This window comes from Eurytemora carolleeae, unplaced genomic scaffold (genome assembly GCF_000591075.1).
Source record: "Eurytemora carolleeae unplaced genomic scaffold, Eaff_2.0 scaffold316, whole genome shotgun sequence".
NCBI classification, from domain to species: domain Eukaryota; kingdom Metazoa; phylum Arthropoda; class Copepoda; order Calanoida; family Temoridae; genus Eurytemora; species Eurytemora carolleeae.
Window position 1 is genome coordinate 1 of NW_019396350.1, and position 56,566 is coordinate 56,566.

Here is a 56,566-nt window from a genome sequence, read left to right on the forward strand (position 1 = left end):
ATCCCTCCAGTGGAATTATAACCCCCCAGGAAGGACATCTGAATCCCTCCAGTGGAATGTAAATCACCGTGCGTAAAGTTTTAAATTGTAAAAAGCATTTTTTGAAACCCCTCCAGTGAAAATAAAATCCCTCCGGTGGTCTCCAGTAGAATCGAAATCTTACTACGAACTTCTTTGAGTCCTTTTGAAATTAAGTATTACAATGCTAATTCATAACAATTAAAGACGATATCCAATTCGTCACTGGATTTCCATGTTTTTTGGGACACCCTGTACTTCCATTTTTTTTGGTATGACATAGTGTACGGTTTGAATGATAAATAATAAGTTTCCTATGAACTATTTTAGGTTTTTAATGTTGCTTTCAAGCCGGCATTTTAAAAATTGATCAAATAAATGTTTTTTTCTCGGCAAAATTTTTCAATTTTTTCCCATTCATGTGAGATACCATACAAAATTTTGACTTGATCGGTTTATCCGTTTTGAAGTTTATTTGATACAATAAAAAGGTAAAAATTGCGAAATATATACGTATAGATATCTGTACACACATCTTGAACAAAGAGGAATATTTTTACAACTTTAAAATGAATTACTGTCTCCTGTAGATTTCCTACAATTTTATTGCACAGACGACATTTCAGTTTAAGTAGCCGTCTGAGCCAGTCACCCCTTTAAGGACAGACTTTCTTTTTACCTGGCAAGCAATCTTCAAAATTTTGAAACACACAAAATTGGACAAACAGAGACTTGTAAAACTAGAAAAAATAAGATTCTCATGTATAAATTTATAAGTTGTTTGGAAAAATCTGAACAATAAAGTTTTAATAAGAATTGATTACTTTTCTAAAATAGAAAAAATGATAAATATGTTCATTCTGAGAAAAAGAAATCAATAACCGCTGATTGATAAGAATACAGAACAATATATACTGTCTAAATCAATCAGACAGTTTTTTTCTTTAATTAATCTTTAATTTCAAGTAAACTATAGACGTAGTAGTAACCCTGCCACTAAATAGGGCGAGATGTGTTCGGTTTCTTCAATTTAAAATAATTCATATTTTGGTCTATCATTCAACAATCCAATCTATCCCCGTATTACTACGGGGATTTGAATTCGAACAGGACCTGCCCAGTTTGTACAGGCCTGCCAGACAAAAGCATGTACTGNGTCAATTTTCTTGGCATAGTCCCGTGAGAGGGCTAACTATGACAACTCCCATGGCGCGTTCAGACTTTTTACAGTACCCGGCCTAATCCTAGGCCAATTTGACCGACCACACTGGCTTAGTCCACCGTGAATCATTAAACTTAAATCTTAGAGTTTTTCATTTAAACGTATCTGCACCATACAAGAAAGTGCAAAAGAAAAAAAGAAACAAGTATATGTTTTATATGTAAATTTGTGATCTACTAAGTCCCAGTTTGCTGAGATGTTAAATCTGCAGCTTTATCTATAGAGAGGCATATTAAAACCATCAATGATTCTTAAAATGATTTATCGTGCAAGTTTGATACACCCTAACAAAAATCTTTTAAACTTTATTTAACATTTTGTTGTGGTGTTCAAATTTTCTTCGGTATGCGTTAATCATTTTCAGCAGAGTATTTTTTTTTGAAAGCCTCAAAGAATTGAGACTATAATTTTTCCCAATTGCCGCTTTATTTATGTACAACATTTTTCCCGTAGCTTTAACTTATTACTAACTATTATCTTGAAATTTATAATGATATTAATAACAGTTATTATGAATATCTTTAATTGCATCCACAATACATAGAATTTCTTTAACAGCGTATTTTTTCTATGTGACATTAATTTTAAGATCTGAAGGTAAAGGAATTTAGTTGTTGTTACTTTCATGTTCTAATCCATAAATCCTTTTGCAACCCAATGTGATAGATCTTAAATATTATTAAACTATGAATTTTGTCCAGTCAAATAATCTAATTTTGAAAAAATGAAAGGTGTTTACATTAAGAAATTCAGGGATTCTAAAATTTGAGTGGTGAAAACTGATTTTAGGTGGACACTGCATCGAACCGTGAATGTAAGAAATATTAAATATATTATTAACAGTATAGTCGGATAACATTATGTGTTGATTTCTATATTGTTCGTTCTTTTATTTATTTCAAATGTATAAACTTGGAAACTGAGAAAACATTATTTGTGACGTAAAATTAAAATAAAGAAAAAAATAGTTTAAATAAACTCTGATTTTATAATCTTTGCAACCCGACGTCATAGACCATTGATATTTCAAACTATGAATAATGTTTGATTAATAGCTTGAAAAATCAAAGGTTTGCACCATCAGGTTGCAAAGATAATGGGATTATAAATTTTGAGTTCCTTCCAATCACAACTCATCATATGGAAGTGCTGTTGAGAATAACACATAAATATTTTGAATCTTAAATACGTAGAAAGAAAATTCGAAGCATAACTTGCTGTTTTCCATCCGTCTAGCCAAGTGTGTCAATTAATTCAATTGAAATTTTGTTTTCTCATTATTATTATCTTTAAATATATATTATATATATATATATATATTATAATATATATATATTTTAAGCAGTAATCTCTGTTTGTTTGTCTGTTTGGATGCACGATTATAACCATGAGGTCTAACCCCTGGCTTCAAAATTTGATTGGAGACCTCAGCATGGTTTAAAATTCTAAATTTAGTGCGTTGACTTTTTTATAGAAAGTTTGTTTTAATTTGATTGATTTTGGGCTCCCAAGCTGGTTGAAATATGTAAAGTGCTATGCGTAAGGAACTGATTAATAGATACAAACTTCTTATCCCGTTTTGTTTTTAAATCACTCCTGTATGCCGAGTCCATTGCGCACCTATATGATGGAAACATCTGATTTTATCTAACGTACAATCTACTTTAGTTTGACGTGAAAATGAAATAATGTGAAATTGGAGAATAAATTACTTTTACACAAAACAATTCATTTTAGATTTCTATTTTTGTATAATACTTCATTTTCATTTATTTTCATTAATTTTCATTATTTTTTATTTATTTTCATTCATTTTCATTCATTTACATTCATTTTCATTCATTTTCATTCATTTTCATTCATTTTCATCCTTTTTCATTCATTTTCATTCATTTTCATTCATTTTCATTCGTTTTCATTCATGTTCTTTCATTTTCATTCATTTTCATTATATTTTCATTATATTTCATTATTTTTCATTCATTTTCATTCATTTTCATTCATGTTCATTTATTTTCATTCATATTTAATTGCAAATTTTCATTCATATTTAATTGCAAAATTTTCAGGTTGTTAATTGTTAGTGCTTCTCTTTGAAATTAATTTAGCTAAAATGTGAAAATTTAAAAAATAATCAGTCCAACGTCTACTTTTTTATTTTACAGAGACTTCTCACTTATTTCAAAATGACTATAATTAGGAACCCAACTAAAAACAGTTTTTGGGTTCATGTCTTGAAAGTTTAAGTTTTAATTTGAGGTTTTCCCTGAAAAGGAATTGAGTTTTTGCTACAACCTCAAAATTTCTAGTTTCTCTCTGCAGTGGGTATAAACCTTTGATATTTCAAATTTAGATTATTAGATCTAACAGAATTAATAGTTTGAAATATCTAAGGTCTACGACATTGGGTTGCCAAGATATAGGGATTGGAATATTTGAGTTTGTGGCAAAAACTTAGTTCCTTTGAGAACGATTAAAAATGTCGACTTTCAGAGCAACAGTTAAAAGCTGAAACTGTTGATAGGAAAGGTTGGGCGAAGCGTCCTAACAGCCTAGTTTGGTAAAGCTTGGTAAAGATTAGGAATGAAAAAAATTGTATTTAAACGTATGAAAGTCAGTATTTTGTTGTTTTTTCTGTTTTATATTCTTGAATAAATTCTCCAATAGAGTTGACTCTTGAATATAGAAAAGGCCCCGAGAGCAGTATTTGTTTAATCTAATTCTTTCCAACATTCAGGGAAAACTTTTTATTTTCCTTTTGAACAAAGTACAAGCAAATTTGGTTCATACTATCGAAAACTGTATTTCAATAAAGAAAGATTTTTTCTAACAGTGTGTAGATTTAAATATTTTTTTTTAATCCCGGTCTGTTAAACCCTCTCAAATAAAGTTTGTTTTCTTCTTCCAAAACTCAGCTCGTAAACCTAACGTAAACTCATAATGTTTTCTATAATAATTCCTCTTATTGAAGAGCTCTATAAGAGAAGAACAAACTTGTTTTTATGTTTTAATATGTAACAAGATACGCTTACTGTTGACACGATTGTGCGTAAAATCAAAACTAGAGGAGCTACGAGATCACAAAATCACACCAGTAATGTCGCATAAAAATGACCTTCTATAACTAACACTGTTCGTAGTAAAAATTTCAAACAAACTCCTTGTTTTTAATCATTTAAATAAAACTTTCTCGGATATCCGTTATCGAAATTTTATAAAAAAAATCCGTTCAAATCAGGTTTATTTCAAAAATCCGTTAAAGAAATTTCATAAAATTTCCATGTTTTCAAGTTTTCTTTTAAATTACCTTATAAGAAGTTTTATACAATATTCCAGTCTTCTAAATCCACTCAAATCAAGTTTTCTCCAAAACTCCGATGAAGAAATTTCATTAAAATCCAAGTTTTCAAAACACACTCGTATTAATTTTTCTCTAAAACTCCGTTATTGGTGCGTGCATTACGTGAAACCATAAATCTCAGTCTTTGATTGAAACGAAATTTTTTTTTTTTTTAACTTTTAAAAGTGAAAACCACTGACCGTGTAACGATAAGTTAGAGGCCCTCAGTGAGATCAGTGAGCCTCAACTTTTCAGGAAGCAAAGACAAAGTTTATTTCACATTTTATTGTTCTCACTTTGTGCTATACTTTTCTCTAGCGGACTTATTAAGTTTATTCCGAAACAAAAAGGTGAAATTAAGTCTAATTACAGTAAAGGAATTGACTCTTTGCCATAAACTCAAACTTTCAAATCGTTATATCTTTGAAACCCTAAGGTGTAAATTTTTGAAATGAAAACATAGTTTATTTAATCTAACAGATGCAAAGATAAAGAGATTAGAAAATTTGTTGTGGCAAAGTCTAAATTCAATCATCGTTAGATTGTGAAATCTTTACATGTTTTCAACCATTACGTCTCTTTTGACGAACTATTGAGACGATTTTTTGAATTTTAACCTTACATATTTGCTTTTTTTCCCCCTGATTTATAACGTTAAACATTTACAGATGGACATCACTGATACATAACGTTAAACATTTACAGATGGACATCACTGATACATAACGTTAAACATTTACAGAGATGGACATCCCTGATTCATAACGTTAAACATTTAACTGGTTATTAAGAAGAAAGAACTGTGTAAATAAATCCAGTAAATATATCCTTGATCCGTCCAAGGTTTGATTGGTACCGTTGTGAATGGGAATTCCTCTCTTTAAACGGAAGGATTTCTTGATGATCGTAAAATTGTGAAAAAAAACTTTTGAAATAAAAAATTCAGGTTTATAACACCAAAAATGATTAACCTAGAATGTTTGTTTTCAACAGTAACTAAAAAACAAACAAATAAAGAACTTTACAAATATTTTTTTGCGATTTGAACGTAAAATTTTGGTTTTTAAAAAATCAATTTTAAAACTTTATCGTTATATATATTTGTTTATAAAAATCAACTCTTTTCAGAAAATAAATTATGTACATATATGAATATTCTATTTCATTTAGAACTGCGCACAATTCACATAGATCAAGGCTGCTATGAAAAGTTACATCACGACTAGGGCGACTTTAAAGTGTCGTAAAGCCTGGGCCTTAGATTTTAACTCACTCATAATTTCCAAAGCATTTTTCCAGTTTTTGGAAGTATTTGGCCAATTCTCAACGATTTTTAAGTGGGAGCTTGCAGCCGTTGGATTATTGTGATCTGCAGAGACAAAGTTTGAAACGTTTTTCTGGGCTTCCAACTTTTCAATCCACGGATTTCAAATCCATTCACGTACTTACAAGTTTTTGTATAGAGACGTATAAATACAGACAAACGGAAATTAATAAATCTTTCTTTATCATATAAAAATGCAGTTTGTTTGTTTGTGTGTTTAATCATAACTCAGGAACCACTTATCTGATTTGCTTTAAACTTTGATTGGTGAGCTCGGTAGTGACATTGTAAAATGTCCACAATAAGTGCTCAGAATTCGATTATAACTGAGCTTGCATTGGAAAGGGTCGGACCAGTACTTGCCGTGCGTCACTAAGGCCGGTACAATGGGTCGGTCCGGTTCGAATTCAAATAGACCATAGTACACCGTGGAGAACAATGGGTCGGTCTGGTTCGAATTCAAATTGACCCTAGTACACCGTGGAGAAAAATGGGTCGGTCTGGTTCGAATTCTAATTAACCCTAGTACACAGTGGAGAACAATGGGTCGGTCTGGTTCGAATTCAAATAGACCCTAGTACACCGTGGAGAACAATAGGTCTGTCCGGTTCGAATTCAAATAGACCCTAGTACACCGTGGAGAACAATAGGTCGGTCTGGTTCGAATTCTAATTGACCCTAGTACACCGTGGAGAACAATGGGTCGGTCTGGTTCGAATTCTAATTAACCCTAGTACACCGTGGAGAACAATGGGTCGGTCTGGTTCGAATTCTAATAGACCCTAGTACACCGTGGAGAACAATGTGTTTACCAAACAAATGTTATGAACAAATCAATGTATTTTCTAATAATTCTCATAATTAAACACTTTGTACCTAGAAAAACGTCATTATCTTATACAATACTGATCAGATAAAAGTGTTAAGGGTACCATTGTAAATCTGGCATAGTCATCTTTGCATGGACGGTCACTTTAAATTATTTTAATGTGAGAAAAAATACTGAGTAAATTCCATACGTCGTCTTTGTTGATAACCCTGTATACATTCACAAATATATCATATTTTTACAACAAAAACTTTAAAATGATCTTTATGCAGTAAAAATGTTAAAATATTCGCGGAATAGTGGGCGGTCGTTGTAAGTTCAAAGTGGGGAATGTCCGATTTACAACGGTACCCTTCAAACCTTAAAGGAAGTGTCGCAAAATGAAAGGGGGTATAGCCTATAGGCTTACGGCGATAAATAATCGCTTTTGATCGCTACTAATCTTTCCTCTATCTGTTGCGTCTAAAATGAGAAAATTGTTTCAAACGTCTCATACCGAAGAACGTAGATTCCTTACAAATTCAGAAAGATGCAACATTCAACTCGGATCGTATCAAAATCAATTTAATTCCAAACAAATCATTCAGATATTACAACTTACAGTCATCGATTATTTTTAGACACATTCTTATAAAGTTAATATTTCATAATATTTTTTACTTTCTATGATCCTCGAGAGTGACTTTTGAAAACATTCGTTCCTGATTCGAGGATTTTGATAATGAAGAGGACATTTTCCATATTTTCCGGGAATGCGCCAGTCGCAAAAACTAGTTATAAGTGAAATATTATAACTATTAATTACTACTTAACCGGGAGATTAAGGGAGGATAATTAAATTACGCATCGTGAGGTTTAGAACCCCAAAAAGGTCTTGGATTATCCTCATGAAAACTCCCGGTTAAGTAGTTATTTATCGTTTAATCTCCTGTTCAACGAAATAACCAACCGTGGGGGATAAAATAATAATGAAATCAATAAAACTATCAATTATGATTTTAATTCTATTTCTTAATCAGCATCAAATGAAGAAAAGGAAAAAGTTTGTTTAATTGTGTGTTTGGATCATGAACCCTTGGACCAAAATTTGACTGGGAAACTTTTATGTTTTAAGCTTAATTTAAAAGTTCGATATTCAGTAAATTGAATTTTACAGAGAGTAAATTTTCCCGGCAAGATCGGGTTCCCAAAATAGTAAACTATAAAGTACGTTAAGGCCACCATATTTTTCTTTACATTAAAACTTCCGACGCGGCCCGCCCTACCAGTTGATTGTACATGCTTTGCTATTTTGATTAGCAGTCAAAACAAACTTTAATAAATATAAATAATTGAATATTAACATACCAATCTTTTTTAAAAGTTTTTTTAAAGGCATCTTGTCAATAGCTATCTATAAATATTTTGATATATTTGTCCCAAATAATTTACATAAAACACCCGCTGGGTTTTCTCATTTATAACCCGGCATTGTTAAATTATGGGTGTGTTACAGTATGATGGCTAGGGAGGGGCAAATAGAGAGCCTTTTAATAAAAATCTACCAAAATACCTAAGATCAATAAGACACAAAATAAACAAACTGCCAAAAGATCACAAAAGAAAATAGCTTAAACTTCATAAAACAAAATCAAATCAACAAAAAACAATATTTCTCTCCAAAAACTAATTTGCTGAAAATCTTTTTTTTATTTTTGAATAAAAAAATGTCTGGACACTCTGTATAAAGAATACGCTCTGTATAAGGAGAAGGAGGGGTTTAAACATAATTAAACTCGTCATTTATTTCAATTCTATGCATCTATAAACATGAAATATTAAAGGGACTGTAACAGCATTTATTTCAATTCTATGCATCTATAAACATGATATATTAAAGGGACTGTAACAGCATTTATTTCAATTCTATGCATCTATAAACATGATATATTAAAGGGACTGTAACAGCATGTTCAAAGGACCCTCCAATCTTCATGCAAAGAATGGAATCCCCGATTTACATAGGTACCTGTTTAAACCTTTTACTCAATATAGAGTGCAGAGAACTCCGTGCGTGTATCTCTAAAATGGTGTTCAAATTGCCTATTTTCTTGAGTGTGCGCTACCATTTAACCGAACTGACTTTTTACATATATTTCTTATTTTTTAAATCCAGAAATTTCCATGTCAATAATAATATGTGTTTTCTGTGACAACTTGAAATCAAATATTAATATTTATTTACATTTCTTAAATAAAAAACCATCTGACAAATAAAGTGACGAACAATTACAAGCGTCATCCTTTAAGTCAACTAGGTTTAAAGGATACTGTTGTGAATCGGACATGCCACTCTATAGCTGGAATGTCACTTGAAATTACGTCTACAGTCCCTTTAAGACGGTGCAATATACTTTGATTTATTAATCCTTTAGGATATTAATTTTCTAAAATGAATTTGATTAAAATATTCTGAAGACGATTTTAAGCTCTAAATCTAGTCTATTAATTCTAGCATCTACATTCTACATTGCACATACAATATTTAAATCTATATAATAAAACAAGATATTCGTATATAGATAAGTTGTGTATAGCCAGCCAAACGGCTGGACAGATTGGGCTGAAAGTATAGGCTAAAATAAAATTAAAAATTTTTTTTACTCAAAAATTTTTCTTCTTTTTTTAATAAAAAATTCAATTTTTTTCCCATGGACAACGCAAGACCCATCAGCTAGTATGTTATAAGACATTAATAGGAATCATGTCAATTGACTGCAGAATTGCTAGAATTAATGGCAATCCCCTAATTATTTAAATTTTTAGATATCACCCTCAAGGTAGGAGAGCAAAAAAATATTGATTTTTTTCACAAACTCTAATTTTCTTATCCCTATATCTTTGTAACCTGGTAATATTTAAAACTTTAAATATTTGATTTCCTAAAATCCTTAATTTGAATTATCAGGTTCAAAGCTGTAAGGAGAATTAGAGTTTGTTGCAAGTAACCAGTTCCTTTGTTTGATTAAAAATTATATATTTAAAATCTATTTTATTTTCAGAAGCTCTTCAGAAAATGTTTCCATTTCTGATTCCTTCCCAATGGCTTGAAATTTTGATCTAAAGTTTGCAGGCTTTCATGCAAACATTTATTTTGCCAATTCTTGTTAAAAACTGCAAATCAAAATAAGTGCTTTATATGTTCTAAAATGTAACATGTCTTGCGCTATATTAATCACTAACTCACTGTTACCTTTTTGTAGCCCTAGATATGTGCATTTAAAAACAATAAAGCACTTGTTTTTAGCTGAAGTTTCTATGAAGTAATTGTCAAAATTCTTTTTAATTTGTGTAAGAGCTTGCAACTTGGATCAGGGTGTCTATATGGATTAGAACCATAGATAAATAAATAAACATAGATAGCTCATTTACGCAAAATCACTAAGAATTGTACAGTCCGCGAACTCATACTTCTAGGGGTCAAAGTGTACTTCAATGATAAGCGGGGTGGTTTGGTGTTTTAATGGATGTCATAATTGTTAAACCACTCATGAGTGAATTTTATTTTGAGAATATCAAATTATGGGGTAGAACATTTAAGAGTCATAGCTCAATTATTTCTCTCTGCAGAACTCATGTACACCACAAGTACTCAATGACATAAGAACAGCCAATGTTCACAACCGACCTAGTTAATCTATATATTAGGAATATCTTTAAAACATTTATATCTTTCAAGATGAAAAATGTCGTCTTATGCGCAATCTATCTTTATCTATGATTATACATGCCTGCCACATTCTGCATACTGCTGCAAACTATGCATAATGCAAGCATAATTGGTCATGCATACATATACTTTATAAGGACTAGACACGTGTCAAAAAGATTTATTATCTTGACATTTTATTTAAAGGTAGGGTGGGGGAGGGATGTCTTACATAAATTTAATATAAGGAACTTTTAATGGTATAACCATATATAAAAACTTGATAATTTTGGACTAAAAATCTTTTATAATTTCTGTTCAAATTATATGTTTAACTTTAACATTAACTTTATTTTGACCTCTCTATTTGTTACATTTCTTCTTAATATTGCTTTGATTTGTATTCAACAATTTGTCATATTGTAAGGGGAAAAGATTAAAACTTAAAAGTATTGTTTTTTTCAAAAATTGGTAAGATTTACAACATAATGTTTCATTTGTAATTCACGATGTTGATAAAAACAAATACTACTGGATTACTTGAGATGAGCGTGCACATCTTGGTTTGCGGTGCTTTATCGCATAGTACGATGAAAAATGGTGAATTTAAAAGCATATATGTTAAGACTTGAAATTGTGTCTAGAAAAGGCCTGAAATCCTAGTTCATTATAAATAAGTATCTATTATTATAAAGAAAATAATTGTTCTACTTGTGTTATCAATGTTGTTCAGAAACTCATAACTTGCCCTCTGATTTCTTACAGCATGCGTAATTACACAGAGATCTAGACTGCTATAAAAAGTTGCATCCATTTAATAGACTGCTGTGTAGAGTAGCTCTAGACCATCTTAGTTCCGAGAAGGTCCAGAGCTACTCTCCCTATAAGAACTGGTGAGAATGTGACGTTTTCATCTGAAAAAATAGAAAAATAATATTTAAGATTTTTTCGATTTTTAAACCCTCCACCTCTCTTGTCCTTTCCATTATGTTCCCTTTCTATCTCTTTAATACTAAATTAAACCAGTTTGTTTTTGCAAACAGTTCCAGAGAGCTGAAGTTGGTTCAAGAAAAATCTTCACAAAGCTAAATACTGCAATTTTCAATAAAGAAATTTCAAGAATTGCTTCTTTCAAACTTTGTTTTTAATTAGTTTTTAATCTTCGTACAGACATGAGAACTGTACTAGTACAACATTCTTTAGTCAGTCAAAACTAAATATTTTTTTATTATTATTTTTTTTATTTTTAAATTTCCAAGTTAGTGCCTTAATCTTTTAACTGTACAGTCGCCACAAATTCTAATTTCTATTCCCTATATTTTTGCAATCTTAAGTCTGAGAAATTTGATATTTCAAACAAAAGTTTTAAAGATTATCACACCATCAGATTGCAAAGATGAAGCGGTTAAAAATTAGAGATAATGCGCGTTCCCCACTAGCTATGTTTAGACAGGATTGAATCCTAAACTGTCTGAGTAGGGGGGGCTTTCATATCTCCAGTTCAATATTTCAATGCTTAGTGATAGGCCAGGAGTAAACCTTCTCCCATCCCTCCTACTAGTGGTGGGCGTACTGGGCTGGGGGGCGTGGCATGAGATTAGGATACAGGAGCAGGGGAGGAGGATTCAGGAGTTGGAAAACAGGAACCAAATTTAATGAAAAGCAAGAATTACTTTAACTACTTTGTCTAAGTTGAACCACCTTTTTTGAGCTTGAATCGGTGCCCATGAGATGTGGCTTAATCTATACTACGAAGTTCAACTACTTCTATCTATTTATTAAATCTGGTTCCAGGATAATTAATCTGGAAAACCTGGATGAGATAAACCTAGCAGAGGAGGAGTATATAAAGGTAATCAGGTTCAACTACTTTACAAGACTGTTTATTTAACGCGACCTTCCATTTCAAGTGTTTTACGTTTTGTCTGATCCCGTAGGAATAAGATTTCAAAGTTTTTTTTTCTCTAAAAAAATTATTATTCTAAATCGTGGTTACTCTAAAAAAGTTACTTGCGATTTTTTTCCAGCAGATACCGCTGAGGAAATTGTCAGACTTAGACACGCTTCAAGCTAGAAAAGCGAAAATATCTTTTTTGATCAAACAACGCTTTCAAGTGTAAGGTTTTTAATGGATGTCATAATTGTTAAACCACTCATATTTCATAATTTGGTTTTCTTTTAATATTAATTTTAGATTTTCTATAAAATGATATTCCAGGGCCCAAAAGGTTATATAGCATAAATATGTGAAGTACACCTGAGTATGGAAATAGTACAACAAAATGGCCGTTTTACACTTTTTTTTTTAGTAAATTCTCCTCTAATATATATTCTATTCTCTTTGATAATAGATGATATAGGTATTTTGTATGTGTATAAATGTACACTTGCCTTAAACTCTTATGATAACCTATATACATGTTAAATCTTGATGTTAAAATAATTCATTCATTCGTTCATAATCGGACGCTATAATAGTGCATATACAATTGAAATTTCATAAATTTTAACAAATAATTAAAGATAAGAATGTCAAATTTATGCAACAATTTTCATTATATCCGAACAAAACCTAGCAGAGATTTGTCATTTAAAGTAAAACTTTTTCGCGCAATTTTCGTGTATATTTCGCATTAAATTTCGCAAAATTTGTTTTTGCGCAAAACTACGGAATTCCATGCAAAAGCGTTCGATATGCGTAAGTAGATCTGGGCGAAATTGTGTAAATTTGCTTCCGCGGAAACCCTACGAAGTACGCATGGCATAAATACATAAATACCGTATGAAAAAGAAGTAATAAAATATATGATTTGATTTGATTTTCGGAGTGTTTAAAGTCTATTTTAGTTTATTTTAACTACTTGTGTTATTAAAACAATAAAATATGATTCAGTACAAAATCTGAGTTATGTGGTACATAATAATGTTATTGTATAGACCTCTTTATTTCATAACTTCGATGTTCTCGTTTTTAGCTTTAGTTTTAAAAATCCTGTTAAATTTTTAGTTTAAAAATCCTGTTAAATTTTTGTGTGAGAGCCATTTCCTATGATGGTATACAATGATATGTCACTGCATCTTCCAAGGCTGCATTTGTTGCATAAAACGTGCCGGGTCGAATCTGCAAAATTGAAAGTGTAAGTCGTCTTCATTGTATTGATATAATCACAACTATATATATATATTTATATTTTGTTCAGTTAATTTTTTGAAAATGAATAAAAATAACCTTTGAACTTGTGATCGTGTACACAGTTCACTACAAATATTACTTTAAAATATTAAATAGGTTAATTTCTTTTAAAAATTCTTTTGAATTGTCACTGTGATTTAAAGGTTGCGAACTCTCACGCAAAAATCAGAGAGATTTTTGCCAAGTACTTCTTAAAAACCACTTCAAAGTCGACCATGTCTCAAAAATTGATGATGAGACTTTTTCTAAGAAAACTAGTGCTTCTATGATCATGAGAATAATCCACTTTTGGTCCTCTTTCTTTTTAATTTTCAGTTCTTAAAAGTTATTAAAATGAATGTCATTATTCTAAAAGAGCTGTAATGAAAGCGCAAATTCTTACACAACCGTTTAGAGATAATTAATTTATTACTAAGCACGCCAATTCAATCAATTCTTGGTTCTAATTACATTATTATTTAAGAATAATGAATTTAGTTATTTCACGTTTTAATTTTTTTAAGACATTATTTTTATTCCGTTTTTGTAAACAACAATTTTCTTTTCCACGGAATTTTGGTGTACCTAAATCCCATTTTTTGAAACTAAGGCTTTTATATAAAATCCATTCTGTTCGTAAAATAAAAAAACAATAACAAAAAAGTTTGCTGAATCAATAATATTTTTCATAGAAATCCAAAAATTGGGGAGACACTTTTTGTAATTTTTAGCTTCCATAAACCTTCCTTGGGGTCACGTGAGCCCCCCCCCCCCAATTTGGGCTCGATCGGTTCAGCTGTTTTGACGTTTATTGGATACAAAAAAAATGTGGCCGACATAGGAGAAAGGGAAGGATATAAACTTTTTTTCAAAGACGATTCTCTTTTCAGATTTAAAATCACCACAATAAAAAGTGCAAGATTGGTCCGTAAGGTAAAATCAATCCACGTGAAACTAACTAAAACCAATCCACGTAAAACTATTATTCTTTCTTATTCAAAATCTGCCGAAAAAAGCGTAAGAGTCTATAAATTTTAAAATTTAAAATACATCCCAACAAAATAGTATAAAATAAAATATATAAAATATATCTTTAATGAGTAAAAATGGGTTCTACAGTTGAGAAAAATAAAAATAAACATCAAATATATACAATTTTAAAGGGACTGTAAGCATAAGTTCAAATGACCCTCTACACGCGTAAAGAGAACAATGCCTGATTGAACACCGTTCCCTTTAACCTTTCACTGTTCGTTGAGTAGAGAGAACTCTATGTGTGAATCTCTTAAATAGCTGTTGAATCGTTCTAAAACCCGGTGTACGCTGCGTACAGTGTGAACTTTGCACAGCTGATGTGTCACTAAAGCGTCCCTTTGAAAATATCGTATTTTTTTAAATAAAAGCTGGTTTCAAACAAATTTTTATTTTCTGCCACTTCTAGTATGCAATTGTTTATGTTTTACGAACAAAATGTTTAACAATTAAAATCGTTGCATTAGATTAACAAGGATATGTCCATGACATCCTTGATCAGTCAAAGGTTTAAAGGGTATACTGTTGTAAATCGGGGATACTCCTCCTTAAATTGAAAATACGTCTAAAGTCCCTTTAAAGGTGCGAGCTCTAAAAAATCCAACTAGCAAAGAGCAGGTGTGGGAATATATCTAACTATCTATCTAATTATAAAAGAGGTTATGCATACTATCTATCTATCTATCTGTATAATAAACGATATTTGAAACAATGCAGCCGGGAGGAGCAATCTATTTATTCTTAAAGATAATAAGATTAAGTTTTCAGGATTTTGCAAACATTTTTCCATTTGTTAACAATGCCACATATTTTCAACATTTTATACATGTTGTGTATAATAAGTTTATGCCGTTACAAAGTTTGCTAAAATACACTTTTTCAAGCAGTTTAAATATAGATGAATTTCAAGAATCAAGAATCATAAATCAAATCAATGCTGTTCAATTGTGGTCTCTCTTTATAAGTAACTTGCGGATATATTGATATAATAAAACACTTTTCGAGCTTCAGAAAAATAGCGATATCTTCTTCATTTCTTTGTTTTTAATATCACTTAAGAATATATTTTCTATATATATTTATAGAAGTTAAGAAGAAATAGAACTAAGGAAAGAGAAAAAAGTTTTTTTACATTTTACTGTGGTAAATTAGATAAGAACAGCTCAGATACAAGTTTGATAATAAGAAAGTATAGTCTCTACTTTGTTCTTATCCTAAACTAAAGAAAATAACTTTTTTTGCGTAAAATTGTACATTTCTAGGGCTAAAAAAAGTATTGCCCCGTTTATAAATTTTATGCAATGAGCTAAAAGGATTGTCATTTTAGTTTTAAGGGCAGGCCCTATTAATAAACCCTTATCTTATCAAAAATGTAGAATATATCGTCGTTTTTTTAGCTTTAAAATTAATCAAATAAAAAATTACATAAAGGAATAAATCTTTGCCACAAACTAACATTTGTCTAATCCCTATATATATGCAACCTGACGGTGTAATCCTTTGATATTTCAAAGTTAAATTATTTGATCTATCAGAACTTATAGTTTGAAATATCCTAAAGTCTACGACTTCGGGTTGAAAAGATATTGAAATTAGAAAATGAGATAAACTAATAATAGCTTAGTTATTCTTTATCAGACATAGGTTTTAAGGGAACCGTTGAGAATAGGACATTTATCTCTGTAACATGTTGAGTCACTTCACTGTCAGCCGTATTTGAATTTCCGAGCCGGGTCAACCTTTTCGGTCCCAGATAGTACTGTATCGCCCGGACATTGGTTAATGAAGCAGACATTCAATATGACTAGCCGGTGCAACAAGGCTGACGCGGTCAGACTTTAGGTTGAATTTACTTTTACTGAAGGGTCAGGGGTGTGTGACTTGAAATTCTGTTTATATAAAAGTAAGGGGTGAACTGTCTAGTTGGGAGAAAAGGAAATATATGGGAACAGCATGGAAACCCCATAAAGGAAAGAATTATTATTCGGTGCAGGGAACTAGAACCATGTTTCTTTATACATATATATTTTGATATATATATTTATATATATGCAATGTATTTAGATATATCTCATGGTCCAGGGTACAGCGATATACACAAATATTAAGCATGAACCAGGCATAGAGACCGAGCCGACTTTGAAAATTCGCCAAGCCTTAAGCCATAGTTTTACCTTTTTACTACACTCGCACTTGTAACCCTGAATTAGAATTTCTACTCCCCCTGTATATTTTATATTGAAGGAGTGTAACCTCACCAAAAGAAAATGTTCCCTTGGGAGTTTACAATTTATTGGAACTCCTGCAGTTGGATGGAAAATTTATTGAAAAATAAAGAAAAGTACAATTATTTTTATTTTTTTTTCGGGAAAAGTAGAATTTCAACAGTGTCAGAAAATCAAAATGGAACAAAAAAATTCACATTCAAAAACAAATTGAAATAAGATTTTATTGGTAGAATTCCTTTAACATACAAACAACTATTTTTTAATCTTTAAAAAAATTCCTTAAACTATTATTATGTTTGGGAATTTCTAAGAGGAATTGAGTTTTTGCCACAACCTCAAATTTTCTAATCCCTATATCTTAGTTATCTCAAACATGTATTCAAATAATCAAAGTTTGAAATATTGGATTTATACACTATCAGGTTGCAAAGATAAAGGGATTTTAAATTTTAGTTTTAGGCAAAAACACAATTACTTTCTAGATAAATTATTTCTAGAACACGGTACAAGGTCAAGCAGTACAGTACAAATACAGACTATATGAGGGAAAACGGGACTGTACGCCAAATGATTGATCCCCTTCTAGTGAAATTCATGTGAGAAGGCACCTAATTAAACCTGATAGTGTAAAGATTAGATTATTTGATCCAACAGAATTTCTAGTTTGGAATATCTAAAGTCTTTGCAGGGGTTGGAAAGATAGGGAAAATTGAGTTTATTGCAAAGATTCAATTCCTTTACAATTTATAGAATTAATTTAAGGATGTCAGCAGAAAAGAGAAGTTTACAAATACCCCCCCCCCCAGTTATATTTATAGGACCCAGTATAAAGCATGTTTGTCAGAATTGAAACCTTGATAGAACTGTTAGAAGCAGGTGTTAGGATCATCCCTGATCATAGAGTAAAAAAGAGAACATACAGTGAGAATCAGAAAACATGTGAAGTAGGAATAAAGCACTTATGAAGTGTATAAGATGATGTTACAGAGAAAGTAGTTTTACCAGTAACATCAATTCACTTATTACGTGAAAAAGGTCTGTTTTTGGAATTGCTCCTACTCCATAATCTCTCTATGTCACTGATTCTACTCCATAATCTTCTCTATGGCACTGATTCTACTCCATTATCTTCTCTATGTGACTCAGCATACTCTATAATCTTATCCATGTGACTGAGCATACTCCATTATCTTCTCTATGTGACTGAGCATACTCTATAATCTTCTCTATGTGACTGAGCATACTCTATAATCTTCTCTATGTCACTAATTCTACTCCATTATCTTCTCTATGTGACTCAGCATACTCTATAATCTTCTCTATATCACTGATTCTACTCCATAATTTTCTTTATGTCTCTGATTTGCTCTATGTCGCTGATTCTAAAATCTGAATATTTGTAAACATTGTCCTCACAACCGCACTAAAGATTAGTCTAGACCCTAGTGCTGACAGAGAGCGATGAAACTAGTAAATTCAGGGATCTTTTCAAAATATCAAATATACAATGAAAAATATATATTTTTGGTTAGAGGGAATGTCTCTAGCGGAAAGGGGTTTCTAAAACCTATATCAATTACCAATCCAATGTCGTATACCTTAACTCTTGAAAACATGTATTCTATGATATCAAATAATTTAAAGATATAATATCAAAGATTTACTCTGTCAGGTTGCAAAGATATAGTTATTCGAAATTTGAGTTTGTGGCAAAGACCCAATCTCTTTCTAGATAATTTATCCAATTCAAGGGGCTTAATATTTCGATTCTTGTCTTTCCAAGAATAAAATTAGAATTATTACATAGCATCTCAGAAATAGTATTATTACATAGTATCTCATAAATAGAATTATTACATAGCATCTCAGAAATAGAATTATTACATAGCATCTCATAAATAGTAAGTTTCTTGTTTTTGAAACTCAACAGCTCTTGTTTTTAGTAATTGAAAAAATTCTCATCAAATGTAAATTTGAAAAAAATCTCATCAATTTTTGAGTGAGAGCTTTAAACTTTTAATCACTTGTCAATTACTGTCATAAGCAAGGTTTGCACAATCATTATTAGAAAACTAGCCTTCAAGGGTTGACCAGTTCTGAACCTATAGCCATTGGGGGCTTTGTCAGATCCCACACGTTTCACCCAAGTTTTATTTATCCTTTTATCTGATCTTTATCTTTATTTTAAGTTATAAAATAACAACGGTTTACACCATCAGGTTGCAAAGATAATAAGATTGAAAATTTGAGTCTCTAACATTTAGTCTGTAGATTACATCGGTCTGTAGTTTGTAGTCTGTAGTCTGTAGTTTGTAGTCTGTAGTCTGTAGTCTGTAGTCTGTAGTCTGTAGTCTGTAGTCTGTAGTCTGTAGTCTGTAGTCTGTAGTCTGTAGTCTGTAGTCTGTAGTCTGTAGTCTGTAGTCTGTAGTCTGTAGTCTGTAGTCTGTAGTCTGTAGTCTGTAGTCTGTAGTCTGTAGTCTGTAGTCTGTAGTCTGTAGTCTGTAGTCTGTAGTCTGTAGTCTGTAGTCTNGGTTATAGTACAGGGTGCCCCACCACTCAACAGGTTATAGTACAGGGTGTCCCACCAGGTTAAAGTACAGGGTGTCCTATCAGGTTAAAGTAGAGGGTGTCCTACCAGGTTTTAGTACAGGGTGTCCCACCATGTTATAGTACAGGGTGTCCCACCAGATTATAGTACAGGGTGTCCCACCAGGTTATAGTTCAGGGTGTCCCACCAGGTTATAGTACAGGGTATCCCACCAGGTTATAGTAATGGGTGTCTCATTAGGATATAGTACAGGGTATCCCACCAGGTTATAGTTCAGGGTGTCCCATCAGAATATAGTACACGGTGTCCCACCAGAATATAGTACAGGGTGTCCCACCAGGATAGAGTACAGGGTGTCCCACCAGGATATAGTGTGTCCCACCAGGTTTTAGTGCAGGGTGTCCCAACAGGATATAATATAGGGTGTCCCAGCAGGTTATAGTGCAGGGTGTACCAACAGGATATAGTACAGGGTTTCCCACCAGGTTATAGTGCAGGGTGTCCAAACAGGTTATAGTGCAGGGTGTCCCACCAGGTTATAGTGCAGGGTGTCCCACCAGGTTATAGTACAGGGTGTCCCACCAGGTAATAGTGCAGGGTGTCCCACCAGGCTATGGTACAGGGTGTCCCACCAGGATATAGAACAGGGTGTCCAACAGGTTATATTGCAGGGTGTCCCACGAGGTTAAAGTGCTTGATGTCCTAATACTTATTGAAAGTTAATGAATGACTGAGAGCTTTAGATTTTTGTATGAAAAAAAAAACAAAAGAGCTGAAGTTGCTTTTGGCCTGTACATTTTTTTCCCTTAACTGTAGTCGTACTTTATATTAAACTTTTCATTTGAGGTATATCTTGCAATAATATGCTACAGGACTAGGAGTCAAATAAGTATTTTTAATTATTTTGACTGAGAGCCAAAATCTCCGCTTTCGAATTCTAAAATTAATTAATACTTGAATTTACAATTCAGATGCATTTATGGTGTACAATTCTAGATTCTAGAACTGTTCCTGCATATTGATAGCTATTTATTCATTTTTACAATGTCGAGACAACATTTTATTAATCCGTTCAATGTCTCCGAAATACTGGGTTAACTGTATGTACTATCCCCCTTAAATAATATTTAGAATAAAAGGAAAAATAAAAAGTGCAGAAAATATATTGAAATCTTTGATATTACCATAATTAGCAATTCAATCACATAAAGTTTACAGTTTCAAATATTCAAAGTTAACATGCTGCTAATATATTTTAAAGTAAGGATTAGAAAATTTGAATATATACGTAGGATGTCTTCAATATTAATTAGATTTTTACTAGGAAAATATTATCAAAGATCTTAATTAATTTATTTGAAAGGGCTGTAAAATTTCACACTGAGCTTTTATTTTCAGGTCTTTGTTTTCTTAGTAATAGGAATTTTAATAAATATTTTCAAATTTTTAATTACAAAGATTACAATTTGTGTTCCAAATGTGGGGATAAAATTAGGGATGGAAAAAATAAAAAATAAAAAAATACTTTTAAGATTTGAACTTAAAACTTTTATTAAATTTTATATTAAAGAATTGGTCCTTTGCCGCAAACAAAAATTTTCTTGGCCCTTTCTTTTATCAACCTTTTAGTGTAAGCCAATTCAACCCCTATATGTTAGATAAACAGAGCATATTTATAAATCTAACTGATATTTCACGGTAATTAAAATGTCCCGGTTGGACATTAAAGATAGAAAATTATACATATTTCAATTTATCTTTAAAGGTTGTTGAGAAAAAGTTAAAACCCTAATTCTGATGTAGACCAGGACACACTCAACTCTATTGAGTTTCTGATGTAAATCCGGACATACTAATCTATGGTTAATTCAGCGTGCTGATGTCGACTCAGACACTCTAAACTCTATTTAGTTTCTGATATTGCCCAGGACATACTAAACTATATTTAATTTAGCGTGCTGGCGAGTATATGACCAACATTTTACTGGATAAACATCAAGGATGAATCTGTTAAAATGTGTGTTTGTAATCTAGGAGATAAACATATCTGGGATACTCATTCCTTACCTTTCATCATATCCCTGTAATATAATAATAAAAACTCTGGGTGCTCTGCGTATCTTTTACATAACGTTAATAGTTTACACACCCTATTATAACATAATAATAACTCTGGATATGTTCTCGCCCCTTTTACATAACGTTAATAGTTTACACACCCTGTTATATCATAATAATAACTCTGGATATGTTCTCGCCCCTTTTACACAACCTTTATTTCAGTTTATAGGATTTTTCAAAAATCGATTAATATATTTGGCTTGTCAATTACTGTTCGTATCATGCAACGATTTTAACGGGGTGATATCTTTTCGTTAACGTGACCCATCATTTTAAGAAGGGTATGGCCTATTCATCACGGTATCTTTAAAACTTTTATCTGATCAAAAATACGTAACATAACATACTCTTTCTAGCTTGAAGTGTTTAATTCTTATGAAATGTGTAAGTTATTTTTGAAAGGGAAACCACAAATGAAATAATCAGTTTTCAAAGACAAAAACATGGATATCTATTTTATACTTGATTAAACAAAGCTATTAAAGGGAAAATGAAAGGGGGTATAGGCTGAAACCTGAGAATCTCAAGAGTTGATTGAGATCTATAAGAGTTCTATCTGATGTTCCTGTCTCGAGAAATTGATAAAAAAAAAACTGTGTAGAGAGTAATACATTAATTTATTTAGAGTTTTTTCAGGATAGAAGTAGAAGAGAATCCCCAGTGCAGTACAATACTCAGAATCCATTGTTTACTAAAACAAGATTTAGATCAGATGATGGCATTCCAATCCTCAACCAAAAATATAAGGTGAAACATAGATAGGATACAGGAATACATTACTAACTAGGATACAGGCTTACACACATACATTAAAACTAGGATACAGGGATACAAGGATACATTAAAACTAGGATACAGGGATACAAGGATACATTAATAACTGGGATATATGGATACACGGATACAAGGATATAAGGTGAAACAATGATGGGATACAGTGATACATTAATAACTAGGATACAGGGATACAAGGATACATTAAAACTAGGATACAGGGATACAAGGATACATTAAAAACTAGGATAAAGGGATACAAGGATACATTAAAACTAGGATATATGGGTGCAAGGATACATTAATAACTAGGATATATGGGTATAAGGATGCATTAATAACTGGGATATATGGATACAAGGATACATTAAGAACTGGGATATAGGGATACAGGGATATAAGGATTTGTGATTCATTAATAACTGGGATATATAGATATAAGGATTAGGGATTCATGGACACTGGGATACAGTGAGACGGGTGTTAGAGGGAATAGGGATACAGAAATACAGGGGGATACGGATACACGGATACAAAAAAACAGAGACATAGTAAAAGAGGGATACGAATATATAGGAAAACATGGGTGTGGGTAACTGAGATCCAGGCATCTATGAAAATTATAAACCTAATTTATTCCGGGATTTAGAATTGGATATCTTTAATCTCGATTATTTAATCTCAATATCAAATGTGGACACTTTTAATTTCCTTCTTAATCCGGTCTTTTGCTTTCTTTTTCTCTCCCCGCCAGTTTCCAATAAGCGTTCACTCATTAATTGGCGCGCAAAATATCACATTTCTCGGCTTCTCTGATTGGTTGTGAGGGTTTAACCAAACCCCACTCGATTAGTAAAGTTAAACACTCTTGTTGATACAAACTTAAGATTAAATAAATCTAGAAATATAAAAAGAGAAGATCAAGCATTGATCTCCACTCGATATCCATATTTCTAAAGTTTTCAGCCCAGAAAGGAATTAAAAGTATAGAATTTCAAAAACATGTTTTTATCTCAATTCTTCGAAATTTGAGAAGCTTAAGGCTGAAAAATATAAAATTTTAATATGAAATTTAGTGTCTTTAGGCTGTAGAGTGAGGCCCAAAAAACAGTGGAAAAGGAAGACGAATTTTAGAGTCACCGGACTACTTACCGTAGAAGTTGCTTTTTAGTATAACTGTTTGCCTTGTTATAGCAACACGAAATACTCATAAGATTTCTTTAATGTCGTCTTCCTATTCCACAGTTTTAGGCTAACAATCGTTTTGGTTCGTTTTTTAAAAAAATTAATGAAACAACATTTTAATTTTAATTCTGTGAAAGTTTGCTTTTATCAACTTTGTAATATTTTCATCTTAAGCGCAATAATAGAAAAACGAACCAAAAAAACGATAGTTTTAACACGTTCATTTTTTGTTTCGTTTTTTGTTTCTTTGATTGCATATATTTTCTCTGAGGTCTAAATTTGGCTTAGTATAAGAAAATCAAACATTTAGAATAAACAATGTTGAAAATAGAACTTCTCATATTTTTTTGAAACAGATTTTTAAGTCCAAAAACCCTGAAACCAACCCAAAAAAACGAAATATTTCTGGTTACCTCTGTATTCTTCAGAATTCTGTAAATGTTTACGAGGAGGTTGAAAAGGAAGGAGATGCTCAGGGGTTCAAGGTTTACAATGCATGGTTCAACCATAAGGTGACAAACATCACTTAAAGGGAGTGTTCGCGAAAAATGAAAGGGGGTATAGGCTTAATGCGATAAAAAAGCGTTTTCGAGGATTTTTGGTAATGAAGACGACATTTTCATATTTTCCAGGAATGTTCGAAAACAAGTTGTAAGCTAAATATTATTTAAAAAAACAAAATCAAAACTAGTATGAAATATCAAATATATACAAGTGTGGCGAAAGATAATCGATGACTATAGGTTGTAATATCTGAATGATTTGTTTGAAATTAAATTGATTTTTTTACGGTCTAAGTCGTATGTTCCAATTTCCTCAATTTGTATGGGCGCTACGCTCTTCGGTATGAGACGTCTTTATCAATTTTCTCCTTATAGACGCAACAGATAGAAGTAAGATTAGTAGCGGTCAAAAGCGCTTTTTTATCGCATTAAGCCTATACCCCCTTTCATTTTTCGCGAACACTCCCTTTAAAGGGAGTGTTCTGGAAAAATAAAAGGGGTATTGTCCGAAATAAATTTGCTGCAAATTTTTGTTTCTATCTAAAGCGTTTCTAATAACTAATAATAAATTTCCTAAATCAAGGAACAGTAGAAACATCTGAGTTTGAAGCGAGAGATATGTTCCTCAAACAAAATATTCCATTTAACCTATTCTACAAAACTTGCAACGTCTCATTGCAATTTTAAATATTCTTAGATTAAAGGAAAGTAGTATTTAAACTTTATATAATTCATAAAGCAATTTGCAAATTACTTTTATATAACTATACATTTTAGATTTTATATAAGTGTGAGATATTTGAAAAATATTCTATATAAGAACAATTTCAGCGTGAGAAGGATTTAAAGATATATTTCAGCGTGAGAAGGATATAAAGATATATTTCAGCGTGAGAAGGATATAAAGATATATTTCAGCGTGAGAAGGATATAAAGAATGACCCTAGGGTTGTGTGGTCCCATCCAACAGATTCTCCAGTAAGACCATATCACAGGTAAATTGGAGATTCTACATATTTATTCTTTTTTTAATATTTGAACTTTTTACATTTTAAATCGGTGTGTCACTGTAGAGGTCACAACTTATGCATGTTTTAAAGAAATTGAGTCTTTGGCAACAACTGATGGTGTAAATCTTTCATATTTCAAACTTGGATTATTTGATCTATAATGTCTACGACATTGAATTGCAAAGATATTGCAAAATTTTCGCCTCACATTTCATGATTTCATCTAGAGATTTAATTCTAATATTCTAATAATAAATCGAAATAGTTTAAAAGATCACATGATTTTTGCGTGTTTTATATAAAGCTCTATGACAGGTGTTCATCTCATTTTCTTTGGATAACCCTGTATTTGCAAGGAACATGTTTTGCAAAGGGTTGGGTAATTTGTCAAATATATATCTCTGATCCTCAAATCCAAAAAACATCACTTTTGTTGGAAACGAACCATTCTCAAGGTTCACATACGCTCCTGTTAACCAAACCATTCTCAAGGTTCACATACGCTCCTGTTAACCAAACCATTCTCAAGGTTCACATACGCTCCTGTTAACCAAACCATTCTCAAGGTTCACATACGCTCCTGTTAACCAAAATGTACAAATCTTTAAGTCAAATGTTTATTTAGAAACCCGGTTTTTATCGAGTAGCTTTTTTATATTTTCCCTAACGAATAAGGAAGTAAATATTTAATAAAAAGAAACAAGTCTCTGAAAATGTCAATACAAGAAAACACCTGTTTTTCCGGAAGACTTTAGGTATTTACGTATCATCCCAGATTTGGGTAGATTTAGACAGGATATGAGCAATAATATAAAATGTATACTGTTATCTCTTTTTGATTATATATATACATATAATAAACATGGGAATTAAGGGACGGTTTTCAAATCGTCTTTGTTCCGCGTGGCATTATTACTTGAACACAAATTTTGCGGCATTACAGTTAAAACAGTTAATAATTTGAACTGCTAGTCTTGGGAATTCCAAAATGTGGTTTACTAAATTTGCACCTTCAAAATTGACGGAGATATTAAGAAATCTGTCCAGATTTTATTTATTATATATCAACAAAATCTTTCAAATGTTTAATATCTCTGTTTATTTTGAAGATATAAAAACCTCATGAGACGACCAGTCTTTATATTGTGCACTCTCTCTTATTCATCAACTATCGGAAATCGAAGACGATTTCAAGTGACTGTAAAAATATTTAGCTGACTTAACTAAGTATTCAGAAAAACTACTCATAGGATATATATCAAAAATTTTACGTAAATGCTTATAAAATATATTCATATTATTTTAATGACGTTTACTAATGTATAGACGACGTTATTATTTCTTGTCAGCTGCTTGGTCTAGTATGGAAGAGGAGGAAGAGAAAGATGAAATTATTATTTCTAGAAAGTCAGCTGCTTGGTCGAGATAAAGACGACATTATTATTTCTAGAAAATCAGCTGCTTTGTCTAGTATAGGAGATGAAGAAGAAAAAGACGACTTTATTATTTCTAGAAAGTCAGCTGCTTGGTCTAGTATAGGAAATAATTAAGATAAAGACGACATTTTTATTTCTGGAAAGTCAGCTGCTTGGTCTAGTATGGGAGAGGAGAAAGAGAAAGATGAAATTTTTATTTCTAGAAAGTCAGTTGCTTGGTCTAGTACAGGAGATGAAGAAGATAAAGACGACATTATTATTTCTAGAAAGTCAGCTGCCTGGTCTATTATAGGAGAGGAGGAAGATAAAGACGACATTTTTATTTCTAGAAAGTCAGCTGCTTGGTCTAGTATAGGAGATGAAGATGATGAAGACGACATTGAATTTAAAACCTATGGCAACTCCCTCAACAAAGACAAGGTTGAGTAAACTCAAGAAAGTCGTCTTTAACACACTAAAAATTGACTTAAACTTGTATTACTAAAATAGATTCTAATTCATCCCAAATTTATAATTAGTCAGAATTTAACCCAAAAAATCTAAAATATTTTATTTTCCTAGATGAAAAGAATCAAGACAAACTCACATTTCAACTCAATCAACCTTCTCAGAAATAGGGTCAAGGTCACAGATGCAAAGGTAATATTAGGTCAAGATCACAGACGCAAAGGTAATAATAGGTCAAGGTCACAGACGCAAAGGTAATATTAGGTCAAGATCACAGACGCAAAGGTAATATTAGGTCAAGATCACAGACGCAAAGGTAATATTTGGTCAAGGTCACAGACGCAAAGGTAATATTAGGTTAAGATCACAGATGCAAAGGTGATATTAGGTCAAGATCACAGATGCAACGGTGATATTAGGTCAAGGTCACAGATGCAAAAATAATATTAGGTGAAGGTCACAGATGCAAAGGTAATATCAGGTCAAGGTCACAGACAGACTCACATATAATATCAGATCATAGTCAAAGACGCAAAGGAAAAATTAGGCCATGGTTACAGACGCAAAGGCAATAATACTAGGTTAAATTCACAGACAGAAGGGTAATATTAGGTCAAGGTCACAGACGCAAAGGAAACATCAGGTCAAGGTCACAAAATCAGTGGTAATAATATAGGTCAAGGTCAAAGACTTACACGTTATATTAGACCATGGTCAAAGACACAAAAGTAAAATCAGGCCATGGTCACAGTCGCAAAGGCATAATGCTAGGTTAAGGTCACAGACGCAAAGGTAATAAGTGGTTAAATTCACAGACGCAAAGGTAATATGCGGTTAAGGTCACAGACACAAAGATTGAATTTTTTCGAGTTAACAGACTTAAATGAAGGTCGAGACTGATGCAAATAAACCAGGCAAAGGTCTTAGAAATACCCAGTTGATTATGTGTTTCCCAGGGGGGATGTTAGTTTCCCACCTGTGTGCTCAGTTACCTGCAACTGTACAATTAAAACTGTTTACTAATAATGATATACTATAGGTTAGGCCAGAATCTCCTTATAATAAACACATATGCAGTTAGGCCAGAATCAACTTATAATAAACAAATATGCAGTTAGGCCAGAATCAACTTATAATAAACAAATATGCAGTACGCTCTCGGTATAGTTTATGGCCTATAAAATTAGTAAAGGATTAGCGTACATCATTACTCTATACACTAAAACCTCGTTGGTAATATCACATCAGAGCTTTAGTCCTTTCCCTTCAACTTCTGGGGGGGCACTGGGTTTGTTTACTCCTCCCAGCTAGAGATGTCAATGTTTTGATTTTTCTAGATTTTAGCTTTCGTTACGATAGTGTTCATCAAAAGTATTAACGTTAGAAACGTTACGTTGCACATTATCAAATTTTATGGCATAGAGTAACGTTACGTAGTGAATTTTCTGCACTTGAATACCTTATACAACGTTAAGCTTTAGTAAATGTTAGTGAAAAAACAGTAAGCTCCGTTACGCTTTTGCATTTCCCGTTTTAAAAACTTTCCCAACGTTGCGTTAAAGCTTATGTAATATAACCACAATTTTTTAACGTTCCACTTTCATGCAAGGTAAATATTTTCAGAGACCTTACGTTACACTTTCACTTGGTTTAAGATCTAAAAGATGACAAACGTTTTGCTTTAATAAAACGTCATTGAGGCATAGTTATGTACGTTACAATGCATTTCAGTGCAAAGAATTTTTTTTTAACGTTACGTTTTATCTTAACTTTTCCAACATAAACTCTTTTAATTACGTTTAGAAATTTTACTAAAATGCACCTTTTCTTACGTTACGATTTATCGAAACGTTATTGTGAAAACTTTTTTGTTACACTTTTTTACAACTGACAATCAAAACTGTTTATTTGTTTCGTTTCTATAAGAAAGATTTGAAAAAATGTTCTATACGTTGCGTTGTAATAAAATGTTCAAGCCTTAAAGTTTCTAACGTTACGTTTTATTAAAATAATATTGTTTCTAAATGAAAGCATTGCGAGAATTTTTCCGTGATAAGTACATTTTTTTACTCACCCTGTATGTTGCTGTTGTATTGTTAACCTTTTTAGAGAATGTGTAAAAGAATGCATTATGAAAGTTTTTAGCATTAGACTTTCAACTCAAAGTGTGTCTTTAAGGGACTAGAGACGTAATTTCAAGTGACCTTCCATTTATGGAGTGGAATGTCCAGTAGGGGTGATCAATATTGGAATAGAGCCAACCGCCCAATGTCTCAATGTCAATAAATAAACTCTTTTAAACAAAATATTAGAAATTTTATTTTTTATTCATCTTCATAATATCATGATGAGGCCGAGGGACAAGAAGCCTTGATTTTAAATAATGAATTTTTTCCTTACGCTAAAGTACCACTTTAGATCGTTTTTAAAGTACCATTCATTTATTTTTTATGTATATTGTATATGTAAACTGAAAAGTTTCAGACACTAAAATCAAAATGTAACCCTTAAAAGCTTAAATACACTTGCTAAAAAGATTAGTCTTTATAGCCTACATTGACAATGTAATAAAGAAAACCATATACCACCGTAAAAACAAACCAAGCATTGCTTTAAAAAAAAAAAAAAAATCCTGGTTACGGGCCTGCCCTTAACGTCCAGCATACATTTACAAGATAGGAAAACACTCCTAATTTTCAAATCATCAATCAGATAAAGGTATGCACGTTATTATTGGGAATCGAGCATGGCCCTCTTTAAATGGAGGATCACTTGAAATTATCATCGTGTATTTGACGAGCTTAAAAAATAGACATGTTTTGGGACACTTCATAAAATGAGTTAAAATTCGGCAAGGCAAACCACTTTTGCATGTTGAGCAGTAGTTCTAAATTATTTTAGATTAGTTTAGGGTTAATTTTTTCTTTTTTTACGCAATGCAGACTATCTAACAGAATTCATAGTTTAAAATATCTAAGGTCTACAACATTGGGTAGCAAAGATATAGGGATTAGAAATATAAGTTTGTGAACAACTCAATTCCTTTAGACATTATTATCTAACAGAAGTCATAGCTTGAAATATCAAAAGTCTACAACACCAGCTTGCAAAGATGTAGAGATTAGAAAATTATAATTTATGGCGAATTTTTAGTTCTTTTTGTGTTTATTTGTATGTTACTTACAAAGTGAGTAAAAAAGCGGCATTAGCTTTAGTTTACAAACCACTTTGAAAATGTTTTCAGAGTTCATGTTTGGGGTTAAAAAATATCAAATACAGTAAGACAAGTGCTAAATTTTTTTTAACACAAACAGCGCGAAATAAAATTATTTAACATTTGTTTCTTTTTAAAAAAATCGATTAAAAAAATATTAAAAAAGTATTCAAATAAACATGAAACCCAGCAATTGTGTTTGTTCACAGACCCGTTCCACTAAATAAGTTCATTTTTTGCAATTAGTAAATCATTTGCTTTATAACAGAAAATGCATATGTAAAATTTCTTAATGCCGCCTTCCTTTTCCAGAGTTTTAGTGGGTTTCATCAAACAATGGCAAATCAAAAACCTTTAATGTCCAAGAAACATTTATAAGATTTGAATTTTCACAAATACAGTGAAACTCTTAATAACGAATACATCGGAAGAAGTAAATTTCAGTATTTGCGAAAATAAATAAATAGCCATGAATATGCAGGAACAGTTTTAAAAAGTTCCATATAATCATTTAATTAAAAACTAAATATATGCAACATTCCATTATCAGAAAGTGAAGAATTCGACATTTGATGAATTCTTTCGATATATTCGTTATTAAGGGTTTCACTGTAGCATGTTACAAAAAAACTCGTTTACACTTTAGAATGGAATTAAGTTTTTTTTTTCAAATTTACTAATCCATATATCTTTCCAACCTGATGGTTTAAACCTTGTATATTTCAGTATTAATGGTCTACGACATCGGGTTGCAAAGATATATTAAATGACAATTAGCTAGAGTTTTTGGCATAAACTCATTTTCTTTAAACTTGAAATGAAAAACCATAAGTCTTTGCTCTTATATCATCAGTCGAATCTCTTACATTGATATATTAGAGACGTTTTGAAATGTTTTGATTGACAGAATTATTGTTACGCTTTTGAAATTAAAACTCAGCCCCCATAGTCTAACGTTTTATGAACAACATTTTCATCAGACATATATCTAACGTTAGACTTATCAATTTAGTAATCAGAGAAAAGTTATGAAACGTTTTGATTTTTTTAAATGTTACATGTTACATTATTGAAATTTTACTCTGTAAAAAAACTTTCGTTTCCTGATTATTAAAATAATAACCCATTTCTGCAACGTTGAATTTTTAATTATACTATAAGGAAAAACGTTTCAAAACGTTTTCATAAACAGTAATGCATTTTTCAGATATACAACGTTACAATTTTTATAAGTTGAACTTTGAAATAGAAATCCTTTCGTTACGATATTCAATCAAATCACAATTCATTTTTCAAACGTTAGACTTTCAAGCTCCCCTTGGAAACAAAACATTTCTGTACGTTATGGTAAAAAAAGTTGTAGATATTAGAAAAATAAAGTTACATTTCCACAAAACGTATGTTCCTCTAACGTTAACGTTTAACGTTAACGTTAGGTATGAGCTCCTATAATGTTAACGTTTAACGTTCACGTCATAGAATATATCCAAACGTTACACATTACTGTAACGTAACGTACAAAAACGTACATTTTACGTTACGTTACACTATCGTTGACATCTCTACCTCCCACAGTGTGCAGTACATAATATGCGTCTGAGTTGGGCGTTCCTGTATATAGTTCCTTGGCCTATACAATTAGTAAAGGATTAGCGTTCATCATGACACTATACACAATAACCTCATTGGTGTTTCCTTTTAAAGAATTATTCTAGCAATTAATTTTATTAACTTTAAAATTAACTCATTAACTTTAAAATTTCAAAATATGATATTTGTTTCACACGGTAATTGTAAATTTAATATATTTAGTATTAAATTTCTTATTAAGTAGATCTGTGATTCATCGTAAAATAAATATGCAATATGTTTGGTTCCCCGGGGGGGGGGGGGGGGTTGATTTTAAAATGTTCCCTTGAACAACTTAGTTTTCAATTAAAGAATAACCGAAAAAACTTACATTTTTGTTGTATTTTTTTTAACCTACGAACAAAAACTGCCTACTTCAGGCCACAAGTACAAATATGGAACAATCTCCTGCTGGTGGTTTTAAAAATGCAAAAATACTGTTTTTGATAAAAACGTTTTCAATCTTTCATTTGTTTTGATTGTATCTTTATTCAATTTACAGGAATACCAGGCCTCAATTGCAACAGCAACACAATCTACATCAACAACAACAACAACAACAACAGCATCAACAACAACAACAACAACAACAACATCTTCAACAACAAGCGATGTTTTCACAAGTGTTGCTTCACAGCAAGTTATAAGGTATTCAATTATATTACAATTAATGATCTAAATTTTTCAGGAAAAATCCAGATCTATTTATAAAGTTAAGATATTAAGAATGAATGTGCTCACAGGATACTCTCTGCGTCATACTTATTTTTTGTAGGACCTCACATGATCCCAGGGAAAGTATATAAATTCTCATAAATGCAAAGAGTTGTCTCCAAAAATTTTAGCTTTTCGTAAAATTTTGCAAATACACGAAAACAATATTGTAAATCCGCAAAATATTTGGTTTTTGTTTCATCGAAGCGAAAATCCTCAAATAATTGAGCAACAATTAAAATTTGAAATAGAAAAGGGGCGCGAAGCCTAGCCTAGAAATCTTAAATTGTTGCTAATCTTTCTTCAAGCCTTACGTACATTTTATGACACACCCATAATGAGAATTTGGTGAGAAGAATTGTGTGAATTCCGTATAGTCGTCTCTGAATTCTCATCCTTTGTCGGTAGCAGTGTATAAAGAAAAATTTTCTAAAGTTTTTTAAGTTCTCATTTGCGGATTTTTAAAAAAAATTATTTTAATTATTTTGAGGCAAAATGATAAAAATGAGTGGAATTTTCCAATGTTCATTGTTCAGAGAACGTGGATATAGGAACAGAGCTGGGTTAAGATCTCATTCATCCAGATCTAATGGCAGACATAGCAGACAAAGGTAAAACAGTTTGCAAACCTAGCAGACAAAGGTTAAACAGTTTGCAGACATAGCAGACAAAGGTAAAACAGTTTTCAGGCATAGCAGACAAAGGTAAAACAGTTTGCGACATATCAGACAAAAACAGAGTTGTCTAGTTTTTTAGCCTTCTACCTTTCTAGGTTTCTAGTTTTCTAGTTTTCTGGTTTTCTAGTTTTCTAGTTTTCTAGTTTTCTAGTTTTCTAGTTTTCTAGTTTTCTAGTGTTTTAGTTTTCTAGTTTTCTATTTTCTAGTAATAAAGTTTTCTAGTTTTCAAGTTTTCGAGTTTTCTAGATTTCTAGTCTTCTAGTTTTCTATTTTCTAGCCATAAAGTTTTCTAGTTTTCTAAGTTTCAAGTTTTCTGTGAAAATTATGAAAATTTTCTAGGATTGAGATTGCAATGGAATGAATTTAGATTGTATACTTTAATATGGATTTAGAAGGAGAGATAGAGAATTTTAAGAGAATAAATCAAGTTTTGTATACTTTAATCCAGCGGAAAAATAAATTTGTCGTTTCACCACAGTGCATCATTAAAGGGCCAAGCTTAATATATCACCCAATATTTCAGAAGTCGAGAAGTTTTGAAATTTTGCGCGCAATCAATGGGAGAACTTTTATTGGAAGGAATCCAGCAGAAATACCTAACAGAGAGGATTAAGAAGAAACTAAAAAGTAGATACAGAGTTTTACCTGTCTGGATTAAGGATCTCCAATACAGAGTTTTCAGCTCTGAATATTTTTAGAATTATTTTAGGTTCAATCTTAGCAAAGTACGAAACTCCTAGCAACATTTCTTTAGCTAAAGAAAGAAAGAAGGGTACAGTCACTCCATAGTTTATAGATTATAGACAAATTAGAAAACCAACCTTAGAAAAAGTTGATTGCTCAGACCTGGCACATAAATTTCCCAAGAAGGGTTCATTTGGCGTACCGTCCTGTTTTGCCTTATTCATAGTCTGTGGGTGAACACTAACAGTGTTGTTTACAGGTTGCTCTAAAACTCCTTGAAAATCGGCCCGGTACATGAAATGAACCGGAAGTAAACAAATCTTTTCCCCCCTTTACTTAGTTTTCTTCTTCTTGATTTTTCTATGCATTCGTTAACCTTTAGCTTTTCACAAAATTGGAAATTAGAATCGACGAATAATCTATTTTCGGACATAAATATTTACAACTTTTACGATGTTGACGTCACATTCATGTTGAAAACTTTAAAATTTTGTACCTAGAGGTCATAGTTCTGGGAGAGAAGGTAGAAGAGGCGAACTTAGCGGTCTTCTAGCTGTACATATGCAGGTAATGCAGTGTACATATAAAGGTACTGCAGTGTATATATACAGGTACTACAGTGTACATCTACAGATACTGCAGTGTACATATACAGGTAATGCAGTGTACATATAAAGGTACTGCAGTGTACATATACATGTACTACAATTTACATATACAGGTACTGCAGTGTACATATACACGTACTACAGTGTACAATACAGATATTGCAGTGTACATATACGGAAACTGCAGAGTGCATATACAGGAACTGCCGTGTACATATACATGTTCTGCAGTGTACATATACAGGTACTATACAGTGAACATATACATACATGGGTACTGTAGAGCACACATAAAGGTACCACAGTGTACATACACAGGTACTGCGGTATACATATACAGGAACTATACAGTGTACATATACATACATAGGTACTGCAGATCACATATACAGGTACTACAGTGGACATATACAGGTAACACAGTGTACATACACAGGTTCTTCAGTGTACATACACAGGTACTGCGGTATGCATATACAGTTTACATTACAGGTACATACAATTTATGAGCTGTACATTTACAATAAAGTATATAAAATATATAAAACTTTACATATACACACACATGTTAATAACACCCGATACTGAATGTTGTCTCGTAGTTTTGTAGATACCAATATCTTTGTTTCTTTACATTTTATTTTTGTTTTCTGATTTCTTGAATTGAAATATACCCAAATGTACAGACCCCCAAAAGGAAACTTGGGAGTTTCGTTCAACTGTGCTTATGTACACGTAAACTGTAAACTGTAAACTGTAAACTGTAAACTGTAAACTGTAAACTGTACTGTACTGTGAACTGTGTACGGGCTGAACCAGTTTTAAAATATATTGCTTATGTACAATGAACACTGTAAACTGTAAACTGTACTGTACTGTAAAGTATATAAGCTTTATAGGCTAAACCGTATGCAAAATATATTTTTTGCGTAAACTGTCCTCTACTGTAAATTGTATACACTGTACAGGCTGAACCGGATGCAAAATCAATTGTTTATGCACACTATAAACTATAAACTGTATGTACTATATTGCAATGTAAACTGTATGCACTGTACAGGCTGAACCGGATGTTGAAGATTCAGCTGCTGATGGAATATTCAGGGATTAATCAACTCTCAAAATGTTTGTCCCAATTTCAGAATTAGGAAATTTATAAAAAAAAATTCATATATATATTTACATATTTTAATTATATTAGATGAGTATATAACTACAATCTGGGACAAGATTTAATGAAAAGCGAGATATGGTAGAACCGGGTAGATGTGGTTCAACTGCTTCTCTTCAGCTTGAATCGACACACAAAAGAATCTGCTTTGTTAGCCACTTTTTACTTTTTATTGTGCACTTAATTTTATCCAAAACACATTTCTAAGTAAAAAATAGGAACATAGAAAACAATTAAGCACTAATATCGTGAGATACAACATTTTGGAAAATAAAAGGGGAAAAAATAAACAGAAAGAGAATTTTTTATTTTCATCAGATTCTTTAACAAAACAAAAAAAAATCACCCAAAAAATAGCAAGAACTCGATCTGAAATTTGTTCCCGCATTTTAGACCAGAACTCTAAAATTATAAATGTAACGTATTACGTATTCTACTTAGTCAGGAAAAATATCCTCTGATTAACCTGGTAATTGGTACATGAATAGATACAGTACAGGGTGTACCACCCAAACATGAAAAATATCCTCTGATTAACCTGGTAGTTGGTACATGAATAGATACAGTACAGGGTGTACCACCCAAACATGAAAAATATCCTCTGATTAACCTGGTAGCTGGTACATGAATAAATACAGTACAGGGTGTACCACCTAAATTTGAAAAATATCCTCTGATTAACCTTGTAGTTGGTACATGAATAGATACAGTACAGGGTGTACCACCTAAACATGAAAAATATCCTCTGATTAACCGGGTAGTTGGTACATGAATAAATACAGTACAGGGTGTATCACCTAAACATGAAAAATATCCTCTGATTAACCTGGTAGTTGGTACATGAATAAATACAGTACAGGGTGTACCACCTAAATTTGAAAAATATCCTCTGATTAACCTTGTAGTTGGTACATGAATAGATACAGTACAGGGTGTACCACCTAAACATGAAGAATATCCTCGATTAACCTATTATTCTATCTGTGAAGGGGAGTGCCCGGCAATGTATGGTAGTTGAACTGAGAATGTAGTATTGTGAAGAAATATTTTACGAATCATTTGAGACCTATGAGATGTTTTACGCTGCATATTTGCTGAGCAAGATCGCAAGTTCAATTTTTAAAAACCTCATAGATTGTTTATTTTGGAGGAATGATTATTTTGAGAATCTGTTTAAAAAATTTTCATAAACGACGACGAAAAATGTAGTAAACATTCTACAGTAAACTAATTAGTTGCTAAGGAACAGGCTGAGAAAAAAAAAATTACTGTTATCATTGAAAATAAGTAATCTTATTCAATAATTAGTTTCTGTAATGTCTTACTCTTCACAAACATTTTTTGAAAAGACAAAATTTAAAGAATATGAAGAAATCTGCGAACAAATTCATAGAAAATAAGAAATTCAATTTAATGATGAAAAAGAAATAATTGATTCTAACATTTATTTAATGAGAAAATTTAATTAAAACATTTAACTAGTTTAATTTAGATTTTTTAATCCAGTCGTCGTTATTTAATATTTTTTTTAAAAATCCATTGTCAAAACGTAACCAACCAAACAGATGATTTTAAACGTCGACTTTGCGCTAAAACTCAGTTATTATACATTATTAACACGTTTTATGCGTCTTAAATGAATCCTAAAAAAATTCTCCACAATACTACATTCTCTATTCAATCACCATACATTGCCGGTCACTCCCTTTAACTCGTGTTAAAAAGCTTATTTCCCCTATATCCGTGGTTTACCTCCTCAAGAACTTATTAGCCATGTAACCCTCGTTTTACACACTATGTCCTTAAACATATATCAAAGATAAAAGACGACTTTTTAGTCGTTTCTGATGTGTCATGTTTAGTAGGAATTAATAATAATTGTTGACATCTTTTCTTGATGATTAAATCTTCCATTTTGATTAAATGATTTGTCAGAAACTGGAGTATGGCCAGGTAATTGATTGGATTTACATATAAAAACTGATTTGTATATCCATAGATTAAAAACAACACAGATAACCCTAAGGAAGAAGCCCAAAGGAGTTGCGCAAAGGCAGCGTTGAATTACAAGACAAAACTGCGTGGAACTCCTTTGGGCTTCTGCCCTAAGGTTATTAGGAACGAAAAACCCCTAAATCTTGAAAATACTACATCTAGTGTTCTATCTGGGTTGTTATTAATCTTTGAGTATTTCGATCTGGAAATTTCCGTAACAAAATTGATTGTGTCGAATTGTTTAAATTAACCCACAAAGGTAATTTTTTTAAACAATTTTTTAAATGATTTTTTTCTGAATATAGGAAACAAGTGAAAATTTGGATGAAAACTATGAAAAAGTAACCAGATGATCTCAACTTTGTTATTCGTTGATTTAATTAAAATTTTTGTTTTTTTCCGTGGAATTGCATGAAACAGACCGACATTTTTAATCACATATCTTTGCAACCTCATGGTATAAACCTAAGAAATTTAATATTATCTATGACATTTGGTTACAACTTACAAAGATTTGAAAATCATAGTTTGTGGAATCTGAGAATAATTTTATAAAAAGTTACGATATCAAGAAAAAAAAAGATTATTTCAAGATTTCTTTTAACCAATATTTTAGCAGACACAAATATAGTTGACAGTTCAACCTTTAAATGATTTTATTTTGTTAAGTAAAAAAACGCGATTTTTTTGGATGTCATTTAAAATAAGAACAGGTTTCAAATCCAACCGCTAGATAATTTGAAATTGTTTTTTCAAGAAAATATAATATTTTTCATTTTGTTAACCTAACTACCAACTAATTGTTAAGGTGGGCTAAAAGACTACATTTGGATGACAAATTTGCTCTTGAAGATGGCAGGTTGGGTATATCTTCTCCTGGTGTTTACTACATCTATGCACAGGTAATAAAATCCTGTTAACCCTATTCCTGCTGGGGGGGGGTCAATCTGACCCCCCCTGTAGTTTTTTTACATAACTCAAAAATTATTGGTCTGAGGCTGTTGAAATTTTCTGACTTTTCTTATATACCCAAAGCCCTCCCTTTAGGCATAAAACCATGACGTTTATTGGATACAAACAGACAGACAAACAAACAGACAGACAGACAAGCCAAATTTATATATAGATTTGTCTTATTTCTGTTTGATGTTTCTTTGAACTACTGACACTTAATACTTATGTATAAAAGAAAGTTTGCCTAATATCATATAATATCCTCGTGCAATTTTATAAACACTTGAAAAAAAATTCGAATTTTGAAAAAACGTTCAATTTTTGAAATAAAATTTCGAATTTTTTTTAGTCTATGTTACCCTATGGAACACATGGGTTTTCTCAAAATTCGGTCCAGCCGTTTGGCCAGCTATAGCTAACATAAAACGTACAAATATGTATATATACTTGGCTTTTAGGGCGCTTCGCGCCCATCTTCTATTTAAATTGTGTACATGTTCTTTTTGTTTACATTTTAAAACAAAGAAGAAAAAAAATTTGCTGATTTTAAAAAAAAACTTCGCGGATTTTCAAGAATTTAATTTTTTTTTATAAAATTAAAAACCTTTTAAAATCATTTTTTTAATTTTTATCATTCACAAACCTTCCCTGGAGTCACGTGATGTCCCACAAAAAAATTGGGCCCGATCGGTTCAGCCGTTTTGACGTTTATTGGATACAAACAAACAGACAGACAAGCCAAATTTATAGATAGATATAAGCTAAGAGCTTTATTTAGAGATTATTCATTAATTTTAACTACTGTTTACCTCTAGAGAAAAAAAATAGAAATGAAAATTCAATCGAGAGGTTTGTAAATTATTATCATAAAAAAGAAGAAAATTGACTAAGATAATGATTTAAACTTTGCATCGTACTTTTATTTTAATTTTTTAATTATTTACAGTGGGACTTTTAAATAGGAACATGAAGACGACATTTAACAATCTTATGTGGGTTTAATGTTGTTACAATGTTTTAGGATTAGCTTTACAATCAACCAATGTATTAAAACATTTAGCAAATGCGGTGTTTTTGAGTTTATTGAAGTATTTAGAACCATAACTATGTTTTTACTTTTCCTACCCTTATTTCGCAGTTTTTTGGGCCTTACTGTAATTAAAGTGTTATTAAAAAACGGGCAATATGGTTTTAACTTATAGAGCCTTTTAAACTATTTAAAGCAAAAACCAGAATTAGGATAAAAAAGTAAAAAATTACTATATACGGGACCCAATCACTTTTTATTATTTTTTTAGTCACTTTGTGGTTGTACAATAACTAATCCTGCACTGTACATACTTTACTGTACTATAATGTACTGTACTGTACTGTACTGTACTGTACTGTACTGTACTGTACTGTACTGTACTGCAGTGTACTGTACTGTACTGTACTGTACTGTAATGTACTGTACTGTACTGTACTGTATTGTACTGCACTGTACTGTACTGTACTGTAAAATGAACTGTACTATACTAGATAAACTACCTGGATGAGCATGACGTCAATGGTTTCCAAATATACGTGAATGAAACTCCTTTTGTGTTATGTACAACTATGACTCATACTCCACAACAGACAACAAAGGTAAGAAAGCCTGGGTAAAATTAAAAACTTCTAGATCCCTCCATATCTTTAAATGTTCACCCTTAATCTAACAAAATTAAGAGGGACATGTCCGATTCACACGGATGCCCTTAAAACCTTTATTGGAACGTCTTTTTTTCTAGTTTGAAAAGTGTTTATTACTGAAATCTTTACATTTTTCCTCCTGCAGAAATGTGCCACTTTTGTAAATAAAGCCACAATAAAAAAAAATAAGTTTTCAAAATCAGAACATGGATAATTAAGTCATACTTGATCAGACAAATCTTTTCAGGGTATCATTGTGAATCTGGCATTCCCCTCTTTAATTGGGGGTCATTTGAAATTACAACAGTCCCTTTAAAATAGGCTCCACAACGGTTGGCATAGTTTTCTCTGGCCCGTTACACAGAGTATATATAGCCAACAGGGGTTAAAGAAGGATCACGGGATGGACCATCCTCGAAGTTTTGCAGAATACCAAACCTGAAACCGAATTTAATGAGTTTGAGCTACGTCACTGAACTACCGACTGCCGGTTCAAAGAACCACCGATTCAAAGTTAAAGATTTAGGAAGGTTTGAATCGATGATACAAATTTTAACCAGTGGTAGGTAGTACAGGGGCCTCACAAATTTATTAAATTCGATCCCCAGTAGTTTAATGAAAAAAATAGATTTTCATCAAAAAATTAAGTTTGAGAGAGGTTGTGTTGGTGGGCGTTTATTCTTTTTTTTTAAAGAAAACATTCATCTAGAATCTTCATACTCGTTATCTCTGGATAACCTTCTATTTATTGATGGGCATCACTTTGAGGTTTTTAAACATTATAGTTCATTGGATATTTGATAGGTTCCACAACAATCTGAAATGTTTAACATATTTTTTACACTATCTATCCCAATTGTTTCCTTTTTTTATTTTGGCCATAGGCATAAACCAAAACGATTTGGTTAATACCTTTGGTCAAAGAAATTTTCTTATTTTAATAAAAGCAAACTTATAAATAATGGGATTTTGTTATGAGGGAATCATCTCAGATTTAAAGCCTAAAACCTTAAATGTGTATAGCGGACCTCAAGACATTTGCACATCCCTAATTTTGTGAAGATCGCTTATGAAAACTTTAAAACTGAACACAGAGAAGGCTGGAGGGGGGAGGATTTATTTTGTTATCCTCCCCCCCCAACTCAATCTCTGAACAATTTTCATATATTCGATAAATGTGTTATTTTATTTCTTGAATAGATAGAATACTGTACGCTGAACACAAACTGTACGGTTCAAAGTCCAAAAAAAATTTATCTGGATTCTCCTCTTAGGTTTCTCTCGAATATTTACTTGAAAAATATCAGACCTAATCGTTTAATATTACAGTTTCGCAATATAAGGATTGTTCATATTCATTTGAGAACATTTACATTAGATTATTTAATTGTTTTTATACCAAAAATAGATGTGTTTGGACAAAACAATACCAAAGTTTATATAAGTTTGTTTGTTTTTCATCATCACAAATTTATTTTTTGTTTTATTTTCATTATTTCTTTGATTTGAAATTAACCCTATTCCCGCTGGGGGGGGGGTCAATTTGACCCCCCCCTGTAGTTTTTTTTACATAACTCAAAAAGTATTGGTCTGAGGCTGTTGAAATTTTCTGACTTTTCTTACATACCCAAAGCCCTCCCTTTAGGCCTAAAACCGGGCTTTAATATTAACTGCCTGAGTCCTCAGGACCCAAATTAAAAAAAGTTGATTTGAATCAAATGGAAATTTGAAATAGTAAACAAATTAATTAATTTCTATTTCTGCAGAATAATATTTTTCTTTCAATACACAATTGAGCTTTGCAAATTTAAGTGCTATCGCAATATTATTTGCTACATTTTGCGTTGCATGAATGTGCCCGTATGCACTTATGTAGTTTTTTTTTAATATAGGAAAGCTAAAAGCACAGTGCCCTGTAAACTAAGTACAGTAAAAAAAATGGCCGCACAATGCCCTATAAACCAAGTACAGTAAAAAAAGGGCGCACAGTGCTCTATAAACTAAGTACAGTAAAAATTATTTCCTCTTGTTTTTGAGCAACCTAAGAATCAAAACTGAAAACTTGGATACCATTAATCCCGATTGCTTAATCTGAATATCCAGTGTGGACACTTTTAATTCCCTCCCTCCCTGAGAGTCCAATCAATAAAATAGAGCGCAAAAATTCAAATTTCCAGGCTTCTCTGATTGGCTGTTCCGTTCTGTTCAAACGCAATCCGATTGGTTGAGTATTATACACAATTTTGTGGTTACAAACTTAAGATTATATTTATCTTGAGATTAACAATAAGAGAAGATCAAGCATTGATCTCGATATCAGCAATTCTAAAGTTTTCAGCTCTGTTATAAAAATTTCCACTTTCTCCAGGCTCCACCTACGCAAGCATAATGGAAAAATATTCTGTAATTTGATTATCTTATCTAAATATGTATTTTATACTAATACATAGATTAGATATAAATGTGTTTTTATGAATATATATTAATATTTGGAAAACAGGTTCTTTAAGTAGGATAAGCAAAGACTTTATTTATTCATATAGAAATATATAAAGCAAAAGTTCACAGATTATTAAACCTCATTTTCCTAAATGCAAAACAACAAACTTATAGTGAATTAAGCTTGACAGAAAGAAAACTAAAACTTGAATGTTTTGACAGACTGTCTTTGATCATCTATACTTGGTCGAAAGCATAGCTAACATTTCTTCCTGCAGACAAAGATTTTAATCATTTTTTTCTACCTTTTGTTTTAATGCGATGCAAGAAGTTATTACAATATATACAGGATTATCCACGAAGTATGATAATGTAAAGACGATCATGAGTCTTTAATTATGACGATTCCAAGATTTATCTTTTGAATAGTCTTTTCATATTTTTTAGCGATTGCATGTGAAGCACAGAAAGAGGTTTAAAGTTGCGGGGTAACGAGAATATATTGAAGCTGACATTTTATCTTCCTTATAATTCGTGTCATTCTTTTCATTATTTATTCTTTCTTTGTTAAAGAGACTTTTCTCATGGTTTCCATGTTTTTTTTTGCAGGTGAACACGTGCTATACTGGAGGTGTCGTCTTTCTGGAGCAGGGAGATACTGTACACATTAAGAACCTGGAAAAAAACAGGTTTAACCGCCAAAGGGGTTGAGTATTTATGAGTACCTTTCTATAAATTCCGATTTTCTATTTTTACATTGAAAATTACAATTTCATAGTTCGAATATTTTGATTGATGTTTTTTGAGGGGGGGGGGGGGAGTATTTTGTTTTAAAATCATAAAGGTTTAATTATATAGATATATCCATGAAAGACTGTTTTAATTCTGTCTTAATTTATTAATTATCAAACATTTTAAAAGTGAAAAATTTCTTGCCTTAATCAAGTAAAAGTTTTTTATTATTAATTAATTTCCAAAATTCTTCTTTTTACAGTGAGAACAAGAAAACTGTGAAATAGTAATTGTAAGTAAAAATTAATGTTGTTACAAAGCAAATAGTTTTCTTATTAAGTGAAATAGATTTGTTTACACCGTATAATTACTACTGCTCATGATCAGTGAACTATTTAAAACCATATCTAGAATCTTACAGTGTCTTCTTATTCCAGAGTTTTCAGGTTCTCATTGTAATATCAGTTAAAGATCAATTGAAAATTTGAAAAATCCTTGCAACATTTGAGACATGACTAGCATGGAAAAAATACAACAATCATAGCTACTGCTTTCTGATAACCACTGTAAAATATAATTTTGACATTTTCTTTTTTAGAATTTCAGTTTTTCTGCCAGCACATTCATTCTTTGGTTTGGTTCAACTCTCTCAAGCGGGGATTTGAGATTTCTTTCAAATTAAACAATGTTTTCAACAAAATCCAAAATACTATAGTATACTCTATGTAATTATTCATATATATGCCAATGACTAAATACGGTAATACAATATTTTTAGTTAATTTTATCATAAATAATAGCTGAAGCATGCGTGGCGTTGACCGAAAGATCATCAAGAGATCGTCCAATACTTGGCGACAGAAAACTCCAATAGATTTAAAGGATTTTATTTAAAGTAACATTTAAATATTTCCGATTGACTAGGGTTTCCTTCATGGAAGATATTATTATTCATTTATCTAATAAAAGTGTTTAATTCCTTTATTTTCCTCTAAAGCATAAATGCGCAAATTACCTTTTATAGAGAAACCTCAATAGAAAATATTATTATGCCTTGGGATCAAATATATCATTTTCTTATTAATCTTAAATTCAAAGAGTTAAGGTTCGGATAGTCTATAGCTATATCTAGGTATCATAAGTATACAAAAAATAACATTTTTATTCAATCTTCATATTTGGCCTTGGCCCTCCATAAAGATACGATTTCAAAATTCATAAAAAAAAATTTATGATTATTCTCTATTCAGTCTTTGGGTTTCTAGGCTCATTGACATGAGATATAATTACAAAAGATATGATTTCAAAAGATATAATTTCAAAAGATATAATTACAAAAGGCATAAGTTCAAAAGATATAATTACAAAAGATATAATTACAAAAGATATAATTACAAAAGATATAATTTCAAAAGATGTAGTTACAAAAGACATAAGTTCAAAAGATATAATTACAGAAGATATAATTACAAAAGATATAATTACAGAAGATATAATTACAAAAGATATTATTACAAGAGATATCATTTCAAAAGATATAATTACAAAAAAATATAATTTCAAAAGATATAATTACAAAATAACATTAAGTATTGTATAAGTAACATAAGCTTAAAACTAAATTAAGTCCATTCTAACGCAAAATTCTAGTAGGGTTTTGCCAATTACACCCTGGACAGTTTATTATTTCATTTAAATTTGGGTTAGCATAGAAGGGAAAACTTTTGAATCTTAATTATGTGGCTCTGGTGCTCAGGAGGTTCAACCTCAGACATTGATTACCTCATTATTACATTAGTAAGAAAAGGTTGTTTTTTTCCGGAGACTCGCTTGTTTGAATGAAATCATACTGAAACAAGAACTAAAGTCCTAGAAAATAATGTCTCAAAATGGTATACAGGACTTTATTTCCTGAGACTTTTTACTCCAAGGAATTTTTTCCACAGAACTTTTTTAGTGCCAAAATGTATGACTTTGTTTCTGAACACTTTTTTAGAGAACTTGAAATCAGTCGAACAGATATGAAATACGGTAAACAGATTTGAAATCAGTTGAACAGATATGAAATATGTTAACAGATATGAAATATGGTTAACAGATTTGTAATAAGTTGAACAGATATGAAATATAGTTAACAGATTTGAAATCAGTTGAACAGATATGAAATATGGTTAACAGGTTTGAAATCAGTTGAACAGATATGAAAAATGGTTAACAGATTTGAAATCAGTGTGGAACAGATATGAAATATGGTTAACAGATTTGAAATCAGTTGAACAAATATGAAATATGGTTAACAGATTTGAAATAAGTTGAACAGAAATGAAATATGGTTAACAGATTTGAAATCAGTTGAACAGATATGAAAAATGGTTAACAGATTTGAAATCAGTTGAACAGATATGAAAAATGGTCAACACATTTGAAATCAGTTGAACAGATATGAAATTTGGTTAACAGATTTGAAATCAGTTGAAGAGATATGAAATATGGTTAACAGATTTGAAATCAGTTGAACAGATATGAAATATGGTTAACAGATTTGAAATCAGTTGAACAGATATGAAATACAGGGTAACTCACAAAGGATGAGACTGTATTTTTATGGTTTACTTAATGATAATAAGCACGAGATAAACCAGTTTTGGCCTACAAGGAACCCTGAATGCAAGAAAACATACTAAACAAATTTCGAATAGTCGTCTTAGAGGTCTCATCCTTTGTGGGCTGCCCTGTATATATATAAGCCGTTTAAGAAGAAAACATGTGTATAGAATCAATTACTGATTGGAAAATGTGAACATTTAATCAATCTTGCAGAGAAATCAAGTTAGGGAGCAAATCTGTGGATTAAAACTAAAAATAGCAAGTTTTTCCTGTTTCGAAAAGACTGAGAAAAGAACTACACATATTTTTTCATCCCTATTTCTTTGTAAACCAATGTCGTAGACCTGAGATACTTCAAACCAAAGATGCTTTATATGTGATATAAAGATGAGGCAATTGAAATTTATATGACTGTTGTGTACGCACTGTGCATCTGTATTTTGACGTCATTGGTTATATTGATTGCTTGTGAGTCTAAAGATCAACATTAAAACCTTACTTATTTAGCATATTTGTGAAAGCTTTGTGCTAAAAGTGAACTAAAATCAATAATATGAATTTATATTTGTATTTCAAAATTTATTCAATCATTTTTTGGATATGATGATCGTCTGGTGTGGTCTGGTGAAATAGAGCTGAATTTGCGATAAAGTTACGCATCTCTTTTGTATTATAAATAGCCAATAACTCTAAGTTCAATAGAATAAGATTTTAGGCGGCGAAGGAGAAAGGAGGCCAGAAATATCCAATATTATAAACGGTAAATAATATTTTGTATGTATATTTCGTCTTCTGTTTAATCCTAGGCAAAGAAATAATATCGCATAGATTAATATAAATTTCACTCTCCAATTGATTTATGGGGATTTGGTTTACGAAATATCAACTATTCAGGAAAAAATTATCTCAGATAGTTCTTTAAAAATGCGAATTAAAGGCCTGACGAATTTTAAATTTGATTTCTTTTAAAGTCTATTGCGAAAGGTATTATTCTTAGTCTTAAAAAGGCAGTATAGAGAAAACTTATGTAAAAAAATAAATTTGGGAATATGAAGACGACTTTTATACTCCATTGATGATTTTAAATAGTTCCATGAACATAAAATACCGCAATTGAGGAGTGAACATACATATTGTCTAAATGTCGTCTGCAAATTCCAGAGTTTTATGTATACAAATTCAATGAATAATTCTGATAAATTCAGGTTCGTCGGGGCCACTGTCATGCAAAGTGACAGATGTATAATACCCAACTACCTACCAAGAATAGGAGAGTCTGCGTTTACAATACCAGCAGATCCAAAAAGAAAAAAGTTTGTATAAAGATGCTTTAATTGGACCATAATCATTTGAATTCCTTAAGCTGAAAGATCCCAGAGTGTGTGCAAAACATGACATGGTTTAATTAATATTATGACGTTATTTTAATAATTCATTAAAATCAGGTAGAGATAGACATTTGTTAACAACAAAATGCGTAGAATTTGCGTAGATTTTCTAATACGTTATCTTAAATTAGCAAAGTCTTTGCTTCAAACTATAAATTCTGTTAAGGTCTAAATTATAAAAATCTAAATTTTTGTAAATTCAAAACATTTGGCTTCTTGGATATCAGGCATAAGTATAAGATAATTTAAAGGTACATATACAGTCCAATTACCTTGCAACTTACAAGAACTAACTTTATCTCTCCTTCAAACAAAACTAGCAGAAAAACATGTTTCTATAAAATTAACATTTTACTATTTATTTATATCTTAGTATTTAAACTAGAGATAGTAAATTAGACATTTTTGAGAGGTCAAAATATGAAATCAATGAAAATAAGTAATTAAGACAAATAATCAACACAACCAATGAGAGAACTCTAACTGGTAGGAACCCAGCAGGGGTATCTTACTGGTTGGAACCCAGCAGGGGTATCTGATAGAAAGGATTAAGCAGAAAATCATAAGTGTCCACAATGGATATCAAAATTTAGCGAACGGTATCCAACACGAGATTTCCAGCTTTAATAAATGAATTTTTAAATATATTTTTTTCTGTTTCATATTCTTGAACATTAGATAATGGGATACTCTTGCTAACACATGAATTTTACAGTTTGTCTTGACCAACCCACCACTAATCATTAATCAATTCCAGTCCAGCGACTGTTTGGTTGCTGATCTGTTCACTGCTGGTTCAGAGTTGAATCGGTGATTCAGATCCTTTCTCAATCTCTAACTTCATATCGGTGGTTCAAATTTGGCAGTAAGTAGTTCAGTGATCTAGCTCAAATTCATTAAAATCGGGTTTTAAGTTTTCTGAAAGTTCTAGAATTTTAAAAATTATAATTTAAATTTAACAACTAATATTTACTTTTCTTCAAAATTCGTATACAGTGTTTATCTGACCTTTAATTAGCTCAAGGAAATATTGAATAGAAGGAGGCGATAGGGTTTCCGTACACTTTGCTGTGACGTTTTTGAATTGCTGAAGAACAAGTTTTTGCGTAACAACAATAATAAAGATTGTAAACAATAACAAAAAATAATAAACAGACATCTTGGGGGGGGGGGCAGGATAACCTTGAATTGATTGAAAATGTCTCTGTAATAAGGTCCTTTTCGTATAAAACTAAAATTCTTAACTTTTTCAATCTTTTTAAACATGATTTAATACTACTTTCACAGTTTACTAACTCATGTTTGTTTACATTAGATCGGCTGCCTTTGTTATTGTTGTTACGCAAAAACTAGTTCTTCAGCAGTCCAAAAACGTCACAGCAAAGTGTACGGAAACCCTATCGCCCCCTCCTTCTATTCAATATCTCCTTGATTCAGCTATTGAAGTTTGTTTGATTAAAGCAATTCAGGGGCGGCTATGTTATATTTTTTTTGGGGGGGGGATCAAAGGAACCCTAATTTTTCTATGGGTAAACTATTTTCCATTGAGGCGGACTAAGAATAAGATTGTTGTTACAATTACAATTGAAATACGCCACCACTGGGTTAATTTATTTATATTGGGTTGATCCCAATTTTGTTTCAAAAATTTTACTGTTAGAAAAAAATATAATTTTATGTCTTTTAATATTAATTTTCTGGTATTTCTTAAAAATTAGTATTTGGTTTTTAGTTGTGCACGCAAAGAATGTTATTAAAATATTCTANTCTTATTTTTAAATTAAGTCTTTATGAGATAAATTCTTATTTTTAAATTTAGTCTATCTTAGACAAATTCTTACTTTTAAATTTAGTTTATATTAGACAAATTCTTATTTTTAAACTTAGTCTATATTAGACAAATTCTTATTTCTAAATTTAGTCTATCTTAGACAAAATTCTTATTTTTAAATTTAGTCTATATTAGACAAATTCTTATTTTATATAAAATCAGCATTGTTTTTAATCATATTGGGTTTCCAATGCGAAAATTTTAGTTCGTAATTCGCGAAAATTCTCATTTTTTCGCGAAAATGAATGAAGCGAAAAATGCGAAAACAACGTGAAATTTCGCGAAAACCATAGGTGTTGAAGCTGTAACAATTAATTGAGCAAAATTCTCTGCTCTGAGAGCTTAACATTAGAAGTTTTATTGTTCTATATGAATAAATCAATGTATCGCAACGGATACTAAATGAATTTCAAGATCACACAAAACAAGTTATAACACGATCCACGAAACAAATACTTTATTTTATAAATAAGATAGCAAACGAATCGTATGTAGATTGCAGGAATATGAGTAACTCGAGTTTCTCTAACAGATCACAACCAATCTCCTTATCCTCCTCGTACTGTAGATCATCGTCGACTGACTCGCTTCCCTCCTCTTGTTGACCAGCTAGCCTGACCCGGAAATCCCTAACCGTCGGACTTTGCAGGTGAATGCTGGGTCGGAAATCTCAGCGCTGACCGGCCCAGGGTTCTATTTATAACTGTTCACTAGGATTAACAAACTAAAATAAGACGGGGTAAATATTCTCTGTTCACAAAATCATCATTTTACTCAATTGCTACATTATTCTACTATATTAATAATTTCTCTGCCTTTCTCAGTTTTTGTCCCTTCACGCACATACACTCAAATCCAGTTAGCCAGCCAGATAGTTATTATACTGGGTGAATTAAAAATATTCAGAAAGATTTTATATTGTGTTTTAAGAAATAGATTCTAAAACAGCTGAGGAAGTATTATTTACTTACAAGCAAATCTATGAATTGTGCCCTATAGATGTTCTTAAATCTAGATGTCGCTATTTTTAAATTCCGTAATTTTTTGCAAAAAAATGCGAAAAATCTCGCAAAGATTTTTTTCCGAAAAATGCGAAATTTTCACAAGTCTCAAAGTATTTCCAGCAATGTTTGAGATATCAAAAACTGGAAAGAATTAGGAATTATAGAGTTAAAACTTAGGGCGAATATTATCTTCCTTAAATGTGCATTTGATAAATTCTGATTAGTTTACTAACTGAAGGTTGTTTTGAAGAAATACGTATTTAAAGATGTGTGGGCGAATCTTAAGAAAGTTTTGTAACTTTTCTCAAAATATATATATATACAAATAAGATAATTCTTGTTATGGAGAACTACTTAGCAAAATAACAATTTCATACTCTTCTCTGATTGTTCTCATATAGTAAACATATTTGTATGAATATATCGGGTGTCGTTGTTTGGATGTTAGGTAGGTTGGTTGGTTTATGGCTAGTTGGTTCGTTGGTTAATTGATTGGTTGGCTAGTTGGTTGGTTGATTAGGCTCCTTAACTCGGTCACTCCAGTTGCAAATAACCATGTAAAAGTGTATATTTCAAACCTGTAATAACACAAATATAGTAAAATTAAAAATTGAAGTATAAATGTTTTGAATGTTTAATCATATATCTAAGTATTTAGGGGTGACACGTGGATAAGGAGTGATTAAGGTTCGGAGGGTTTTATGGAGTAGTATACGTCTAAACATTTGGAATATACTTCTGAAATAAACTCGATTGTTTAAGAGTAAAATTGTTATTAATATCAGAGTTATCCAAGGATTTTAAATTTTTACTATTTAACAGTTTCGAAGTTTTATTGAGTGTTTCTTGTTTGTTGACGGATGTTTTGGTTTGGTTTGGAGTTCTCCGAAATGAAAGGGGGGATTGATGACATTACGCTAATTTATGGGAAATAATATTACACAACTAAAGTCTTTACGAGGTGCAGTGATCAATAAGTTTCGCTAAACATGTTTTAAGTAGTATTTCTAGGAGTCTCAGCTACAGAATTAATTTTTAAAAAGTTCACTTTATTTTTATACCGGATACATTTTTGGCCAGGTTAATGTCAAGCAGGTCGTTGTTCTGATGTAAGGAGTGATATTGCTAAGGTGGATTAGCTTCGTCGTCACAGCATAGAAATATCTGAATATCAACCAGAGATAAAAGACATTTTGAAGGCTTGGTGCGCCAAAAAAAATCATTAAACGATGCAAAATTAAAACAGCACATGAAACACAATCAGGGATGCATTATGAAACGATTGTATGCACTTTATAATGGGGGTTTCATGGAGTTAAGAACAAAAAAATGAATATTCAAAGAATTATGATTTTTGACATGTTGGGGCGGGAAAAGACCTTCAAAACCCCAAAAATGTCAAAAATGACAAACATCTAGGCTAAAGGAATTGAGTTTTTGTCACAAACTCAAATTGTCAAATTCCTATATCTTCACAACCTGATGATGTAAACCTTTGGTATTTCAATGTTCGATTATTTGGTCTATCAGAATTCATAGTTTGAAATATCAAAGGTCTACGACATTGGGTAGCAAAGATATAAAGATTAGAAAAGTAGAGTTTGTGACAAAAACTCAATTCCTTTGTCCCGAAGTCTCTAACTATAGAACCAAGGCCCCCCGGACGTTAATTATGAATTTCAAATGTAAATTAAAATCAGAAAAACCCTCAAAAGCCCTTCATCACATTTAATACTCAATCTCTTCTGATGGCCCTTGAAGGGTCTAAAACACACTAGCTGATGGATCAAGTTTGAGACCATTCTGAAAATAATTCAATCCCAAAAACGAGACTATTCTGAAAATGTTCTTGACGTCACAACTTTTGGGAGAACGCTTCTTACATCACAACATGGATCTGATTGACATCAACTGGTCTGAAAAATAATCCGGTATAAATAGAGTAAACTTTCAATTTCAATAAACTAAAATAATTATTTAAGGCTTCTTGGCGTAGACAGCTTTTCATATAATTATCTAAAACTAGATGAAGAGGAATTTTAGAAACACGTTGAAAAAAAATATTATTTTAAGCCTGTTATCCCCAGTGTACCCATATATTTCCTAAATATATATATATATGATTGAAGAGCTTTATCAAATATATAGATTATTATGTATTAAAAACCCAAAATGTTCTGAAACTGAACAAAATAAATCATATCTTTGGTAATTTTGAAAGCTCGAAAAGACAGACCACATTTCAAGAACACAAGAACTTGGTTTATTTTGTGACTAATGTTTAAGCATTTTTACTTAAAATTAGATTGATGAATTAATGTCGCAATTAATTTCAAAGATCAAATACAAGTCGTCTCTTAAATGTTATGGATTTGATTTAAATATATTATATTCATAAAAACTGGTGGTAGAGCATGGTGTTTTATATAAGACTTGCTCGTTTTTAAATCTGGATTTTTTAATGAAAATGTTTTTTTTTTCTTTTCTTAAAATATATCTACTTTTATTTCTTGCTGTATTATACAGTAATGCGTAGAAAAGAACTTAATGTTTCAAAATGTCAATTTTATTCATTATTCATTTTTTCACATTACTTTTCATTTTTCCAACCCATTAGAAGACGAGAAAACACAAAACTGAATTCTCAAATTTTTAGTGAAAATTTCCATCATGCTTTTGTAATAAAGCAATTAGAGATCAAAGAGATCCAGACGGAAATAAAAAGTTTTAAGGATGTATTGATCGACTTAAAAGTGTTGTTACGCCTTTTACCTCATTTACTCATACGTTTTTATAGCCCTTACAGGCATGAACATTGTACATTTTAGAGATATAAATCTGTTCCAAGATTATTAGTTCTCAATACGCAATTCGCAGAATTCTTATAGATATTTGAGTGATATCTTTGTAGACCATAAATCTTATCTTGAAACCTTTCTCCAATAGATGTCGTCTTGAAAACAAAATCCCCCTCCCCCCCCCCTCCCCTCCCAGAACCGAAACCAAACCCAACCTCCACCGTCAATAGACGCTGAGCCCGTGGAAAGGGCTGTGAAAACATGTTTTAAATATAAAAATGCATAAAAATTTGTGATTATCGCTGCAAACAATAATTTAGTAACCAACTGAGTTTTCAGAAGTGACAAAACGTTTTATTCTACTGAGCCTATCGACCCTTCTTTTTCTGCTACCTGCCTAATGCTAGTAAGTTTTGTTTATCAAATATTATAACGATTTATACCAACATTTTGACTACATTTAAATATTGTTTTTCATGTAGATGTTTAATATCTGTAATTTATTACAGGTTTGAAATACAGATTTTTTTCGTATTTGGAAGTGTAGTACAAACAGAGGATATCAACCAGCTTTCGAGCACCTATCGACCCTTCACTGGGATTATCAACCTTAGATCAACCTATCGATCCTTCACTTATAAACCTTAGAACAACCTATCGACACTTCACTGGGATTATCAACCTTTGAACAACCTATCGACCCTTCACTTATAAACCTTAGATCAACCTATCGACCCTTCACTGAGATTATCAACCTTAGATCAACTTAGAGGCCCCTTTGTTCTTCTATAATCTTGCATATATGATTTACTTCATTTATTTCATCATTGAACATAGTTTTTCTAAGCCTGGTTTTTAGTTATAGGAAAATATGATTTTGTCCTACATGTTAAAATTATACTTGAGTTTGCATAAAATGCGCAAACAGTTTCACTGATATTTCACAAACATGTTGAATCTCGGATTTTACACTGGTCATTCTTAGTATGTAACATATGAATAAATAAACTTGTGAAAATATGTTATCATTCTGAGTTATCGAGACTTCTATAAAGTAATATTTAATTCAGTGCGGAAGAAAACCTTTTTTTGGCTTCTTCTATCAGTGAATGTTTTTAATCAAATTAATTTGTTTATGCGTTGTTTACATCAATTGGTTCTATTCAGGAAACTACATGATAAATAACAGGCTTCTAATTAAAGTACGAAGACACTTTTTGTTCTAAAAAACTTTCATTTTAGCGGCCATTTTATTAGAAAATTCTTTTGGAATGACCTATAGATCAATTCAAATCAGAGTTATTTCAAATCACAAATCTTGTCTGAGCTATTTTTCATTAACCTTATATCTAATCTATTCGAGACCTTTCATATCGGAGACCTTTTTATTGGAGACCTTTCATATATGATACCTTTTCATTCGAGACCTTTTATATCCCAGACCCTTTTATTGGAGACCTTTCATATCAGAGACCCTTTTCATTGGAGACCTTTCATATTGGAGACTTTTTCATAAGAGACCTTTCATATCCGAGACCCTTTTCATTAAAGACCTATCATATGAGAGACCCTTTTCATTGGAGACCTTTCATATCGAAGAGCTTTTTGTTGGAGACCTTTCATATCGGAGACCGCATTCATTAGAGACTTTTCATATTGGAGACATTTTCATTGGAGTCATTTCATATCGGAGACATTTTCATTGGAGTCATTTCATATTGGAGATATTTTCATTGGAGTCATTTCATATTGGAAACCTTTTCATTAAAGACCTATCATATGAGAGACCCTTTCATTGAAGACCTTTGATATCAGAGACACTTTTTATTGGAGACTTTTCATATCAGAGACCCTTTCCATTGCAGAGACCTTTCCACTAGGAGACCCTTTTCATTGCAGAGACCTTTCATATAGGACAATCTTTTCGTTAGAGACCTTCCTAATCTAATACCTTATAATTTAGTATCTGACTTCTATTTTTCAATCAAAAAATATGTTTTTCCTGCAATGCACGTCGAAATGAATTTTCCGTTTTAAAATTGCTGCTTCCTCTTCATTTCAATTATTTAAATATGCGGAACCATGAAATGTTCTTAAAATTATTTACTAATTTATTACATATAAAAAAAGACGATTTTAAAACTATTCATCTCTGACCTATTATTTCAAAACTGTTCATCTCTGATCAAATATTTCAAAATTATACGAATAAACGAATAAACAGTTTTGATTGTCAGTTGTAAAACAGTGTAACAAAAAAGTTTTCACAATAACGTTTCGATAAATCGTAACGTAAGAAAAGGTGCATTTTAGTAAATTTTCTAAACGTAATTAAAAGAGTTTTTATTGGAAAAGTTAAGATAAAACGTAACGTTAACAAAAAATATTCTTTGCACTGAAATGCATTGTAACGTACAGAACTATGCCCCAATTGACGTTTTATTAAAGCAAAACGTTTGTTATCTTCTAGATCTTAAACCAAGTGAAAGTGTAACGTAAGGTCTCTGAAAATATTTACATTGCATGAAAGTGGAACGTTAAAAAATTGTGGTCATATTACATAAGCTTTAACGCAACGTTGGGAAAGTTTTTTAAAACGGGAAATGCAAAAGCGTAACGGAGCTTACTGTTTTTTTCACTAACATTTACTACAATTTAACGTTGTATAAGGTATTCAAGTGCAGAGAATTCATAACGTAACGATACTCTATGCTATAAAATTTCATAATGTGCAACGTAACGTTTCAAACGTTTATACTTTTGATGAACACTATCGTAGCGAAAGCTAAAATCTAGAAAAATCAAAACGTTGACATCTCTACTCTGATCTATCATTTCAAAACTATATCTAATATTTCAAAAATATTTATCTAATATTTCAAAAATATTTATCTAATATTTCAAAAATATTTATCTAATATTTCAAAAATATTTATCTAATATTTCAAAACCAAAACTGGGAAACTTGTCTTGACTTCTTCCTGCATTGATAGGTTTGGTAGAAAACCGTAAATGCAGATCTAAAAGAAGAAAATGTATCTTATTTTAAATATCCCTCCATTTCAGTGTAATGTTCGATTCACAACGAAGCTTTGTCTGACGTCAAGAGTGCATGAGATATCTTCTTTAATCTCTTGGGAAAAAGTTAATTTGGTAATTTGTTTGACTATACATTGTTTAATGTTTAATGCTTAATGAATGTCCCAGTGTTTAGTTTATTGGTAAATTGGTTACAAATAGAATAAATACAAATACAATAAATATTGTTTAAACAAAAAGGAACAATTGATTCAAAGAATAAAAGGTCAGTTATTTATTATGTATTATTATAAATGTTGGTGCCAGTATTAAGTACATGCAGCATTTAAGGGAAGTTTAACCATTATGTTTATTCTTTTTTATCTTAATATTTTAATATTTAAGACAAGAAATCTTCAACACATGATTTGAATTCATGCAAACTTAAACATACTTATTTTGTGATTTTTTATTTAGGGGCTTTTTTAATCTTTTTGTGAATATTTACACAAACCTAGATTGACAAAATATGATTTTACAAAAAAATATTAG

General features: G+C 31.3%; 1 protein-coding gene across 1 annotated transcript; it reads left to right on the forward strand.

Moving 5' to 3' along the window:
* The first annotated feature begins 11,904 nt into the window (after window positions 1-11,904).
* LOC111701498 (protein eiger) lies at window positions 11,905-44,352 on the forward strand. The gene is made up of 16 exons (XM_023472804.1): window positions 11,905-12,064; window positions 12,216-12,273; window positions 22,159-22,269; window positions 23,910-23,993; window positions 24,903-24,979; window positions 26,760-26,850; window positions 26,992-27,069; window positions 32,223-32,368; window positions 32,971-33,045; window positions 34,296-34,362; window positions 35,464-35,507; window positions 37,510-37,527; window positions 38,378-38,471; window positions 40,045-40,152; window positions 43,246-43,325; window positions 43,967-44,352. Exons 1-16 carry the CDS (start codon window positions 11,934-11,936, stop codon window positions 44,031-44,033), a joined length of 1,329 nt encoding a protein of 442 aa, XP_023328572.1. The 5' UTR covers window positions 11,905-11,933; the 3' UTR covers window positions 44,034-44,352.
* Window positions 44,353-56,566: the final 12,214 nt, after the last annotated feature.

What these genes read in the sequence shown, in the direction of transcription:
- LOC111701498 (XM_023472804.1), top strand. Translation starts at nt 11,934, where the DNA reads ATGCTTAGTGATAGGCCAGGAGTAAACCTTCTCCCATCCCTCCTACTA. An exon ending in TCAAGGTCACAGATGCAAAG is followed by an intron (nt 27,070 to 32,222) that starts GTAATATTAGGT and finishes TTCAATTTACAG; the next exon opens with GAATACCAGGCCTCAATTGC. An exon ending in GGCAGACATAGCAGACAAAG is followed by an intron (nt 33,046 to 34,295) that starts GTAAAACAGTTT and finishes TTTTGTACCTAG; the next exon opens with AGGTCATAGTTCTGGGAGAG.